Genomic DNA, 62,597 nt, shown 5'->3' with positions numbered 1-62,597 from the left:
CGACCAAGCTTTAACTTCCTGACTGATGTCTTGAGATGTTGCTTCAATATATCCACATCATTTTCCTGCCATCTATTTTGTGAAGTGTACCAGTCCCTCCTGCAGCAAAGCAGCCCTACAACATGATGCTGCCACCCCCGTGCTTCACGGTTGGGATGGTGTTCTTCGGCTTGCAAGTCTCCCCCTTTTTCCTCCAAACATAATGATGGTCATTATGGCCAAACAGTTCTATTTTTGTTTCATCAGACCAGAGGACATTTCTCCAAAAGTACAATCTTTGTCCCCATGTGCAGTTGCAAACCGTAGTGTGGGTTTTTTATGGCGGTTTTGCAGCAGTGGCTTCTTCCTTGCTGAGCGGCCTTTCAGGTTATGTTGATACAGGACTCGTTTTCCTGTGGATATAGAAACTTTTGAACCAGTTTCCTCCAGCGTCTTCACAAGGTCCTTTGCTGTTGTTCTGGGATTGATTTGCACTTTTCGCAACAAAGTATGTTCATCTCTAGGAGACAGAACGCGTCTCCTTCCTGAGCGGTATGACGGCTGTGTGGTCCCATGGTGTTTATACTTGCGTACTATTGTGTGTACAGATGAACGTGGTACCTTCAGGCATTTGGAAATTGCTACCAAGGATGAACCAGACTTGTGGAGGTCTACAATTTTTTTCTGATGTCTTAGCTGATTTCTTTAGATTTTCCCATGATGTCAAGCAAAGAGGCACTGAGTTTGAAGGTAGGCCTTGAAATACATCCACAGGTACACCTCCAATTGACTCAAATGATGTCAATTAGCCTATCAAAAGCTTCTAAAGCCATGACATCATTTTCTGGAATTTTCCAAGTTGTTTAAAGGCAAAGTCAACTTAGTGTATGTAAACTTCTGACCCACTGGAATTGTGATACAGTGAATTATAAGTGAAATAATCTGTCTGTAAACAGTTGTTGTAAAAAATTACTTGTGTCATGCACAAAGTAGATGTCCTAACCGACTTGCCAAAACTATAGTTTGTTAACAAGAAATTTGTGGAGTGGTTGAAAAACTAGTTTTAATGACTCCAACCTAAGTGTATGTAAACTTCCGACTTCAACTGTATGTGTTCTGCCTGCCTGTCTGTGTCTCGTGCCTGCTGACCAACCAACCATCCATCTGCAGCCCATTGTCACATAAAGGCCCATTCAACCCCAACAGCTGGCTACAACACTGTTCCCTCTGTCTTTATCTCTTTCATGGTCAGAGTGGTGGTTGCCCCCTCTGTGTTTCATGACTCTATATCTGCTTGGCCTTGAATACGTTTCTCTTTCAGTTGATGTTTTGTCTAACAGACAGTTGTTGTTTCTTCTACCCCAGTGTGTTGGAGGGTAGGCTATCGCTGTCGCAACATGGGCCCCTGACCAACACTGCCGCTGCTCTGCTGACTGCGCATAACTGCATGTTTCACTTCACTAACTTTGTGCTGAGAACGTGAAAAACTACCGGTTATGAACCACTGAGGTGCTGGTCGGAATGTACTCACTTCTCCCATAGTTAGGGCCAGGGGGTTTTCTGACTATGTGACCCGATCAGGAAAAGCTCTAGGCCAGAGTTAGAGGCTGTACTATAGGGGATGGAGTTTTCCTGGTTGGGTCACATGCTCAGGAAAAACTCCTGGTCCCTAGCAGATGTGTTTAACATTTTATTGCATAAAAGGATGGTATGAAATGCACTGTATAAAAAAAAATGTATACTGAAATACTGAGTGTTCATTCTGTTCCCAAAGGGATCACCCAGTCAATTTTAAGCAGGCCCTTTGAAGTAGTCAGATTCAGAGGCTGACGTTGGATGTATGAAATACCTATATTTTAGTAAAAAACAGGGTTTCAATTACAAGATTGCTGGGGGTATCTTGGTTGGCACCATGGACACCTCTTCACCCACTGTAATATTAACACGGGCATCCCTATAGATGCTCGAAAAACTATGCCCTATTTGTAGAGTACCAAGCTACGTATGGATGACTGTATGAAATTCAATCCCTAGTATGAAATGAGTCTGACAATGAATATAAATCTCAGGTGCATTCGGAAAGTATTCTGACCCCTTAACTTTTTCCACATTTTGTTACAATACAGCTTTATTCTAAAAAATAAAAATTATAATAATAATCCTCATTAATCTACATACAATACCCCATAATGACAAGTGGTGGAAAAATACTAAATTCTCATACTTGAGTTAAAGTAAAGATACCTTAATAGAAAATGACTCAAGTAAAAGTCACCCAGTAAAATACTACTAGAGTAAAAGTTTAAAAGTATTTGGTTTTAAATATACTTAAGTATCAAAAGTAAATGTAGTGCACATAATTTAAAAATCCTTATATTAAGCAAAACAGATGGCACAATGTTATTTTTATTTACGGACAGTCAGGGTCACACTCCAACACTCAGACGTCATTTAAAAACAAAGCATTTGTGTTTAGTGAGTCTGCCAGATCGGAGGCAGTAGGGATGACCAGGGATGTTCTCTTGATAAGTGTGCGAACTGGACCATTTTTGGTCCTGCTAAGCATTCAAAATGTAACGAGTACTTTTGGGTGTCAGGGAAAAATGTACGGAGTAAAAAGTACATCATTCTATTTAGGAATGTAGTGAAATAACAGTAAAAGTTGTCAAAAATATAAATAGTAAAGTACAGATACCCCAAAAAACAACTTAAGTAGTACTTTAAAGTATTTTTACATAAGTACATTACACCACTGATAATGACAAAGCAAAAACAGGTTTTTAGACAAAAACAAATACCTTATTTACGTAAGTATTCAGACCCTTTGCTATGAGACTCCAAATTGAGCTCAGGTATATCTTGTTTCCATTGATCATCCTTCAGATGTTTATAGAACTTGACTGGAGTCTAACTGTGGTAAATTCAATTGACTGGACATGATTTGGAAAGGCACACACCTGTCTATATAAAGGTCCCACAGTTGACAGTGCATATCAGAGCAAAAACCAAGCAATGAGGTCGAAGGAATTGTCCGTACCCTTCCCCAGATCTATGCCTCGACACAATCTTGTCTCGGACCTCTACGGACAATTCCTTCGATGCACCTAAGCTCAATTTCAAGTATCACAGTGAAGGGTCTGAATACTTATGTAAATAATATTATTTTTATAAATTTGCAAAAAAATCTAAACACCTGTTTTCGCTTAGTCATTGTGGGGTATTGTGTGTAGATTGCTGAGGATTTGTATTTATTTAATCCATTTTAGAATAAGGCTGTAACGTAACAAAATGTAGAAAAAGTCAAAGGGTCTGAATACTTTCTGAAGGCACTGTACATCTGAAAGTTGTTGGTGGTAAAAAAAAAAAAAAACATGGCAAAATAAAAGCCACCTATACACCTAGTCACGATGCCTTCATTTTCACAGACCTTGTAGCCAAAATACAGGTATCGCGTCTGCGTGAATGGTTCTCTGCTTTTTTTTGCAGGGTAAATCATTAACAATTCCATTGTTAAACACGGCCCCAATTTCAACAGCAAACAGCCCCCACCACACCTTTCAATTTGCCAGTTACCCACTGATACAGTTGAAGTCGGAAGTTTACATACACCTTAGCCAAATAGGTTTAAACTCAGTTTTTCACAATTCCTGACATTTAATCCTAGTAAAAATGCCCTGTCTTAGGTCAGTTAGGATCACCACTTTATTTTAAGAATGTGAAATGTCAGAATAATAGTAGAGCGAATGATTTATTTCAGCTTTTATTTCTTTCATCACATTCCCAGTGGGTCAGAAGTTTACATACACTCAATTAGTATTTGGTAGCATTGCCTTTGAATTGTTTAACTTGGGTCAAACGTTTTGGGTAGCCTTCCACAAGCTTCCCACAATAAGTTGGGTGAATTTTGGCCCATTCCTCCTGACAGAGCTGGTGTAACTGAGTCAGGTTTGTAGGCCTCCCCCAAACATAACAATGGTCATTATGGCCAAACAGTTCTAGTTTTGTTTCATCAGACCAGAGGACATTTCTCTTTGTCCCCATGTGTAGTTGCAAATCGTAGTCTGGCTTTTTTATAACGGTTTTGGAGCAGTGGCTTCTTCCTTGTTGAGTGACCTTTCAGGTTATGTCGATATAGGATTCGTTTTACTGTGGATATAGATACTTTTGTACTGGTTTCCTCCAGCATCTTCACAAGGTCCTTTGCTGTTGTTCTGGGATTGATTTGCACTTTTCACACCAAAGTACGTTCATGTGTAGGAGACAGAACGAGTCTCCTTCCTGAGCGGTATGACAGCTGCGTGGTCCCATGTGTTTATACTTGCGTACTATTGTTTGTACAGATGAACGTGGTACCTTCAGGCGTTTGGAAATTGCTCCCAAGGATGAACCAGACTTGTGGAGGTCTACAATTTTTTTTCTGAGGTCTTGGCTGATTTCTTTGGATTTTCCTATGATGTTAAGCAAAGAAACACTGAGTTTGAAGGTAGGCCTTGAAATACATCCACAGGTACACATCCAATTGACTCAAATGATGTCAATCAGAAGCTTTTAAAGCCATGACATAATTTTCTGGAATTTTCCAAGCTGTTTAAAGGCACAGTCATCTTAGTGTATGTAAACTTCTGACCCACTGGAATTGTGATACAGTGAGTTATAAGTGAAATAATCTGTCTGTAAACAATTGTTGGAAAAATTACTTGTCATGCACAACGCAGATGTCCTAACCGACTTGCCAAAACTATAGTTTGTTAACAAGAAATTTGTGGAGTGGATGAAAAACGAGTTTTAATGACTCCAACCTAAGTGTATGTAAACTTCCGACTCCAACTGTATGTATAAAAGGGTTATACCTGCAAATTAGTGGTAAATAGGGGGCTGTTTGAAAAGGGGCTCATATAAATATTGCCTTATATTTTTTACCAGGAACATACCAAATCTTCTGTTGGGCATAAGAGACAATTCAAATGGGCATAAGAGACAATTCAACCTAACAATGTCAGGCAGGCAGGCAAGGACACGTTCTTGAGTGATCTCATTCTTCAATGATAACTTGAATTCCACCGCTTGCATAAGTGTGACTGACTGTGCTTGTGTGTCTGACTGTGACACTACTGAATAGCATTGCTCAGCCCCTCGACCTTGGTGATGATGAATTGAAGCAGACGAGGCACCGATTAAAACCCACAGCTGCCAGATCAATCCCACTGGAGAGCAGTAGCAGCACGCTCCGCTCACGACAGACACGTGAGGGAGAGGAAGGGGGGAGCCAGTATGCTAATACTCCCCCTCAGATACACACATATATATATATATATATATATAGGGATCGTACTATCTAAAACAAAGAGTAAAAGCCTATTGGTTTCATTACAATGTTGAGAAATGTGGGTAATTAGGCAAACACCCCCTGGGGCTTTTCTGGTGTTTGTTTATCCCAAAATAATAAATAAGGCTGTTTATTTGAAATAAACATATGTACCTAGAGTCATATGCAAGTCAACACAACACACAGACATAGATAAGTATTTGATGCCATTCAACTAAAAGATTACTTTTTACATCACTCTTACTAAATGTTATCCAGCACACCATCAATTATTAAGCATTCTGTAGGTATATAAACGATCCTAATAATAGTAGCCTACTGTACTTAACATACAATAGCGTAAAAACGAAATCTGTCCAAAAAAAATGTGCCTAATAACTGTACAAATCTGAAAATTTCACTTTTGGCTGGGCCCCTCAATAGAGCAACAAAACACATGACCTTGTCAGCTGCTTCAGTGAGTGCATTTGAAAAGGTTGTCATTATGAAAACAAATTCAAGAAAAAAAGAGAAGGATGTGTGGCTCACAAAACAGGAAGCGATATCTGTACATAGTGTGTCTATAACTGTCAACTATTACCAGCCAAATGACAGGCCGTTCATCAACACAACAACGGCCAAAACATGCACAAGTCAAGTCCCTCTTAACTGCTTCTGTTGTGAAAAACTCCAGAGCTTACAAGCTGATCTATCTATCACCTGTGGTATGGGATCTTAAAACTGAAACATTCATCATCAATTTGATTCTTCACGTCATTTTACAACATATTTGTTCACTGCACGAGTATGTTTACATGTAGCCACCTAGCCTATACTCTTATGCAGGGAAAGGATTCTCATTTTGAGCCAGTCACCTTCGTGAGAAGGGAACGTTTGAGGAAAAAGAGTAAAGATTTTCTTATTCATTGTCCTTATTTGAATGTCTTGGTCTCTCGCGTCCGTTTCATTTCTCCTGAGAAGACATTGGTCTATGGATGGAATTGCGTAAGCGTTCCGTGAAGTTGTAATGTTCTAGAATCTTCCGTGACTCATTTAGCTTCCCAACAGGAACACAACTAAAAACCCTGGACCGTTGCACCATCTAGTGGAGAATAGGGATAAATGGTGCACTACAGTAGAGGTTGCTTGCATGCACTAGAATTATGATATGATATTTAAAACATCAGACAAAACAGATTAAAAAAAACGGACATCTTTATTTATGTGACTTTCACATAATTATACACTGTACAGATGGATTACTTTATAATATTGAAAAAAAGGGCTTCCCAAGTGGCGCAGCGGTCTAAGGCACTGCATCGCAGTGCTTGAGGCGTCACTACAGACCTGGGTTTGATCCCAGGCTGTGTCACAGCCAGTCATGACCGGGAGACCCATGAGGTGGCGCACAATTTCCCCAGCATCGTCCGGGTTAGGGGAGGGTTTGGCCAGCCGGGATTTCCTTGTCCCATTGTACTATAGCGACTCCTTGTGGCGGGCTGGGTGCCTGCAAGCTGACTCTGGTTGTCAGCTGGACCGTGTTTCCTCCTACACATTGGTGCGGCTGGCTTCCGGGTTAAGCGAGCGGTGTGTCAAGAAGAAGTGCGACTTGGCAGGGTCGTGTTTCGGAGGACACATGGCTCTCGACTTTCGCCTCTCCTGAGTCCATAGGTGAGTTGGGACAAGACTGTAACAGCAATTGGACAAGACTAACTACCAATTGGGGAGAAAAAGTGGTAAAATGTTAAATAATATTGAGAATTTGTTTTTACATTTTCAAACAATGATTAGACAAATTGACTTAGGCCGAAAACAAGAAAAGCCAAGTGATTCACTTAACCCATTAATTTGAAGTTGAAGTGACCATTTTAGGATGCCACGTATCCTAGAACGTACAGTAAGTAGCCTGGGGCTCTAAAGGTGACTAGGGTCTTGTTTTTTCTCTGTGTGTGTTCCTCCCATCTTGTGAACGTGGGCTGGAAAACAGAAAACATGGAATTCCCAGAAAGGAAGCCTTTGACCTCTGCTCTGAATTGTTTGTGACTACATTTAAAACAAGGGTTAACTAAACCAACCATTGGAGGAAAGCCAGTTCTGCTGAGATGACATGACCCTGAGGTCATGCTTTCATTGGGGAAGAGGTCCAAAAACAACCCCTACTGTGTCCCTTTCCCCTATAGCCCTCCCATGGCACTGGGTAGAAGGTAGGAGTTGTCCTTAATCAGATATTGTTTCATACTCCCCTCCATCAACTTCCAGACTAACTTGTCTCTACAAACTGGGTCAGAGTGTACAACATGTTTACTTCTGTTTAGGGGGGGGGGGGGGTAATTAACCACATACCCCTTATTAACCCTTTGTTATCTTGTCATTTGAAACAGGCTAGTAAATACCTGTTTTTAGAGAGACAGTAAACCTAGGCAAGATAAAAGGACAGATTCATATTTTCCTTACTAAAAGGTGATGTAGATGGAATAAAGTCCTTATATTACGGTTCTTTCCAAACAAGCCCGCTCTGAGCTTGAGAGCTCTCTCTCTCTCTCTCTCTCTCTCTCTCTCGTGGCAACAGGTCACAAATCTTGCTGCTGTGATTGCAAACTGTGGTATTTCACCCAATAGATATGGGAGTTTATCAAAATTGGATTGTTTTCCAATTCTTTGTAGGTCTGTGTAATCTGAGGGAAATATGTGTCTCTAATATGGTCACACATTTGGCAGGAGGTTATTAGGAAGTGCAGCTCATTTTGTTGTGCAGTGTGCACATAGCCGGTCTTCTCTTAAGAGCCAGGTCTGCCTTTGGCGGCCTTTCTCAATATCAGTCACAGTGGTCAGGTATTCTGCCACTGTGTACTCTCTGTTTAGGGCCAAATAGCATTCTAGTTTGCTCTGTTGTTTTGTAAATTCTTCCCAATGTGTCAAGTAATATTTTTTTGTTTTCTCATGATTTGGTTGGGTCTAATTGTGTTGCTGTCCTGGGGCTCTGTTTGTGAACAGAGCCCCAGGACCAGCTTGCTTAGGGGACTCTTCTCCAGGTTCATCTCTCTGTAGGTGATGGCTTTGTTATGGAAGGTTTGGGAATCGCTTCCTTTTAGGTGGTTGTAGAATTTAACTGCTCTTTTCTGGATTTGATCATTAGCGGGTATAGGCCTAATTCTGCTCTGCATGCATTATTTGGTGTTTTACGGTGTACACAGAGGATAGTTTTGCAGAACTCTGCATGCAGAGTCTCAATTTGGTGTTTGTCCCATTTTGTGAATTCTTGCTTGGTGAGCGGACCCCAGACCTCACAACCATAAAGGGCAATGGGTTCTATAACTGATTCAATAATTTTTAGTCAGATCCTAATTCGTCTGTCAAATTTGATGTTCCTTTTGATGGCATAGAAGGTCCTTCTTGCCTTGTCTCTCAGATCGTTCACAGCTTTGTGGAAGTTAACTGTGGCGCTGATGTTTAGGCCGAGGTATGTATAGTTTTTTTGTGTGCTCTAGGGCAATGGTGTCAAGATGGAATTTGTATTCGTGTTCCTGGCAACTGGACCTTTTTTGGAACACCATTATTTTGGTCTTACAGAGAATTACTGTCAGGGCCCAGGTCTGACAGAATATCTAGGTGCTGCTGTATTACGGTTTTGGAGCAGTGGCTTCTTCCTTGCTGAGCGGCCTTTCAGGTTATGTCGATATAGGACTCGTTTTACTGTGGATATAGATACTTTTATACCCGTTTCCTCCAGCATCGTCACAAGGTCCTTTGCTGTTGTTCTGGGATTGATTTGCACTTTTCGCACCAAAGTACGTTCATCTCTAGGACACAGAACAAGTCTCCATCCTGAGCGGTATGATGGATGCGTGGTCCCATGTTGTTTATACTTGTGAACTATTGTTTGTTCAGATGAACGTGGTACCTTCAGGCATTTGGAAATTGCTCCCAAGGATGAACCTGACTTGTGGAGGTCTACAATTTTTTTTCCTGAGGTCTTGGCTGATTTCTTTTGAAATCAAGCAAAGAGGCACTGAGTTTGAAGGTAGGCCTTGAAATACATCCACAGGTACACCTCCAATTGACTCAAATGATGTCAATTAGCCTATCAGACGCTTCTAAAGCCATGACACCATTTTCTGGAATTTTCCAAGTTGTTTAAAGGCACAGTCAACTTAGTGTATGTAAACTTCTGACCCACTGGAATTGTGATACAGTGAATTATAAGTGAAATAATCTGTCTGTAAACAATTGTTGGAAAAATTACTTGTGCCATGCACAAAGTAGATGTCCTAACTGACTTGCCAAATCTATAGTTTGTTAACAAGAAATTTGTGGAGTGGTTGAACAATGAGTTTTAATGACTCCAGCCTAAGTGTATGTAAACTTCTGACTTCAACTGTATATGTTGAAGAGGGTGGGGCTTAAGCTGCATCCCTGTCTCACCCCCTGGCTCTTCCTTTTTCCATAGTGCATTTCTGTATTGTTTTAGTGATTCACCATAGCGAAGGCATAGGCTCAGGTTTTCTGGGTCTCTATTTTTTCTGTTGGATAGGTTTCTCAATTTGTTTCTTAGGTTTTTGCATTCTTCAAACCATTTGTCATTGTTATTAATTTTCTTAGGTTGTGGGCATGACATTTTTAGATTTGATAGGGAAGCTGAGAGGTCAAATATACTGTTTATGTTTTCTACTGCCAAGTTTACACCTTCACTATTACAGTGAAATATTTTGTCCAGGAAATTGTCTAGAAGGGATTTAAATGTGTTGTTGCAAAAAAAACATCACACTACTTTCCTTCCATCTATAGCATTTCTTAAATGATTCAGTTCCTTTGGCTTTGATGCCTCACGATTGAACATAGCTCTGTTCAAGTAGAGTGTGATTTTTCTGTGATCTGATAGGGGTGTCAGTGGACTGACTGTGAACGCTCTGAGAGACTCTGGGTTGAGGTCAGTGATAAAGTAGTCTACAGTACTACTGCCAAGAGATGAGCTACAGGTGTTCCTACCGTAGGAGTCCCCTCGAAGCCTACCACTGACTATGTACATACCCAGCATCCGAAAGAGCTGCAGGAGTTGTGACCTGTTTTTGTTGGTTATATCGTCTTAGTTGTGTGTAGGGGGGCATATGGGGGAGGGAATACTGTCACCTCCAGGTAGGTGTTTTTCCCCGTATGCTGAGGGTGTCAGGTTCTTGTCAAGTTCTGGCATTTAGGTCGCCACAGACATCATAGTGTCTGGGCCTGGAAATTGTTGATCTCCCCCTCCAAAATGGAGAAGCTGTCATCGTTAAAGTATGAGGATTCTATTGGGGGGATATAGGTAGCACACAAGGACATTTTTCTCTTATTCATTTCTAGCCAGATGTAAAATGTTCCTGTTTTGATTAATTTAATAGAGTGGGTTTGGTCTACTGTATACCAAATTAGCATACCCCCTGAGTCTCTTTCCTGTTTCACACCTGGTAGTTTGGTGGATGGGACTGCCAGCTTTCTGCAACCTAGAGGGCAACCAGTGGGTTTGTCTCCTTTATGCCATGTTCCTTATTGGATGACAATGTCTGTACTTCCAATTTCTTTGATGAAGTCTGGGTTCCTGCTCTTTAGGCCAAAGGCAGATGACCTCAGACCTTGTATATTCCAGGATCAGATAGTAAAAGCTTTGTGTTCCATAGTGTCTAGTGTTGTTTTTGTGTGGTTTAGGCCCGGGCCATCACAGTAGGTGTGAGCAGAGCATGTTGAGCATCTGATACATACCTCTTAGGTCACAGGATGGGGTTTGGGCGGGTGTAATAGTGGGGGTTGGGCCTGTTGCTCTGCTCACGGCCTGGGCATATGTCCTGCTGTCATGTTGAGGTCCTTGCCACAGAAGCGGGGGGCATGGGGTTGGCAGAAAGGGCATAGGTCTGATATGGGGGGCCTATATAGGGTGTGGCCAGGGTTTGCTAGGGGTGGTCTTAGCTGGTTGGGGTGTGGCTGGTGATGCTGTGGTCTGGATGTAGGTCCTCTCAGTGCAGGTCCTTCGGGAGAGGGTCGTGGTAGCAGGGTCTCTCTCTTTCTCCTTTGCCAAGATAATCCATCCACCTGACAGGTGTGTCATATCAATCCACTGATTAAACAGCATGATCATTACACAGGTGCACCTTGTGCTGGGGACAATAAAAGGACACTAAAATGTGCAGTTGTGTCACACAACACAATGCCACAGATGTCAAGGGAGCGGGCAATTGGAATGCTGACTGCAGGAATGTCCACAAGAGCTGTTGCCAGATAATTTAATGTTAATTTCTCTACCATATGCCTCACAACCGCAGGCCACGTGTTGCTGACGTAAACGTTGTGAACAGAGTGCCCCATGGTGGTGGTGGGGTTATGGTATGCGCAGGCATAAGCTACGGACAACAAACACAATTGCATTTTATCGATGGCAATTTGAATGCACAGAGATACCATGACGAGATCCTGAGGCCCATTGTCGTGCCATTCATCTGCCGCCATCACCACAAACCAGATACTGACTGGTTTTCTGATCCACACCCCTACCTTTTTTTCAAGGTATCTGTGGCCAACAGATCTGTATTCCCAGTCATGTGAAATCCATAGATTAGGGCCTAATTAATTGATTTCAATTGACTGATTCTCATTAAAACTGTAACTCAATAAAATCTTTGAAATTGTTGCGTTTATATTTTTGTTCAGTATATATGACTCTGATGACTGACGTATAGACTAGGGAGGCGTAATTTACATTGACATATTTTTTGGTCATTTAGGAGACACTTATCCAGAGCGACTTACAAGAGCAATTAGGGTTAAATGCCTTGCTCAAGAACACATCGACAGATTGTTCACCCTGTCAGGTCGGGGATTTGAACCAGCTCTAGAAAGATGCCCGAGTTTCCGACTTGGAATTCCTAGTTGTTTTGAATGCGGCATCACTGTATCGACACCGGATGCTAACCAATAACATAATTTCTCATATTAGCGTCACGGCAGAACCACAAGTCTCCCGGCAGCAACATTGAGACTTCCGGTTTTCCAATTTTTGCCTTCAAAATAAACATCTTCGGTAAAACGCTGTGTGTATGATACGAAATCAATAATTTTTTCAGCTTAGTGCATAACGTAATGTAAAAAAAACCAACTAAAAATAGAATGACTACTTTATATAAGATAAATCATATAATGTGGAGCACATTGAGACATCCTGTGGCATTCTGCATTAGCATTGAATAGCCCCCGTGATATGCAACTTTTCAGGGAAGTTAGGAACCAATATACACAGGCAGTTAGGAAAGCTAAGGCTAGCTTTTTCAAGCAGAAATTTGCATCTTGTTGCACAAACTCAAAAAAGTTCTGGGACACTGTAAAGTCCATGGAGAATAAGAACACCTCCTCCCAGCTGCCCACTGCACTGAGGCTAGGGAACACTGTCACCACCGATAAATCTACTATAATAGAGAATTTCAATAAGCATTTTTCTACGGCTGGCCATGCTTTCCACTTGGCTACCCCTACCCCGATCAACAGCCCTCCACCCCCCACAGCAACTCGCCCAAGCCTCCCCCATTTCTCCTTCACTCAAATCCAGATAGCTGATGTTCTGAAAGAGCTGCAAAATCTGGACCCCTACAAATCAGCCGGGCTAGACAATCTGGATCCTCTCTTTATAAAATTATCTGCCGAAATTGTTGCAACCCATATTACTAGCCTGTTCAACCTCTCTTTCATATCGTCTGAGATTCCCAAAGATTGGAAAGCTGCCGCAGTCATCCCCATCTTCAAAGGGGGAGGCACTCTAGACCCAAATTGCTACAGACCTATATCTACCCTGACTATCTAAGGTCTTCGAAAGCCAAGTTAACAAACATTACCGACCATTTCGAATCCCACCGTACCTTCTCCGCTATGCAATCTGGTTTCAGAACTGGTCATGGGTGCACCTCAGCCATGCTCAAGGTCCTAAACGATATCATAACCGCCATCGATAAGAGACATTACTGTGCAGCCGTATTCATCGACCAAGCCAAGGCTTTCGACTCTGTCAATCACCATATTCTTATCGGCAGACTCAACAGCCTTGGTTTCTCAAATGATTGCCTCGCCCACCAACTACTTCTCTGATAGAGTTCAGTGTGTCAAATCGGAGGGCCACAGGGTTCAATTCTCGGGCCGACTCTCTTCTCTGTATACATCAATGATGTTGCTCTTGCTGCTGGTGATTCTCTAATCCACCTCTACGCAGATGACACCATTCTGTATACCTCTGGCCCTTCTTTGGACACTGTTAACTAACCTCCAGACGAGCTTCAATGCCATACAACTCTCCTTCCGTGGCCTCCAATTGCTCTTAAATACAAGTAAAACTAAATGCATGCTCTTCAACCGATCACTGCCCGCACCTGCCCGCTCGCCCGTCCAGCATCACTACTCTGGACGGTTCTGACTTAGAATATGTGGACAACTACAAATACCCAGGTGTCTGGTTAGACTGTAAACTCTCCTTCCAGACTCACATTAAGCATCTCCAATCCAAAATTAAATCTAGAATCGGCTTCCTATTTCGCAACAAAGCATCCTTCACTCATGCTGCCAAACACACCCTCGTAAAACTGACCATCCTACCGATCCTCTACTTTGGTGATGACATTTACAAAATAGCCTCCAACACTCTACTCAACAAATTGGATGCAGTCTATTACAGTGCCATCCGTTTTGTCACCAAAGCCCCATATACTACCCACCACTGTGACGTGTACGCTCGCGTTGACTGGCCCTCGCTTCATACTCGTCGCCAAACCCACTGGCTCCAGGTCATCTACAAGTCTCTGCTAGGTAAAGCCCCGCCTTATCTCAGCTCACTGGTCACCATAGCAGCACCCACCTGTAGCACACGCTCCAGCAGATATATCTCACTGGTCAGCCCCAAAGCCAATTCTTCCTTCGGCCACCTTTCCTTCTAGTTCTCTGCTGCCAATGACTGGAACGAACTGCAAAAATCACTGAAGCTGGAGACTCATATCTCCCTCACTAGATTTAAGCACCAGCTGTCAGAGCAGCTCACAGATCACTGCACCTGTACATAGCCCATCCAACTACCTCATCCCCATACTGTATTTATTTATTTATCTTGCTCCTTTTCATCCCAATATCTCTACTTGCACATTCATCTTCTACACATCTACCATTCCAGTGTATAATTGCTATATTGTAATTACTTCGCCACCATGGCCTATTTATTGCCTTACCTCCCTTATCCTACCTCATTTGCACATACTGTATATAGACTTTTTCTACTGTATTATTGACTGTATGTTTGTTTATTCCATGTGTAACTCTGTGTTGTTGTATGCGTCGAACTGCTTTGCTTTATCTTGTCCAGGTCGCAGTTGCAAATGAGAACTTGTTCTCAACTTGCCTACCTGGTTAAATAAAGGGGAAATCATTTGTAAAAAATGTTTGGAGCTTAAGTAAATGAATGTGAAGAACATAATATTCTACAGAGCCTATTGATCTAGCACTAGAGTCTATATATGGTGTTATTTCTTGGATGACTGTGGTCGATAAACCCAGCAAGCCCTTTCTACTCGACTCATTTCATTGGTCCCAATGCAATACACTGTAGGCCTAAGAATTACATTATTGGCTTAGACAGAGAAAACGATTCTATGCGCCAACGTAAAAGTGGGGTTGGAAATACTCAGTAGGGTCTGTAGAATATATGGTGTTATTTCATGTGCGATTGAGGTTGGTCCCAATGGAATGGGTGGAGTAAAGGCCAGCAACACTCCATATTATTCAGAGCCCCATGAAATGACACCATATATACATTTTACAGACACTACTATTCCCAACAAAACCTTTACTGCAGCACCCAAAACAGTTTATGCTCTATAAGCCAATATGTATTCCATTAACAGTGATTCGCACTGGGGGCATTTATGACTTTGGAAAATGGTGCAAATTTCACTTAAATATGAACAAATAAGAATAAATGCAGATTATTGAGAGTTTTCTACTATTACTTGGGCGACCTTAATTTTGAAGAATTTCTGAACTCTGTGACCCGGTAGTATTTTGTGTTGCGACGACAGGCTGATATTTCTCTTCACTTCAGTGTAAACGGAAGTAAACAGTGACGAAGAACAATTTCCACGTTAGCGTTTTTATTTAGAGGTTTATTAACACCATGGAAATCAACATTTTACTCATTTAACTGCACAGCATCACATAATTGCCCCATATAGTGTTTAATTCACGTTGGAAAAAGGACTTGGTTGATAGACGTTATCTATGTATGTGCCGCAGGTTAGTTAGTTGCTAACAATGGCTAACTGTGTGGTTTTTCACACTCAAATAGCCTCCATCATGGAGGTGCTAGCAAATGCAGCCGTGGCAGAGATCTGTAAACTCGTAGACGACGACTATGCAGTGTTTCGTTTGGAAATAACTCAAAGCCAGAAAGAAAACAGGACATTACGGAGGAAACTACAGGTACAGGAACTGAAGGTAGCACGGGAGCGCGCAGAGAGGACAATGCGAGAGCGCGTCCTCGTCAGTCGTTCCAGTAGTGTCAAGATCCTCGACCGAAACAGAGGAATGGCAAGAGGTACATTTTGCGTAAAGGCGCTGCATGGTCAACCCGACGTCTGCATTGGCAAAATAAAAAGACAATTGAATGAACATGACACTGATTTCATTGAAAACATATAGCCTACCTACAGTACAGGCAGGCTATATATTTTTAATACATTTACGGTGATATGGCCTCTACTTCTTGCGTTTCGCGGAGCAGCACAGAGCTGTTGTGAAGGAAGTTGTCTTCTATGGTATATTGGCGATCGCACAATTGAATGTGCATCCCGCCACCTACTGTGAGGGATGGAAACAGGATTCCCCTAAATGGATCAAAATACCCATAAAATAAACTAAATCAAACAACTTCGCTGTTAAAAAAAACGAAACAGATCTGATCCCTACTCAGGCTCAATGGGAACCAGGGAGGGCAGGTCTTCCAGTGTCAGTACCCCTTGCAAGTCTTCAAAAATATTTAAGTCCCAAAAACGTTTAAAAGGCTGCACCGTTTTTCCACCTGTATCTCCACCCCGAATCTCCCCATTTCCCCCCCAGCAAAATCCCAGGGGGGACGGGGGACACACGACCCCCTCATCCTGGGAAAAATATGATTTGTCCCCCCCAATATATCACTGAAACATAACTATGTAATTTAAATAATATTAATAATACGCAATGAAAGCAATTGTGCTGATTATAGACACTTAATAGCGCGTTTTTAAGTTTCAAAAGATTGCAACCCCCCCACCCTTTGCCTCACAATGGTTTGATCCACTGCCAGTTCCTTAGCTTGCTACATAACTGACGTGAGATTAATCCAGTCAATCACGCACACACACTAGCTGAATATGCAGAGCTAGTGCGCAAATATTAACTATTAAGCTAGCTAGTACCTATTCCATTTATGTGGCGTCGTCAAAGATGGAATCAGCATGCAGATGATGTAAGTTAGTGCTTCAAAGTCCCTGTGATAAGGTTAGCGATAAACTGAAATCCAAACTGAACAGAACTACACTCTCTTCTACCATTGTCTTAAATATATTTAATGGTCTCGTTGCAAAAGCTAAATTGTCGCAAGTGAACTTTTATTTATTTATTTTATTTCACCTTTATTTAACCCGGGTAGCAAAGATTATAGCAAACACCACTGAAACTGAATTGGTGCTCGCTAGCTTTGCAAATTCAGCTATTGTTGGAAGCCAGCCAATATGAAACAAACTATTAAAATTACAAAAGGTTGCAGCATATGTTGTGTAAATGGTGAACTCATACAGCTGTCAACTCTTGTCATTTTAATCCGTTTCACATTTGCTAGCTACCTCTTAGATCGAAGCCCAAATAGAATGATTGAAGATGATAGAAGCCCATCTCCTACTGTAAATAACCTACACACTGTGTGTGTAGCCAGCCAGCCAGCCAGGTAGAAAAATGGCAGAAAAAAGACGGACATCAGAGTATTTTTCAACACACTAAAACGCATAGTAAGAACCCTAGTAGCCTAATATCTCAAAGACTAGTTGATAAAAGGTTCATAAGAAAGAAATGAAATTCTAATGGAAATGTTTCACAATGATGTCATTAGGCAGAGCAGGCAACAGATGGCACACAGACAGCAGAGTTGGGGACAGATATGCAGGGACAGACTGGCAGAGACAGGGAGTCTCAGGTAAGTTTGTTGAGTCTTTGTTTGGCAACATTATGAAAGGTTCTCAATTTTTTTTACTTGTAAAATAGGAACATAATTGGAAAATGCCGTGGATACCCCCACTCTCAACTTAAACTGGTGACTGAACTAAGATTTGTTAAAGGCAATGGTATTGCTGTTGTGATTAGTTGTGTAGTTTTGGGTACCGGTAGTTAGGAGTACGGCAAACACCTTATTTCTTTGGTTCCTCAATATACATTTACCATATTACAATGTAGGCTATGTGTTACAGCACTACTTTTGGTGTCCCCCTCAGGAATTGCTCTTGAGAAAATGTCATGTAATTGTCCCCTCCAAAGTTGATATCAGATTTTCGCCAATGCCCCCCGGGTATACGTTTTGGGTTTTGACCTAGCACTACACAGCTGATTCAAATGATCAAAGCTTGATGATAGGTTGATTATTTGGTATCAGCTGTGTAGTGCTAGGGGAAAAAACACAACTTATACCCAGGGGGGGCCCCAGGACCAAGTTTCGGAAACCCTGATTTAGGTGCCTGGGTAGTATCACAGAGGAAGCCAAGCCAGTAAAAAAATACATATTACCACTTATGTTGTGGTAATTGCTTTGTTTGCTCTGTAACCCATTAGTTCATAGGTTTGCTTAGGATGTTTTGCTTAGGATGTGATTTGATTGCTGTTCCAGGCAGCATAAGATACATGGGCTACACATACTGAGACAGAGGGGCGCTGTTTCCCTCGCTCGGATGATTTCTCCGGTGAGATTCAGCCACTTGCAAATAAACGGAACATTTGGACAGAGATGAAAGAGACATTATTTTATCATTTTTATTGATCAAATATATGGGGAAGCCTGGCTTCCCTTGGCATCCATGAATACACACCACTGTATTTAGGCTATTGTTTGTATGTGTTTTTCACACTATGTTGAGGTAGAAATCAGAGTATAATGCTTACATGGATGTCAAGCACAGTATATGTTCATGTCATTGTCATCAATCAACTGCATTACAGTTAAAACTACTTTGACTACCACCACCAATGTCTGCATGCTAGCTGTGCTACCAGTTTATACGAATGGGAGTTAGCATTTAGCAGTCACTTCTTCTAAACCTGACAAGGGACAACTTCTAAATGTTATGCAGCGAAAACAGCCAAACGTATCCAAATTGGATTTGCGTAAGCACATTGTGGGCCTGTTACAATATATTAATCGTGATGGATTTGACAAATATCCACTTTGTTAGATCAGATTTGTTGAATGTGTGTTCATCCAGCTTCCTTCTATCCCCTACGGTCTGCATTCCATTGACCTCTTTACCCGGGTTATCCCCCTTACCTTCCCGATCTCTTTCCAGGAGTTCAAACACATTTCTGTGTTTTTTGAAATCCGTACTCGAGGTATCATAAATATGTTTTAGTTTTTTTGTGAACTTCTTCTGATAGCCTTTCGTTAAAGTTCTCCATGTTTGTTGTCAAGAAAGTGAGTTTGTGTTTATTGAGGATTTACCACCCCCACCTACCGTCAACCAATCATGTCAGTGTGGAGCTATACGGAGCCCTCCGCATTATTACACAATATGAGAGGCACATGGCATCTTTGTACAGAGCTGGATTTGGCCTCCACAAGGCTCCGAATGCTCCGCAATTGCGTCACACCCTATGTACGGAGCCTGTGGATCAAGCATAATTTGGCTTTAAGCGAAAGTTCTCTCTGCTTGGTGTTTTGGGAAACATGCTACATCTTAGGCCGTTGTAGGAAAGATGTATCTTAAAACACTCTGAAGCCGAAGTTCCATTGCTATCGGGAAACCGGGCCCAGATGTGTTACCCAGAATTGGGTCTTGGTCAGTTTGTGGATAGTATGCAATAATTCCCCATGATTACTTAGCCATCTTCCGCAAAGACACAATATCATATTCCAACCAGATTCTGGATTGGGGCTGTAGGTAGATTAGCAGTTAAGAGTGTTGGACCAGTAACCAAAAAGTCGCTGGTTCGAATCCATGGGGGTGCAATGCAAATAGTCTGGGTAGCCATTTAATTAGCTATTCAGGAGTCTTATGGCTTGGGGGTAGAAGCTATTTAGGAGCCTCTTGGACCTAGACTTGGCGCTCCGGTACCACTTGCCATGCGGTAGCAGAGAGAACAGTCTATGACTAGGGTGGCTGGAGTCTTTGACAATTTTTAGGGCCTTCCTCTGACACCGCCTGGTATAGAGGTCCTGGATGGCAGGAAGCTTGGCCCCGGTGATGTACTGGGCCGTACGCACTACCCTCCGTAGTGCCTTGCAGTCGGAGGCCGAGCAGTTGCCATACCAGGCAGTGATGCAACCCGTCAGGATGCTCTCGATGGTGCAGCTGTGAAACCTTTTTAGGATCTGAGGACCCATGCCAAATCTTTTCAGTCTCCTGAGAGGGAATATGTTTTGTCGTGCCCTCTTCACGACTGTCTTCATGATTGACATTTATCAATAAATAGTATGTCAAGAAGTTATGAGAAGTGTTACCTTACATCCTTGCCAATTCTAGACAGTGTCAATAGGGTACAATATAGTGTTGAGCATTGACAGTACCTAACTTAACCACCTCCTTTTCCTCCAATCACTCTCTCAGGTGAAGGACATCTCAATGGAGGCCACAGAAGCTTTGTGAAGCCAGCGGAACACAATACATGGAGAGATGACCAACCAATCACTGTTGACGACGGGAGTGGAACCTCAACCCAGTACGTTATTGTGATAGAGGTTAGTTTAATAGTGTTACATAAAAATTACAGTATATCAAATATGACGAGTTTATTTCAAAAAGGCTATTCATTAGCTTACGTGTTCATCTTAATGTATTTGCCATATGGGAGCTTGTGAGACTTCCCCACGACATTGTTATCCAATTCAACTAATGTACCGATAATAACCTCCCCTCTTCTTGTGTCAGTCTGCAGATACAGAGGCTGCAGGTCCTGGGGTCAAGCAGGAGAGGACTGAAGGAGAAGAGGACCCAAGACACAGTAGAGACATCCAGACTGAAGCGGCAGGAGCGGCCCCTGTAGCTACGGAGGATCCCACCACCTCCCTAGTGCAGCCCAGGACCAGACGCAGCATCACGGAGGTCAGTGGAACGCTGAACGCCATCCTCAAGTCAGAGACAGACACCAAGACTTTAACTGTAACACCAAGGCTTTTACACACAAGATCAGACCCAGAGAGACTGGGGCTGGGACCACTGGGCTGTCCTCCTGCTCTCGGCTCAGAGTATTTACTTTACGGTAACCCAAGCCCGAAGACGGCTCATTCCCATCAGGACTCAGGTGACGCATTAGAGACTGGCAATGATCCGTCTTGTTCTTACACTACAGAGATGGACCGTGACAACATGCCCTTGGGTTTAGAGACACAGACTGATCTGCCTAGAGGGGACTGGAACCAGTACAGTAGTAGTGTATACTCTGAAGGGTGCTTGGATGAGAAAGGGGGCGGTCTGGTCGTAGATGAAGTGGCTGTGAAAGTGGAGGGCGACATTCCTCCCACATGGAATGCAGATAGTCACCTAGGAGACGGACTCTCACAGGGCAGAGATTTCTTAGATTACAGGGAAAGCTTAGAATCAAATACAAATGTTGCGACCCAATCTCCTTTACACTCGCTCAGGCATTGCGACAGAGTGTCCATGTCGATGGGGCCTTCCGATTCACACGGCCATGTCCTTTTTGATCAGGAATTGAACTCAAACAACAGGGATAGAACCCAGGTTCAGGGAGGGGGAGCCACATCAGGATATAGTAAAGAGAAACTGTTCCTCTGCATGTTCTGTAACAAAGGCTTCAGTTGCTCCCAGAAGGTGGAGAGGCACCAGAGGGTCCACACAGGGGAGAAACCATTCAGCTGTACCCAGTGTCACATGCGCTTCGCCCAGGCTGGCCACCTGAAGAGACACCAGAGGGTCCACACAGGGGAGAAACCGTACAGCTGTACCCAGTGTCATATGCGCTTTGCCCAGGCTGGTGACCTAAAGAGGCACCATAGGGTCCACACAGGGGAGAAACCCTATAGCTGCCCCCAGTGTGAGAAGAGGTTCTCAGAGAGGAGCTACCTCAGGCTACACCAGCAGAAAAAACATTCCACTCTATAACATAGAAAGTAACCATTCCACGTGATAGCTTCTGACATTTAGATCAAACCCTGCATTAAAGACACATTTTCATTGTTTTCAGCAGAAAAGACCCACAGATGCATTTGGAATAACGAGAGTGACAGATTTCAGTGTTGAATATTGCATCCAGACATTGTGTGATATGATATACACTGAGTGCACAAAACATTAGGAACACCTTCTTAATATTGAGTTGCACCCCTTTTGTCCTCAGAACAGTCTCAATTTGTCAGGGCATGAACTCTACAAGGTGTCGAAAGCGTTCCACAGGGATGCTGGCCCATGTTGACTCCAATGCTTACCATAGTTGTGTTAAGTTGGCTGGATGTTCTTTTGGTGGTGGACCATTCTTGATACACACAGGAAACTGTTGAGTGTGAAAAGCTCAGCAGCGTTGCAGTTATTGACACACTCAAACTAACTACCATATCCCTTTCAAAGGCACTTTTGTCTTGCCCATTCACTCTCTGAATGGCACACATACACAATCCCTGAATCAATTGCCTCAAGGCTTACAAATCCTTCTTTAACCTGTCTCCTCCCCTTTATCTACACTGATTGAAGTAAATTTAACAAGTGACATGAATAAGGGATAATAGCTTTCACCTGGATTCACCTGGTCAGTCTATGTCATGGACAAAGCAGGAAAGTGTTCCTAATGTTTTGCACACTGTATAAGCCTAAAAAGTCTGTTACATATTGTGTTTGTACTGTGTAGGATATATGATGTTCACAAATGCCTGTTTCATTACTTCTATTAAACTACTTTATTTTTTTACCCCCCAAGACATGTTTAATGAGAAAATGAATGCAGTTTATCAAGTTCATTAAGATTTTTTGTTGAGACATGTATGTGGTTTTCAGATGGTGTATTTAAAACTTGTTTATGTTTAATAAACACAAAATGGGACTTTTCATTCTAAGACTTTCATTGAGATTCTCTTTAGTATACATCACATCTGGGCCTGTATCCACAATGCATCTCAGAAAAGGTCCTAGGCGTCCTCTTAAAACCTGTTGAAATATTTTTTTATAATAATTCCCAGCTTAGAGTAGGTTTATGATAACCCTTACCACCAGGTGGTAATGATGATGCAATCTCTATTGCACTCCACACTGCCCTTTCAGACCTGGACAAAAGGAACACACAAAAGGACCCTGGGACTAAACACCTTTATTTATTTAACTAGGCAAGTCAATTAAGAGCAAATTCTTATTTTCAATGATGGCCTAGGAACAGTGGTTAACTGCCTTGTTCAGGGGCAGAACGACAGATTTTTATCTTGTCAGCTCAGGGATTCGATCTTGCAACCTTTCGGTACTAGTCCAATGCTTTAATTACTAGGCTACCTGCCGCCCCAAACCTCCTCTGTAACTGGATCCTGGACTTCCTGACTGCCGGACCCCAGTTGGTAAGGGTAGGTAGTCCGCCACACTGATCTTCAACATGGGGGCCCCTCAGGGGTGCGTGCTCAGTCCCCTCCTGTACTCCCTCTTCACTCATGACTGCATGGCCAGGCATGACTCCAACACCATTATTAAGTTTGCTGATGACACAACAATGGTAGGCCTGATCACCGACAACGATGAGACAGCCTATAGAGAGGAGGTCAGAGACCTGGCCGTGTGGTGCTAGGACAACAACCTCTCTCTCAACGTCATCAAGACAAAGGAGATTGTGGACTACAGGAAAAGGAGGACCGAGAACGCCCCCATTCTCATCGACAGGGCTGTAGTGGAGCAGGTTGAGAGCTTCAAGTTCTTTGGTGACCACATCACCAACAAACTAACATGGTCCAAGCACACCATGACAGTCGTGAAGAGGGCACAACAAAACCTACTCCCTCTCAGGAGACTGAAAAGATTTGGCATTGGTCCTCAGATCCTCAAAAAGTTCTACAGCTGCACCATCGAGAGCATCCTGACTGGTTGCATCACTACCTGGTATGGCAACTGCTCGGCCTCCGACCGCAAGGCGTTACAGATGGTAGTGTGTACGGCCCAGTACATCACTGGTGCCAAACTTCCTTCCATCCAGGACCTCTATACCAGGCGGTGTCAGAGGAAGGCCCTAAAAACTGTCAAAGACTCCAGCCACCCTAGTCATAGACTGTTCTCTCTGCTGCCGCACGCGTTACTAAGGCACCAAGTCTAGGTCCAAAAGGCTTCTCAACAGCTTCTACCCCCAAGCCATAAGCCTCCTAAACAGCTAATCAAATGGCTACCCAGACTATTTGCATTACCCCCGTATGACTAAAGTTGCTTCATGCATCGCTTTTATTTTTACCCATTAGAGTAGGAGTAAAATGTATCTATTCTCAGCAGTTATGACCAATTTTCTACTCTGAGAGGCTATTGTGGATACCGGCCCAACAAAGAAGTGCTGATCGAGGATCAGGCCCCCGACCTGTCTACAAGGTCTTATTCATTATGATTTGAAAGGCAAAACTGATCCTACATCAGCACTCCTCTGAGAGGCTTTGTGGATACGGCCCCTGATTTCACCCTATTCTACATACCCCCAACAGCACATTATAACCAGACTACTTACTAAATATACCTACACATAACCACACACAAAAAACGAAATGCATGCTATTCAATCGATCACTGCCCGCACCTGCTCGCCCGTCCAGCATCACTACTCTGGACGGCTCGACTTAGAATACGTGGACAACTACAAATACCCAGGTGTCTGGTTAGACTGTAAACTCTCCTTCCAGACTCACATTAAGCATCTCCAATCCAAAATTAAATCTAGAATCAGCTTCCTATATCGCAACAAAGCATCCTTCACTCATGCTGCCAAACACACCCTCATAAAACTGACCATCCTACCGATCCTCGACTTCGGTGATGTCATCTATAAAATAGTCTCCAACACTCTACTCAACAAACTGGATGCAGTCTATCACAGTGCCATCCGTTTTGTCACCAAAGCCCCATACGCTACCCACCATTGCGACCTGTACGCTCTCGTTGGTTGGCCCTCGCTTCATACTCGATGCCAAACCCACTGGCTACAGGTCATCTACAAGTCTCTGCTAGGTAAAGCCCCGCCTTATCTCAGCTCACTGGTCACCATAGCAGCACCCACTTGTAACACGCGCGCCAGCAGGTATATCTCACTGGTCACCCCCAAAGCCAATTCCTCCTTTGGCTGCCTTTCCTTCCAGTTCTCTGCTGCCAATGACTGGAACGAACTGCAAAAATCTCTGAAGCTGGAGACTCATATCTCCCTCACTAGCTTTAAGCACCAGCTGTCAGAGCAGCTCACAGATCACTGCACCTGTACATAGCCCATCTGTAAACAGCCCATCTATCTACCTACCTCATCCCCATACTGTATTTATTTATTTATCTTACTCCTTTGCACCCCAGTATCTCTACTTGCACATTCATCTTCTGCACATCTACCATACCAGTGTTTAATTGCTATATTGTAATTACTTCGCCACCATGGCCTATTTATTGCCTTAACTTACCTCATTTGCACTCACTGTATATAGACTTTTTGTTTTCTTTTGTTCTACTGTATTATTGACTGTATGTTTTGTTTATTCCATGTGTAACTCTGTGTTGTTGTATGTGTCGAATTGCTACGCATTATCTTGGCCAGGTCGCAGTTGCAAATGAGAACTTGTTCTCAACTAGCCTACCTGGTTAAATAAAGGTGAAATAATTTTTTTAATAAAAAACACACAAGCAAACACCTACTGTACAAGTCAAAATAGTTTAGTCAGATTTGTCTGATGACTTATCATAGCTGACTATTCACCCACACCATATTTACTGTGTGTCCACCATGATGGGCTTAACAACAATGAAGTCATTCTGTAATTACAGTATAAGACCTAAACGTAGACACATGCACACACACAAACATGATAACATGTATTTTGTGTTGTAGATATGTGGTAGTAGAGTAGTGGCCTGAGGGCACACACTTAATGTGTTGTGAAATGTATTGTAATGTTTTCAAAATTGTTTTCAAAACTGCCTTAATTGTGCTGAACCCCTGGAAGTGTAGGTCCTGCCTTGGCAGCAGCTAATGGGGATCCTTAATACATACAAACAGTGGGGATGGGTAAACACTCCATGTTAAAAGTGTGTTTTATTATCTGTGTGTGTGTGTGTCTGTGTACGTACCTGAGGAAGTTTATGTCTGTAATCTGTATCTTCCAGGAGGAGGTTCCAGAGGTGCTGCTGGTGAAGGATGAGGGGTGTGATGAGGGTCTGGGGAACACTGAGGGGACCATGGTCATGGAGGACAACCAGACTACACCTCCTCCTGAACCCACAGAGGAACCAGCTGAGCAGCACAGGACCACACACAGTCTCACTGAGGTGAGCCCACTGTGAACTACTGTCTGAATGGTATTAGGTCAGGACCCGTATCCACAAAGCCTCTCAGAGTAGGAGTGCTGATCTAGGATCAGTTTAGCCTTTTAGGTCATAATTAATATGATTAAATGGAACGATCAGCACTCTTACTCTGAAGCTTTGTGGATACGGGCCCGGATGTTGATTCATTTTGTTTTAAGTGTGGGACCCTGCATTTGAATTATCCAACCATTTAAGTGTCAGGTAATCCGATCAACTAACATGTTAGCATAGTACTCATAGCAATCCCTCATTGCCCAATCAGAAGATGCTCCGTAGCAGGGTGCTCATATCAGATTTCTTGATCCAATATCATCTCACTCTGTATCTCTTACAGTCAGTAGACATGGAGGATGGGAAGCCTGATCTGCTGCTGGTCAAAGAGGAGACAATAGAAGACGGACCAGAGAGCATTGATCTGTTCAGTGGACTAAAGATGGGGGAGCAAGGTAAGGGAGAAATATACTGCTCAAAAAAATAAAGGGAACACTTAAACAACAGAATGTAACTCCAAGTCAATCACACTTCTGTGAAATCAAACTGTCCACTTAGGAAGCAACACTGATTGACAATACATTTCACATGCTGTTGTGCAAATGGAATAGACAACAGGTGGAAATTATAGGCAATTAGCAAGACACCCCCAATAAAGGAGTGGTTCTGCAGGTGGGGACCACAGACCACTTCTCAGTTCCTATGCTTCCTGGCTGATGTTTTGGTCACTTTTGAATGCTGGCGGTGCTTTCACTCTAGTGGTAGCATGAGACAGAGTCTACAACCCACACAAGTGGCTTAGGTAGTGCAGCTCATCCAGGATGGCACATCAATGCGAGCTGTGGCAAGAAGGTTTGCTGTGTCTGTCAGCGTAGTGTCCAGAGCATGGAGGCGCTGCCAGGAGACAGGCCAGTACATCAGGAGACGTGGAGGAGGCCGTAGGAGGGCAACAACCCAGCAGCAGGACCGCTACCTCCGCCTTTGTGCAAGGAGGAGCACTACCAGAGGCCTGCAAAATGACCTCCAGCAGGCCACAAATGTGCATGTCTCTGCTCAAACGGTCAGAAACAGACTCCATGAGGGTGGTATGAGGGCCCGACATCCACAGGTGGGGGTTGTGCTTACAGCCCAACACCGTGCAGGACGTTTGGCATTTGCCAGAGAACACCAAGATTGGCAAATTCGCCACTGGCGCCCTGTGCTCTTCACAGATGAAAGCAGGTTCACACTGAGCACATGTGACAGACGTGACAGTCTGGAGAAGCCGTGGAGAACGTTCTGCTGCCTGCAACATCCTCCAGCATGACCGGTTTGGCGGTGGGTCAGTCATGGTGTGAGGTGACATTTCTTTGGGGGGCCGCACAGCCCTCCATGTGCTCGCCAGAGGTAGCCTGACTGCCATTAGGTATCGAGATGAGATCCTCAGACCCCTTGTGAGACCATATGCTGGTGCGGTTGGCCCTGGGTTCCTCCTAATGCAAGACAATGCTAGACCTCATGTGGCTGGAGTGTGTCAGCAGTTCCTGCAAGAGGAAGGCATTGATGCTATGGACTGGCCCGCCTGTTCCCCAGACCTGAATCCAATTGAGCACATCTGGGACATCATGTCTCGCTCCATCCACCAACGCCACGTTGCACCACAGACTGTCTAGGAGTTGGCGGATGCTTTAGTCCAGGTCTGGGAGGAGATCCCTCAGGAGACCATCCACCACCTCATCAGGAGCATGCCCAGGCGTTGTAGGGAGGTCATACATGCACGTGGAGGCCACACACACTACTGAGCCCCATTTTGACTTGTTTTAAGGACATTACATCAAAGTTGGATCAACCTGTAGTGTGGTTTTCCACTTTAATTTTGAGTGTGACTCCAAATCCAGACCTCCATGGGTTGCTAAATTGGATTTCCATTGATTATTTTTGTGTGATTTTGTTGTCAGCACATTCAACTATGTAAAGAACAAAGTATTTAATAAGATTATTTCATTCATTCAGATCTAGGATGTGTTATTTTAGTGTTCCCTTTATTTTTTGGAGCAGTGTACATATAGCCTACATACAGTAATAGATCTTCTATGGGAATAGTGATGCACCTGACAAATGCTTTTATTAAACACATATGAAACCTTATGAGTACTTTATTTCAAAAACAATATCAATACAATTTGTATGAAATTCAAAAATAAACAATACTATGTATATCAACATGACAGTCATAGATATCACCAGGCAAATAACACACACAAAATCCATGTCTATGATTTTTGTTCTGTTGTCATGTTTGTTAAGTCTGGATTGTAACATTTGCCTGTAGGTGGCTGGCTGGAGGTTAACAGAGGAGACTTGGCGGCCATATTGGATTCCCAGACTGGTGCAGTCAAGAGCCCAGCGGATGACATCACCGAGCAGGCTGGGACCAAAAGCGACATAGTGGAGGTCAGTGGGTGGGACAGCATCCTCAACCAAACTTAGTCTCCATGACAACAGACTGGCTGAGACCAGGATAAGGTTTAGATTTGGTCTGCAGGGACGGGGAGGTGTCAGTATGGGGTGGGAGAGAACAAACACAGACTCGGCTAGCGATGCTCCGTCCTGCTCCTATAGTTGTGATTCAGAGAGACTGATGGAGCCTCAGGTTAACCCCCTAACAGGTGCTGCCTTCAGCCTGCCTTCTATAGGATCTATCAACTGGAACATGGACCCTGAGACAACACAGACACTCCCTGGCCTTCATCCTCCTCACACTCTCCTAATGTTAAACCAGACCTCAGACAATGCCAGTGCCTCAACACTAAATGGCTACACAAGCCCATTGACAAATGACAGTAGTAGTGATGCTATCAGCAGATCTGGTGGCAAAGAGTTGTGCTTCCCATGTTCATTCTGTTGGAAAGTCTTCAGTTTCCGCAAACAGATGGAGAGCCATCAGAGGATGCACACGGGGGAGAAATCGTTTGGCTGCCACCTGTGTGAGAAGAGGTTCTCCCACCAGCACCACCTGAAGAGGCACCAGAGGGTCCACACAGGGGAGAAATCCTACAGCTGCCCCCAGTGTGAGAAGAGGTTCTCCTGTACACACTGCGGGAAGAGGTTCTCAGAGAGGAGCTACCTCAGGATACACCAGCAGAAAATGCACACAGTCCATGTATAGAGTATAGTGATATGTAATATAGTACTAGTTAGTTTGTAGTTAATTCTGTTGGTTTAGGATGTAGTAGTGAAGTGGATGAGGTGAACTGAGGAAAGAATGAGTATGATGAGGCAGAGTAGATGATATGGTGATGGTTGGTGTGATGGTGTCTGTAAAAATGCTTTACTGATGAAGAGTGACAACCTTGTCCTGTTGTTTAATGCTGGTGTTTTATAATGAGGAAATGATAGTGCCTTAATTCAGGTTTACTTGACCTGAAGTGGTGAAGCTGTGTGTAATGTTTTGTTGAACCTTTTCCAAGGCATTCTAAATATCATTTGATCAAAGCGAGGGTATCAGATAAAAGTTATTTTACTTGTCACATGTATAATTGTGTGCAATAAAGGTACTGTACTTCAAGTTATCTTTTTACATTTTAGTGTATGACCATTTTGTTTAAATGAAATACAAAATTGACTCTTTGCTGACTGACTTGGTTATTTTTGTGTCATTTCAGGGACTGAGTTTCCCTTACCTCAGTGGAACCAAAACATTATACTTCATTCTTGAATCAACACATATGGACATTTTTTATATTAAACTCCAGTGGCTTATCGTGGAGAAATTACAAGATTTTTCATCAAACAAATTGTCATTGCGGAGCTAATGTCATGTAGTAAAGTAATTGAAATATGTTGCATGAGAAAACATAATCCGCTTTTATTAAAAGGCGCATGATCTGGTTTTACATCAATGGAGGTCGATTTAACTTGTTGACTGCTAATCTATTCCTTTTGCGCATGTGAAAATCTCTGTGGAGAAACACTTGGAGGAACTTTAAGGCTATTTTCTAGAAATTGTGTCGTTATGTGCCACATGATAAGTCTACAAACCATTGTAATTAGGTTATTTGCGGGATTCACTTTGTTACATCAATAGCATTGGGTCTACGGTATTGACTAAAATCTGGGCTTCTGATTGTAATTCAACTATGGATATGTACTGAATATATGCTTGAGAATTGGCTGATGTATTTCATACATTTGGTGCATTACAGGTTCATCTTAAAATAATAGATGTTTAATTAGTGTGAAGCAGAGGTTGGTATTGAAAATATAGAGTCATATTTTTGGGGTAGACTGAAATGAAAACAGTGCCTTCTAATAATGTGAATGGAAATATGTTATTAGTTATTGGTGTTGTTTTGGATAGACTACTAATGCCCTGTTTTAGTCCGCTGGTGAAAGCGAGTGATGCTCGCTGGGCTATATCAGGCTGTAAGGGACGCAGTGGGTTAGTTTGGTGTAGAGATATGACTAAGTTAAATGGGAGATATGCTTTGACAACATTTTTGTTATCATTACTCAATTCCATAGTTTAACACCAGTGAATTTGAGCAGGAAGGTAATGTCATTTAAAACGCTAATCTGTTTCCGAACAGTGTCTAGTCATTAAAGTGGATTGCAATTAGTTTTGACTATTGCGCTGAGACAGCGCCAACTTTTTGAATGTTCTAGATTTGTTAAACAACAGGTTTATATTTTTACAAAATTAATGCAACAGTTTGCAGTGATTAGATGACCAGAAAGAGGTTATGGGTACACTGAGAAGTTGACACTTTCTTTTCCAGGAGAACGGGGGTAGTCATTTTCTCTCTCTTTGAAATGTTTCCTGAGGCTATGGTCTTAGGAGAGCGGTTAGTGAAATCCGGCAGTTGTATAAGTATAAATCTACCAAATTAAATAAGGTCTGGCAATTTTTGTTTGTTTTTGCCATATGGTTTACCACACACACACTCACCAGCATGCACACACAACATACTGGTTATGAATATCAGTTAGTGCCGAGGTATCTTAAAGGTGCACACACACACACAATTTTCGGAAGTCTTTTTTCTGAGTTTTAATTAAACACGTGAATTATTTAGAATAGAAATGTACTGGAAACTTACTGTAAACCTGAGATACGAAATGTATCAACTATTTCATTAATTAGTCAAATATAGTAAGACACTTCTTTGAAGGGTTTGTATGACCTCTGTCCTGACTTTCCAGTGAGGTTTGATCACCATCACTGGAAAGCCATTTAGATGATGATTTGAAGGTAATTTGTAATACTGATAATTATGATGAAGTTCATAGTTCATAGTTCACAGCCATATTTGTGATTTGAACCAACGGGAAGAAGGAGAGGGCGTTGCCTTTGACTAAGGGTAGGCTGTCTTAAGGCTATTTTCCTATGATTGTATGGGTACGTTTTTCTTTATGGAGTAATTATGGGTAGTGATTCTTATTCGATTTGTTTTTTTAACACATGGCTCACATTGTGAGTCATGTGTAAAAATGGGGGAATTACCAGTCCCCTGAGGTTTTGGATTGAAGTTTACACACCTTGAGTGATATGTAGGAGTGATATATGAAGGAGTGTATTGTTGTGTTCTATGTTCTGTTTTGTTTCGATACAAATCTCACTAGATTGGGTCTGCTGGATTGTTGGGATTTCTCATGATGGGTTAGAGATCTAACTTCCTGATCCTGTGGCTCTGCGATGAAGTTGACAGTGTGATGGGGAGTATAAGCCAATTTGAAAAAATTGTTTCAGCAGAATGTGTTGTTATTCTCTTTGACATGTGTTTAGAGATTTGTATTAAGAATAATTGGTAAAAGTAATAATTTGTAATATAGTCAATGCTTGTCTGGATTTCCTGAATCAGAAATGAACTCAACTAAACTGTTGTTCTGATCTGTCCTCTCTCGAGGATAATTCAGCCGAGAACGGTGTGAACCTCAAAACCCCCTCTAACCGGCTGAAGAAGAGCGACAAAGGCGTTCAACACGGCCCTGTCCGCACCACTTCTACCGAGAGACCTGAGCCAGCAACCGGTGTACAGCATCCAATCGAAGCTATCAACTGGTTTTTCTCTCGTGTCTTTTCTCTCAGGAGTGTGACAGGACTCCACGTAGAGTGAGCATGGAGGGAGATCCGTTCCAAACTTCTTTCATGTTGCTGGTATGCTGGTTGACAAATGGACAAGACATAATGGGTGGTAAAGGTGGGGATGGCCCAGGTGAGACATTATCATGGGCCATCCAGTTTGAAATATGAAGCTATCTGAAGAAGAACCAATGAAGAGACACCAGGAGAATCAGAGCCTGAAGGGGGGGTTGTTTAACTGCCCATAATTGATTTAGATTTGTCTAAAATGGTTTATTTTGGGTATCAGGTTGATTGTAGAGGTCTACACACTGCTACATGTATAGTAATTTAGATTAAGAATGCATTAAGATAGTGATCTGTAATTATAAACATAAGAAAGTTAATACTAGAATTATAGGTTCATTATACTGTATGTTAATATAAATGTACATTCTGCCAATGTTGGTGTATGCCAAATTGAGGGTTTTAATCACTGAACAATGTCATTCTAAATTTGGGTTGGATAATTAATTGGGTTTTGATTATGATTTGTAAATTGAATGATTTTTAAAACTGACGGATTGATTGGTGAATGGAGAGGGTGAACTCTGATCCGGAGAGTGGAACTGACCCGAATCTATTTGATTTATATCCCTTACCAAATGACATTTTTGATGATAATGATAATACTCAGGAACTACAGCACGTATGGTGCTAATGGCACATAGAGTCTATAGGAGTGGCCTTATAAGTAGTGGAATCATGATGCTTGTTCTGGGTCATGTTCATTAGGCACCAACGCAATACATTTGACTTAAACCGGGATTCACTACCTGGATTTGTCCAACAAGATATGCTAATTTCAGTTCCTACAGATGGTGTTATGAGGATAGAAATAGTTATTTCCACCATGCTGACCAATAGGAGTATGCTCAGTATCAACATGATGATTTGTTTCATACTGATGAAAAATGTACTCTGATTTAGATTGCTGATAATTTGTTAATGACATTTTAATGTTTATATCATTCCCAATGAAGGATCATTTTATGTTAAGGTTAATGGCCGTATCGCAAGCGATGCTTATTGACGTTTCTAAACGTTAAAACAAAGCGTTGGGATTGTAGTTCACATGAGCCAGTCGTGGGCAAAGCGAACAGCTGCTAACTGTAGGGAGAAGGCAGAATACTGCCGAGAGTTTGAGACCTAGGAGCCTCCCAGTGAGCAGGCCTGAAGAGAGAAATCCAGAGGATGAGTTTAAGTAAGGTAGGATTTCTTGCATTTATTGCTATGGTAATTCAATTGTACTGCACTGATGGAGCTTAAATCGCGGAAAATATATGTGGCAGTGGCAGCAGCACAGACATGTTTGGGTGTAAGAGTTTTTTTGTGCAGAAGATCTACAGTTGGTTTTAAGAGAAGGGTTCCATCCTCCCGGGCTGGAGTAGGATCTGGTAAGGCTAAGGTAGTGGGATAGGGGTGGTGTGTTTTGGGGGTATAGTGGTGTGTATATGTGAAGAGTTAGGTGGAGGTGCGATTTAAAAAATAAAAATAATCCTTTCCTTTTTTCTGACAATGTGCAATTCAAACTCCGACCTGTGAGAGGCAGCAATAAGCAACACAACGTCTAGTCTGCCGGAAACACGAAGAATTAACGGAAGTGAACAGTGACCAAGAACAATTTCCACGTTAGTGTTTTATTGTTGTTATTTAGACGTTAAAATATGACTAATTTAACTGCACAGCATCACATACTTAACCCATATAGTGTTTAATTCACGTTGGAGACAGGACTTGGTTGATAGACGTTATTTATGTATGTGCCGCAGGTTAGTTAGCTGCTAACAATGGCTAACTGTGTGGTTTTTCACACTCAAATAGCCTCCATTATGGAGGTGCTAGCGAATGCAGCCGTGGCAGAGATCTGTAAACTCGTAGACGACGACTATGCAGTGTTTCGTGTGGAAATAACTCAAAGCCAGAAAGAAAACAGGGCATTACGGAGGAAACTACTGGAACTGAAGGTGGCACGGGAGCGCGCAGAGAGAACAACACGAGAGCGCGTCCTCGCCAGTCGTCCCAGTGTCAAGATCCTCGACCGATACAGAGGAATGCCAAGAGGTACATTTTGTAGGAAAAAAGGCAGAGGGTCTTGGTCAGTTTTTTTGGATAGAATGCAATAATTCCCCTGATTACTTTGCTACCTTGCGCAAAGACACAATATCATATTGTAACCAGATCCTTGATTTACTGTATTTCTTATTATTTACTAATTGAAAACAATGTGATGCATGGAACATAATCGGCCTACATCAATCAATTAATAGTATATCAAGTAGTTATGAGAAGTGTTACCTTACATCCTTGCCAATTCTAGACAGTATCAATAGTGTACAATATAGCATTGAGCATTGACAGTAGCTAACCTTACCACCTCTTTCTTCCAATCACTCTCTCAGGTGAAGGACATCTCACTGGAGGCCACAGGAGCTTTGTGAAGCCAGCGGGACACAATACATGGAGAGATGACCAACCAATCACTGTTGATGAGGGGAGTGGAACCTCAACCCAGCATGTTATCATGATAGAGGTTGGTGTAATAGTGTTGCATTAAAAATGTGTTACTATGTAAATGAAATATGGCCTGTTTACTTCAGAAAGGCTCCCCTATTCACATGCTTACATGTACATCCTCATTTATCTGCCATAGGGGAGTTTGTGAGACTTCCCTACGACATTGTTATCCAATTCAACTAGTTACAAGTAACAACCTCCTCTCTACTTGTGTCAGGCTGCAGATGCAGAGGCTGCAGGTCCTGGAGTCAAACAGGAGAGGTCTGAAGGAGAGGAGGACCCACGGCACAGCAGAGACATCCAGACTGGAGCGCCTGGATCGCCCTCTTTAGCCACTGCAAACCGCACCACCGCCACCACGCAGCCCAATACCATTTGCAGCATCACGGAGGTCAGTGGAACGCTGAACGGCATCCGCAAGTCAGAGACTTTAACTGTAACACAGAGACCAGAGACACTGGGGCTGGGACCACTGGGCTGTCCTCCTGCTCCTGGCTCAGAGTATTTACTTTACGGTAACCCAAGGACGGTTCATTCCCATCGGGACTCAGGTGATGTGTTAGAGACTGGCAATGAAGCGTCTTGTTCTTACTCTACAGAGATGGACCCTGGCAACATTCCCTTGGATTTAGATACACAGACTGATCTGTCTAGAGGGGACTGGAACCAGTACAGTGGTAGTGTGTACTCTGAAGGGCGCCTAGATAAGAAAGGGGAGGTTATAGTGGTAGATGAGGTGAAAGTGGAGGGCGATGTTCCTCCCACATGGAATGCAGATACTCACTTAGGAGATGGACTCTCACAGGGCAGAGATTTCTTAGATTACAGGGAAAGCTTAGAGACAAATCCAAATGTCGCGACCCACTTCCCTTTAAACGACCTCATGGATCGCAACCCAGTGTCCACGTCGATGCGGCCTTCCGATTCACACGGCCGCGTCCTTTTTGATCAGGTATTGAACTCAAATGACAGGACTAGAGCCCAGGTTCAGGGAGGGGGAGCCACATCAGGCAATAGTAAAGAGAAACGGTTCCTCTGCATGTTCTGTAACAAAGGCTTCAGCTGCCCCCAGAAGGTGGAGATCCACCAGAGGGTCCACACAGGGGAGAAACCATTCAGCTGTACCCAGTGTCACATGCGCTTTGCTGAGGCTGGCAACCTGAAACGGCACCAGAGGGTCCACACAGGGGTGAAACCCTTCAGCTGTACCGAGTGTCATATGCGCTTCGCCCAGGCTGGTGACCTGAAGAGGCACCAAAGGGTCCACACGGGAGAAAGGCCATTCGCCTGTAATCACTGCGGGAAGAGGTTCTCTGAGAGGAGATACCTAAGGATACACCAGCAGAAAATCCATTCCACTCTTTAACATAAAGGTAACCATTCCACTTGATAGCTACCTGGCTAGCTAAGTAAACAACAGCTGGAACGATCTAGCTACCTGTAAAGTTTACTAGTATCCCCACTAGCTGGCTACTAGACGACCAAAATAACAGTTGGGCCTAAAGCTTTTTGTTGGGACCCAAGGCAAGCAACTCTTGCCTGTATCAGTATTGGACACTAGCTATAATCTGGACCAATACTTTTATAGCAATATGGCTACCTACTAATATAATCTCCCAATGTATTGCACATTGTTTTGATAAGCCGGTTAGAATAAGGCTGTTAAATCATAAATCATAATCTGTACCAAATGCATTGCCTATCAGTTAGGGCTGGGCGACATATCGAATTAATTTGATTCATTCGAATTCATGTTTTTGTGCGATATTCCAAATGCTTGTATCGCATTTGTTTTTTGTTTTTCTGAGTGTTTATGTCCCCTTGTTCTCATGTTGTCTTTTTGGTCTCATTCGCTCCTTCTGTGCTGTGCACCTTCCCATTTACACCAGAGATCGGTATATAACGACGAGATGCTCATGTGTCCCCGCACTAACAATGGGGGAGTCGTCCCAAAGGCAGAAAGGCGTGGGACAAGCTTAGGGTCAAAATAAGCGCATACAAAAGCATACAAACGCATTGGGCTTATTTTGGACAAGCCCCTCCCCCTACCACGCCCAACAATAAAGATGAGATCGCTTCTTCCTCTCTGACAAATGGTTTCAACTCGGTTTCAACTAAAAAATAAACGTTTTTCCATCTTTCCGAGTATCAAATGATTCCTTGAAAGTCCATGGTGGCTGAAATAGTAAATTTCAACTCCCTCCAATTTCCTTCTGGCCCTTTAAAAAATAAAAAGCCTACCCATAAATGGGTAGGCATTTGAGGTTTGGTCCAACAGAATGGATCATATGGACACCGAAACACATGATTTTACTGTAATAGAGGAGAAGGTAACCTTTAGAACCATACCCTGTTTATGTTTCAGCTGCTCAAATTTTGAGCAGAGTAGACACTGCTAAAACGGATGTACCAATGAACATTCATTCTGGGTAATGTATGCTCAGTTTGTCGTGCGCATATTACGGTACCACGTATCGCATTTTTGTCAAATAAAGATTGTTTTACTAGTTGTTTAGCATGTGTTTTATAAATGTGCAATGAGCATAAAACAATTTATATAAGGAATTGGCAACTTGTCAGTCTGAGAAATAAGGTTGACAACATCTGAACAAGGTGGACAGGCTAGCATGCTGTTCAGACAGTTGGAGACGGACAGAAGGTTGTGTTCATAACAATTCAACTGTTCTACCTTTGTTAGCTGAATTCAGAGCTTGTGAAATTATACCTAGATCCAAGTTGGCTAAACCTGAACTATAAAAATTAGCTGGCTACTCACTAGAACGTAGGCTTGTGCTTGAGAGATTGTTTATGACCTGTGTTCATTTTCTACAATACCTGCTACATTATTAGTGAATGTGCATTATGCAGGGTTCTGGTTAAATATGTAACAAAAGGACGTTTTCATAGACAGACTTGAAAGCCAGATCAGTGAATTTGCAAAAAATCAGTTCAACTATTTTGATAAAATAATGAAACTATTAGTGGTTCTTATGATTGTGTAAGGCTTATATTTAGGCTAGGTATAACTTCACACGCTCTGAATTCAATAGATTATTGCTGACTGTTTTAAATGAAGTGTATTTGACCTTAAGGTCAAATACACATATATATTATATATATATATATATACACACACACACATATATATATATATATAGTGACTATATATATATAGTGACTATAAAAAAAAAAAAATCGAGATATGAGTTTTAGGCCATATCGCCCAGCCCTACTATCAATAAACATCTTAAAATGTATACATATCATGTACTTCTGCTTTGTTCCTTATTTACTTAGTATTATCAACCTTCATCCAGATATTACACTGTTGATGTTTATGGAGTACATACAACATGACTCGATCTCCGAACAATAACACCCGTGTTCCTGTACCAGAGTGTGTATACTGTATTAAAGGTTCTAGCCAAGAGAGGAGGAAGTGGTGGCTTGTTAGAGCACAGACATGGTTCTAATGTCAGGGGTGCTCATGAGGAACCCTGTAACAATTGAAATGTCAATGTGGCCTCTGTCAAACATTGTAGCATTGGGAACCCTCGGTAGTCAATGTGTGGTAGGATGCTCATGTGGGCTTTCTGTGCATTGTAATAATTTATTTTCCATTCCATTGTTTGCTCACCTTGTAATTGGTTATGTAAACATTATCAGAACAGGCATTAAATGGTAAACTGAACAAAACATGGACCCATTGTGATGTAGTTCCAGTTTAGTTTTTTTTTTACAATTTCATCCACATCCTCGCTTTCTGTCAATAGTACAATATTGCCGCTTGCTCAACCCCCGGAAGTCCTCAGTCCTGTAAGACTCATGAAACACTTGGGTAGGTTGTTGAATGGTCATCGTGTCTGTCATGGATCCGGTCCATACATTACCAGTTTGCTGTTCTCAGTTCAGCCCAGAGAACTTAGTCATGCATCTCTTCCTCTGTATACAGTCAAGACGGTACTGTCATGTTCCTACCCACCGTGTACATCAACACCCAGGTCAAGCCATCCATGATTGTCCAACCTTGTAGTCCTGACTAGGCTACTCTACTTCACCTAGGCGTTGTAGTCCTGACTAGGCTACTCTACTTCACCTAGGCGTTGTAGTCCTGACTAGGCTACTCTACTTCACCTAGACGTTGTAGTCCTGACTAGGCTACTCTACTTCACCTAGGTGTTTGTAGTCCTGACTCTACTTAACCTAGGTGTTTGTAGTCCTGACTAGGCTACTCTACTTAACCTAGGTGTTGTAGTCCTGACTCTACTCTACTTAACCTAGGTGTTGTAGTCCTGACTCTACTCTACTTAACCTAGGTGTTGTCAGTCCTGACTCTACTCCACCTAGGTGTTGTAGTCCTGACTCTACTCCACCTAGGTGTTGTAGTCCTGACACTACTCTACTCCACCTAGGTGTTGTAGTCCTGACACTACTCCACCTAGGTGTTGTCTCCCACTCGTACAACCTGAAGAGGTACCAGAGGGTCCACACAAGGGAGAAATCATACAGCTGCCCCCAGTGTGAGAAAAGGTTCTCATACCAGCACCAGCTGAAGAGGCACCTGAAGGTCCACACGGGAGAGAGGCTGTTTGCCTGTACGCACTGTGGGAAGAGGTTCTCAGAGAGGAGCTACCTAAGGATACACCAGCAGAAAATGCACACGGCCCATGTATAGAGTATAGTGACATGTAATGTAGTACTAGTTAGTTTGTAGTTAATTCTGTTGGTTTAGGATGTAGTAGGGAACTGGATGAGGTGAACTGAGGAAAGAGTGAGTATGATGAGGCAGAGTAGATGATATGGTTGGTGTGATGGTGTCTGTAAAAAAGCTTTACGGATGAAGAGTGACAAATTTGTCCTGTTGTTTGATGCTGGTGTTTTATAAGGAGGAAGTGATAGAGCCTTAATTCATGTTTACTTGACATGAAGGTGTTTGTAATGTAATGTTGAACCTTTTCCAAAGTATTCTAAAATACATTTTATTAAAGCGAGGGTACCAGATTTACAGAAAAAGGTATAACTTTGTGCAATAAAAGTACTGTACTTCACGTTATGTGAGTATATGACCATTTCGTTCAAATTCAATACAAAATTGACGCTGTGCAGACTGACTTGGTTATTTTTGTTTCATTGTATGTACTTAGTTTCCCTTCTCTCAGTCAAACCAAAACATTATACTTAATTCTTGAATCAACACGTAGGGACATTTAAAAAAATAAACTCCAATGACTCCATATGGTTAGGTACTTGTGTTAGAGATGGGCTTGACTGTGGTTCACATTTTATAATGTCATGTTTCTATATGTACAGCAAAGACTTTCTTAAATGCTTTTCTGTACAATTTGTTTGCAGTCTGCAGTCCATGAAGACCTGCTGATATCCTGTGTTGCTATCGGGAGGAGACTGGACCTCTGAAGTGGCTGGTTACAAACCCTGGCCCCAGATCTGGACCCTGTAACAGAAGCCTTCCTTCCTGAGTCGGAACCGGAACCACGACTGACAGTCTTCACCACCACACAGAACACAACCAGTGGACAGGTGGACTGAACAACCTCAGACCTTGTAGTCATCAGAGAGACAGAGGCTCCAGTCAGGGATCCAGTCTGCAGCACAGACCCTTCTCTTCACAGTCTCAGTGCAGGGATGAAGCAGGGCCTGGGGCTGATAGAGATATATCCTCCTAGTGGTCAAACAGGGATATATCCTCCTATGATACAAACACCACAGTATCCATGATGAGCAGAGCAGGTCACCCTGGGCTTCAGCCTTCACAGAGAGTGGTGGGAGACCCCCCTGGTGGTAGTCTATCAGGAAGTCTGTCTTCTCCTTACCTCAGGCTTACCCCCCCAATGCAGACAGGGTCAGGATGGGCATTCACCACGAGAGGTACGTAGCCTATAACAGAGCACACAGCCCAACAACACCCAAACAATGGCTAGAGGTCAAGGAGGGAGCTCAAAGACTAACCACCTGAGGGTGGTGGCTCCTGCTTCTACCTCCTCTGGTGTCATCGGGTCACAATTTGGGAGGCTGAGCATTAGGACGTACGCCGACAAGCCATACGCCTGCCCCATGTGTGGAAAGCGTTTTACTGAGGCGAACTATGTGAAGAAGCACCAGACCATTCACATCAAGGAAGGAGAGGCGCTTGAAGTTCAAACTATGTTACAAGAGCTTCTCCTTCCGGAGTAACCTAACCAGCATAAAGTGCACCTGCGCTTCTTGATATGCCACACCTGTCAGGTGGATGGATTATCTTGGCAAAGGAGAAATGCTCACTGACAGGGATGTAAACAAATTTGGCACAAAAGTTGAGCAAAGTAAGCTTTTTGTGCGCATGGAACATTTCTCTTATCTTTTACTTCGGCTCATGAAATATGAGACCAACACTATACATGTTGCGTTTATATTTTTGTTCAGTGTACATCCTCCCAGTAGGGTAAATATTCAACTGTCCTTTTTCTAGACTAGGTTTACTGTCGCTCTAAAAAAAATGGTTTTACACAATCCTGTTTCAAATGACAAGTTAATAATGGGTTAATTACCCATTATTATAAACAAGTCGTACACTCTTACCCAGTTTGTAGAGACCCCTCTAAGATTAGCATAACCCAGGCATTTTATCCGTGTTTCTCATAACCGGGATACAAGCCTTTTCGGGTTATTGTAAACGCGATATGTTTTATATGCGTCAACTCAAAAGTAGAATACTTGAGTATCCCGAATAAAAACGGGATATGGGTGTGCATGTACACGTGGTCAGTGATTTTAAAAATGTGTTAGATTGTTGGCAGAGGCATTGGGGTGAAAGTAAGGGAGATTTATTTATATTACAAGGAAATCTGTACTATAATGTAATGGGAACAGAAGGGAGAAGTTATGTTGTGGTGGATGAGATTAGGGCATATGGGATTGAATTCTTATTTTGAAATTGATAGGGAAACATGGTACTGGAATTAGGTTTGTAGGGAATTATTTTATTTTATTAGAAATTCTCTATAGCAGTATAGAGACCCACAGTGGAGGTGTCATAATACCCATAAAACCTAGTGGTCAAACAGGGAAATGGTTCCAAATGTTTTTCCACCGCCACCATTTTTTCCCATAGGTGATTTTAGAAACACTTAATAAGCGCTGTGTTTCGTGTAGGCTTACCCTGGCGTGACATTTTGATAAACTTGTAAATCGGACAAGGTGACTTTTATCAATACATTCGTCTCGATTTACTCTCAGATTTAAAAATTCTAATTAGCATCAAAGATCATCATGCAAAACTACAAATCCCTGCAAGCTCCTGCCCATCATCTCTAGCTGACACCTTTGCTAACAGATATCGTGTCAGTTTTAAACATGCTCAAGACAGTTCACAGAATTTTCCATTTAAAGAAATGTTGCCAATTTATTCTTTACTACATTTAGCTAACATTACATAGTTAATCCAGAGATTCTTACCTTCGGCAGTCTCATACAGATATTCATGGCATTTGTAGTGCTTTATGATTGGCACATTAGCAGTTAGTTAATTAGCATTTCATTTTAGGTGGGTAAATACAGGCAGATATATTGATAAGTCACCTTGTCTTAGAGATTTACACAGTTATCAAAATGTCATGCTAGGGTAAGCCTACATGAAACACAGCCCTTATTTTAAGTCTTTCTAAAATCCTATATGGGAAAAATGAATGGTGGAAAAACGATTGGAACCATTTCCTTGTTTGACCGCAAGGTTTTATGGGTATGACTTATACTATGGTCCTCTAATGGTAGTGGCATGTATTCATGGATGCCAAGGGAAGCCAGGCTTCCCCAAAAAATGTACAAAAAATATAATTAATATATACACTGCTCAAAAAAATAAAGGGAACACTTAAACAACACAATGTAACTCCAAGTCAATCACACTTCTGTGAAATCAAACTGTCCACTTAGGAAGCAACACTGATTGACAATAAATTTCACATGCTGTTGTGCAAATGGAATAGACAACAGGTGGAAATTATAGGCAATTAGCAAGACACCCCCAATAAAGGAGTGGTTCTGCAGGTGGGGACCACAGACCACTTCTCAGTTCCTATGCTTCCTGGCTGATGTTTTGGTCACTTTTGAATGCTGGCGGTGCTTTCACTCTAGTGGTAGCATGAGACGGAGTCTACAACCCACACAAGTGGCTCAGGTAGTGCAGCTCATCCAGGATGGCACATCAATGCGAGCTGTGGCAAGAAGGTTTGCTGTGTCTGTCAGCGTAGTGTCCAGAGCATGGAGGCGCTACCAGGAGACAGGCCAGTACATCAGGAGACGTGGAGGAGGCCGTAGGAGGGCAACAACCCAGCAGCAGGACCGCTACCTCCGCCTTTGTGCAAGGAGGAGCAGGAGAAGCACTGCCAGAGCCTTGCAAAATGACCTCCAGCAGGCCACAAATGTGCATGTGTCTGCTCAAATGGTCAGAAACAGACTCCATGAGGGTGGTATGAGGGCCCGACGTCCACAGGTGGGGGTTGTGCTTACAGCCCAACACCGTGCAGGACGTTTGGCATTTGCCAGAGAACACCAAGATTGGCAAATTCGCCACTGCCGCCCTGTGCTCTTCACAGATGAAAGCAGGTTCACATTGAGCACGTGACAGAGTCTGGAGACGCCGTGGAGAACGTTCTGCCGCCTGCAACATCCTCCAGCATGACCGGTTTGGCGGTGGGTCAGTCATGGTGTGAGGTGGCATTTCTTTGGGGGGCCGCACAGCCCTCCATGTGCTCGCCAGAGGTAGCCTGACTGCCATTAGGTACCGAGATGAGATCCTCAGACCCCTTGTGAGACCATATGCTGGTGCGGTTGGCCCTGGGTTCCTCCTAATGCAAGACAATGCTAGACCTCATGTGGCTGGAGTGTGTCAGCAGTTCCTGCAAGAGGAAGGCATTGATGCTATGGACTGGCCCGCCCGTTCCCCAGACCTGAATCCAATTGAGCACATCTGGGACATCATGTCTCGCTCCATCCACCAACGTCACGTTGCACCACAGACTGTCTAGGAGTTGGTGGATGCTTTAGTCCAGGTCTGGGAAGAGATCCCTCAGGAGACCATCCGCCACCTAATCAGTAGCATGCCCAGGCGTTGCAGGGAGGTCATACAGGCACGTGGAGGCCGCACACACTACTGAGCCTCATTTTGACTTGTTTTAAGGACATTACATCAAAGTTGGATCAGCCTGTAGTGTGGTTTTCCACTTTTAATTTTGAGTGTGACTCCAAATCCAGACGTCCATGGGTTGATAAATTGGATTTCCATTGATTATTTTTGTGTGATTTTGTTGTCAGCACATTAAACTATGTAAAGAAAAAAGTATTTAATAAGATTATTTCTTTCATTCAGATCTAGGATGTGTTGTTTAAGTGTTCCCTTTATTTTTTTGAGCAGTATATATCTTCCGTTTCTATGTTTCATAATTTTCCTTCAATTCGCAAAAGGCTGAATGTATCTCACAGGAGAACTCATCTGAGCGAGCGATACAGCGCCCCTCTGTCTCTATACATCCATCTGATGCTGTCTGGCCCAAACGAGTATGACATTGTTGCCGCCTGTAGCATTTAAAGTAAGGGAAGCCAGCGAGCATTTGGCCTCCCTTGACAAAAAATGTATACAAAATGTGCAAATCAGCGTTGAGCTAAACTGAGCGAGCTCAACTGTGAATGGTCCTGGCGCACCAAAAAAAAAGTGTCAAGGGAAGCCAGCTTGGATTTAGGTGTCACTCCTAACATATCCCATTGAGAGCATACGTCATTAACTTGAATAGTTGCATCTCGTTGTGTTGCTGTCCTCCGGTGGCTAGCTAGCTAAAATTGTCCCTTTCCAAAATTAGCCATAGATGGAGCTAGGGATTTGGACTTCTGGTTTTACTTAATTCTCTGTACTGGGCAATGATTATTACGGCGATTCTGATCCATTGTTGTGACTGGCCTATATGTAGATAGATGTAGGCCTAAAAGGCTAATGTTAACTAGCTAACGTTGCCCATGAATGGAAGTTAGGCTAGCGAGCAAGCATTTTAGCCAGGTAGCCTAGGACAACAAACAATAAAAGTGTGAACTGTATGATAGAGTGATAGCGCGTTTTGTCAACATGAAAGAGAGGAGGATGGCATTGGAGTTTCTCTACAAGTTGGGTGAGTCAACATGTTTTTCTACTTGCACCAATGCCCACACACAGAAGTCAGAACCATGGACAGCCACATCATATTTAGCTTATGTTGATTGTACTAAATTGTTTTTGGTATCTTTTAGTTGTCCCTGTATTAGACTAAACATAGGTGATTTGATGTTGAAGTTGAAATGTTGTTGGAATAATGGAGGCAGCTCCTGTTTTGTTTGCGACTTGTGGTAACTCTTTGTGGTTCTAAATAATATAGTTGTTTAGTGGTCCAAAAATGTCAGAAACATTTACTGGCTTGACCACGCTGTAGGTCCTGTAAGGGTCTGTTACTGTACATGCAATATGCTTTGTGGATTGCACTGGACAGAGGTTGCAATCTGTTTTTTTTTTTTTATAATACAAAGGTATGGTTGAATTTATTCTGCCACTGCGTCTTCTTATTGTCTCGGCCTTTAGGCCTATATATATCACGGTCGCAAGGCATAGGCATTAACAGGTTACAGAGCAAACAACAGTTATCACAACACAGGTTGTAATAGGGTTTTTTTTGGGGGGGGGGGGGGGGGGGCTTGGCTTCCCCAGTGATTTTTACCTAAGCACTGCTACTGCTCTACGGCAGGGTTTCCCAAACTTGCACGTTTTGGTTTTTGCCCTCGGGCTACAAAGCTGATTCAAATAACCAACTCATCATCAACTTTTGATCATTTGAGTCAGCTGTGATGTTCTATGGCAAAAAAACAACGTGCACCCAGGGGGGACCCCAAGAAGGGGTTTAGGAAACCTGCTCTATGGGAAGGCGGTAAGCGGCCTCACACTCCAGTAGGTGGCGGTGTGTGTACCTTTGAAGTAGTAGCAAACGGAAGTGAACAGCGACCAATAATCATTTCCAAGTTACCGTTTTTATTGTTGTTTTTCAGACATTTATTAACACCATGGACTCTTAATTGCACAGCATCGCATACTTGTCCCAGGTAGTCTTTAATTCGCGTTGGTGACCGGACTTGGTTGATAGACGTTATCTCGGTAACGTTAGCTAACAATGGCTAACTGTATGGTTCTTCACACGCAAATAGCCTCCATTATGGAGGTGCTAGCGAATGCAGCCGTGACAGAGGTCTGTAAACTCGTAGACGACGACTATGCAGTGTTTCGTTTGGAAATAACTCAAAGCCAGAAAGAAAACAGGACATTGCGGAGGAAACTACAGCTACTGGAACTGAAGGTAGCACGTGAGCGCGCAGAGACAACGCAAGATCGCGTCCTCGCCAGTCGTCCCAGAAGTGTCAAGATCCTCGACCCACACAGAGAAATGACTAGAGGTACATTTAGCAGGAGGCCTGTCGCCCGGTTCCCCTCTGGGCATGTGGCTTTAGATGTATTAAATACTTATGGTTAAAGGGAAACTTCACCACTATACATTATTTGTGGTGTTTAACCACTCATAATTCTGAGTGATGAGGTGTTAAAGAAATAATGATGCACTACAGCGGTATTTTAAAATGTTCGTTACACTGATGATGCCATCAGTTGATCGAGTGTGCTGTCTGATCTAAAAATGGAGTCGTTTTTTTGTAGCAATTATTGTGGCCCAATTTGTGTTTCGCTAATTGCACGATCACGAATAGATATGGTTGTCCCTGTTCACTAGAGCCATTGCAGGGCTTGAAATGCAGGGACATTTTCTAGTCCCATGTGAAAACTACTGGGCCAAATGAAAGAATTACTGTTCCGAGCCAAGATAACATAAAAGCAAGTTGATTGAAATTCTGAAAATTCTTCATGGGTCATTTCATGTTTCATTTGCAGTCTGCACAAGTACCTTATAGCCAACCATACCATCTGATATTTACACTGATTGTTTGGGAAACGCTTCCTGCGGTTACGTTTTATATTGTCATGGCAGACACTCGTAAAAATGAAATAAATCAAACAGCACCGGAAACCTAGGATCCTGCTCTTCTCATATTGTTTTTGTCAGAGATTACAATCGGCTGTATGAGGAGTTGTGGCTTTGCCACCCACCAGTTGATATTCCGATGATACATTTGTATTTTTTATTTCACCTTTATTTAACCAGGTAGGCCAGTTGAGAACAAGTTCTCATTTACAACTGCGACCTGGCCAAGAAAGCAAAGCAGTGCGACAAAAACAACAAATAAACGACATAGCTCATTAACAGCTTCTGGAATTAAGCTGGTTTTTAAACAATTATATAGACTACAGAATAGCATTATTAAAATATACATTTTTACCACCAAGTGATGTGTAAATTTGTCTTGACAAGCAAGCAGCTACATAGTGTAGGCCTACGTATACCTTTACTTGCTAATAATGGCATCTCTGTGTAGGATGTCTGGCGGAGGACTTTTATTCTGTGTTGGTGAAATACGTGTGCCGATATTCAACCTTGCCTCCGCTGTGAGGGGTCTAGCGTGAGTATCAGGCCATACTTAGGTGGGGCTCACTAGTCCAGTGTTGCCAACTCAGCGACTTTGTCGCTATATTTAGTGAGTATCCAGACCCCTCTAGCGACACATTTTCAAAAAAGCGACTAGCGACAAATCTAGCGACTTTTTCTGGCGTTATTGGAGACTCTGACGTGAAAGCACGTATCGTTCTTACTCTTCTCAGCGAGCAGCGGGTGCTGCCGTGGGCCCCATCCCCGTCCCAAAGCACTCACAGGCGGCCCAGTCCTCGTGCAGCAGTCCCTCCCAGCTGCGGTCAGAGCAGATGTTCACCCCTCCGCGTCCAGACTGCAAATGAATCGCGCATGCGGGAAGCCGCCGCTGGCTGATCCCGCCCTCGCTTACATTCAGGGCGGGACGTAAATGTAAAATGTTCTTTGTCTAAAAGAAATCACTGCATTTGACTCACACAGCCTCAGTCACTTACTCACCTTGTCCACTGTGTGTGTGCCTCTCTGTGACATAAGCTAAACATCTAGCTGGCTAGCTCATCATGTCTCAGTCTAAACTGTACACTCAAAAATACAGAAAGGAGTGGGAATCAAACCCTGAATTCAAAGGCTGGTTGAAGCCGTTTACTGGTGATGATACACGGGCATACTGCCTGTATTGTAAGGCTGATTTCAACGCAAACCTAGTGATGTAAAAAACACACTCAAAAGGCAAAGCCTTATAACAATTCCACCCAAAACAAGCTGCCATTTATGGTTAAAAAAAATTGACTCTGCAAAAAAGGCTGAGGCCACCATGGCATTAGCTATCACTGAACACTGTTCCATGCTGGCATGTGATCACATTGGAGAAGCATGTAGAGCTGCTTTCTCAGACTCCACTACTGCTACCCACTTCAAAATGCACAGGACAAAGTGCACAGAAATGATTAATGGTGTTCTAGCACCATACTTTATGAAAAAGTTGGTCGCAGATGTGGGTGACCAGCGTTTCAGCCTCCTCCTCCATGAGTCCACAGATGTAAGTGTTTCTAAGTACCTGGGGGTTGTGATAAGGTACTTTAGTGACACCAAGCAGACAGTTGTATAAACATTTCTGGGGCTTGTTGAGTTGGAGGGAGGAGATGCCAAATCTATAGCCCGTGTTGTGGCTTTCCCCGAGAAGTGTTGTCTTAAAAAAGAGAAACTCCTGGGAATAGGGACTGACAATGCCTCTGTTATGGCGGGGATTAACAATGGGGTCCATAAAGTGCTGAAGGAGGAGTATGGCCTCAAATATCTGGTTCTTATTCGCTGTGTGTGCCACTCTCTGCAGCTTGCTCATTTGTAGTTCTAAACATATTTAGGGTGTTTTTTACTCTTTGTCTCTCCCATGACGTTATTCCTCTCTCCTACAGCGTCCATCACAATTACATGCACATGGCCAATTATGCAAATTAGGTGATGATGTCATTTAGCGACTTTTAGGACAGCCAATAGCTACTCTCCTTACTGAGGAGTTGGCAACACTGCACTAGTCTTGACCGAGTGGGAAAGCCTTGACATTCTTGCCTCAGCTTGGAAACCGAATGCTGGTTGACAACTGTGACGCGTCAGATGTTGGCAAGATTGTAAAGGATTAAATACAAATATACATTTTCTGTTTTGGAGATTGAAAATGTACTGGCCCAAGCAGGCCATATGAAAGCATGATTAACTGTCCCGGTGAGCTCAGCAGATGTTGCCGGACCAACGGGCAGCCCTGAATGTCGAGCCCTGCACTGGACTTGTCTCAACGATGTTCCTATCTGCCTGGACATTGCAGGATATCTTGGTTGACGCAATTTCCCTGACTACAGCGTGATAGGTGCCTTACTTCCTTGTCCAATTGTGTTCCCACCCTGAAGGCAGGCTCTTCAGAGCCTCATAGATCAGGCATGGGCAACTCCAGTCCTCGAAGTTGGAGTGGTCACTTTTTCCCCTTGCAAACACAGCTGATTTAAACTAATTACGTTCTAAACTGAAGATCAGGATTAGTTGATTATTGGAGTCAGGTGTGTTAACTAGGGCTGGAGCAAAAGTGTGACACTGATCAGGCCCCGAGGACTGGAGTTACCCATCCCTGTCCTAGATCAACTGACAGTGGCAGCCAAGACCAACTGGGAAAATGAGTAAGTTGTTTTGTTTTCGGTAACTAGTTAACAATATAAGCTCTCTTTTTACACGATGCAGTGTTATTCAGTACAATTTCGTGATCAGTTCAGCCATAACAGGGCTATATTTCAGATTATTCAAAGTAGCCACCCTTTGCCTTGACAGCTTTGCACACTCTTGGCATTCTCTCAACCAGCTTCATGAGGTAGTCACCTGGAATGCATTTCAATTAACAGGTGTGGCTTCTTAAAAGTTAATTTGTGGAATTTCTTTCCTTCTTAATGTGTTTGAGATAATCCGTTGTGTTGTGACAAGGTAGGGGTGGTATACAAAAGATAGCCCTATTTGGTAAAAGACCAAGTCCATATTATGGCAAAAACAGCTCAAATAAGCAAAGAGAAATGACAGTCCATCATTACTTTACGACACGAAGGTCAGTCAATCCGGAAAATGTCAGTGTGTAGTCCCAAAAACCATCAAGAACTATGATGAAACTGGCTCTCATGAGGACCGCCACAGGAAAGGAAGACCCGGAGTTAACTCATAAATTCATTAGAGTTAACTGCACCTCAGATTGCAGCCCAAATAAATGCTTCAGAGTTCAAGTAACAGACATCTATCTCAACATCAACTATTCAGAGCAGACTATGTGAATCAGGCCTTCATGGTCAAATTGCTGCAAGAAACCACTACTAAAAGGACACCAATAAGAATAAGAGACTTGCTTGGACCAAGAAACACAAGCAATGGACGTTAGACTGGTGCAGTCCAAATTTGAGATTTTTGGTTCCAACCGCCGTGTGAGGTGTGGGGGTGCTTTGCTGGTGACAGTGATTTATTTAGAGTTCAAGGCATACTTAACCAGCATGGCTACCACAGCATTCTGCAACGATATGCCATCCTATCTGGTTTGGACTATCATTGGGACTATCATTTGTTTTTCAACAGGACAATGACTCAACACACCTCCAGACTGAGTAAGGGTTATTTCAGAGTGATTTAGTGCTGCATCAGATGACCTGGCCTCCACAATCACCCGACCTCAACCCAATTGAGATGGTTTGGGATGAATTGGACCGCAGAGTGAGGGAAAAGCAGCCAACAAGTGCTCAGCATGTGGGAACTCCTTCAAGACTGTTGGAAAAGCATTCCTCATGAAGCTGGTTGAGAGAATGACAAGAGTGTGCAAAGCTGTCAAAGGCAAAGGGTGTCTACTTTGAAGAATCTAAAATATATTTTGATTTGTTTAACACTTTTTTTGGTTTCTACTAGATTCCATATGTGCTATTTCATAATTTGTCTTCTCTATTATTCTACAATGTAGAAAATAGTAAAAAATAAATAAAAACCCTTGAATGAGTAGGTGTGTCCGAACTTGACTGGTACTGCATGCATACGTAAAAGAGCTAGGAATATCTGTACCATAATGCAGTTGTGAGCATACTGGGCATTTTATAGTGTACTACAACATCAGTCAAACTGAATTTGGATGTTGTTGGTTGAATGTTCCACGCAGGTTCCAGAATGTTCTTCAGCTGGTGAACCTCGTGTTATGGGTGTCATGGCAGCTGGTTTAGCTGGCTGTGGCGACGTTGGCAGGGATGTTGGGTTTGTGGATCTCTGACTCTGGCTCCTTTCAGACAACCGTCTGGTGCTTTCTGCGCTCCACAGCCAGGTGGACAAGCCTCTCCCGGAAGTGGTGGGTTCTGCGCTCCACAGCCAGGTGGACAAGCCTCTCCCGGAAGTGGTGGGTTCTACGCTCCACAGCCAGGTGGACAAGCCTCTCCCGGAAGTGGTGGGTTCTGCGCTCCACAGCCAGGTGGACAAGCCTCTCCCAGAAGTGGTGGGTTCTGGGCTCGTACACTTTCTTCACCACCCACTGCTTTGACCTCTTGCAGAAGATTTGTTTGAACTGCAAGTCTCCTGGAAAGACATGAAGACTGATCATGAGGATGTGTAACTGGGGCTGTTGCCGTGACCGTATTACCGCCAGTCATGAGTTATGACCACAGGGGTCAAATTTGACATGACCGTCAAGTCACGGTAATCTCCTCTTATGCGCTCTGGACATGCATTGGTAGTACTCAACTCGCCTTCCCTGTAGCTCAGTTGGTAGAGCATGGTGTTTCCGACGCCAGGGTTGTGGGTTCGATTCCCACGGGGGGCCAGCACAGACAACAACCAAAAAAAAATGTATGAAATGAAATGTATGCATTCACTACTGTAAGTTGCTCTGGATAAGAGCGTCTGCTAAATGTCTAAAATGTAAATGTCAAAATGCTAACGACCATCAGGTCACTAATGGCCTGGTACTCAGGGCTCTATTGTCCCTCTAGCCATCAATGTAAAGGCAATTAAAAATCACCCCCGAACACTTATCAAAACAGTATGTGCTTTTAAAACTCACCTCACTGTGATTGCTCAATTTGAAGAAAGAAGTTCAACAGGTTAAAACTCAGTCGAAAACATGGTCGTTGTGGGTGTTTCAAAGATTTCTCAAATCGTCAATAGCCTATAGTCGCATCATGCAGCCCATATATCTTTAGAATGCCTTAGAAATCAAAAGGTTTGTATCATTCCCAACTAAAGTTTCCAAATAACTCTAAATCTAGCCTATAGGACCTGTTTCAAATAATTACTTTTACACTCAACATAGCCACTTCATATGAACGCACTCTCACTCTGGAATTTTATTCATCTAAGTTAAATTATATTCCTCTTACTATAAAATAATGGCACAGGACTTAAGCATATCTTGTCTGCTAAATGAACAAGCCTACAGCCTTCGGTATGGCGCATGGCCAGATAACATGCAGTAGGCCAACTCATTGTTCTTCTGAAATACATTTATCATATCATGTTTCTTTAGACCTGCCTAAAATAAAATCATGGATTTATTGTGATGGTGTATATTCAATTGATTTTAGACTTTAAAAAATGTAGACGTTCCAAAGGCGTGCATCAACGGCTTGCATGGAGGCCTGGAGATGCTAAACATGGTTCTTAATTAACGGTCAGTTACCATGAGACCGGCAGTCTTTTGCATGACCATAACGGCTGAGAAAATGCCATGACTGCCACAGCCCTGTGTGTAATCATACAAGAAACCATGTTCATCTGTAAACAAAAAAAATTGGTACAGTACACTGGTATGTGTTGTTACACTCCGAGTCAATGAGGGACTGATTTTAGACCTGGGTTTCACAAAAGTATCGTAGCACTAAGATAATCTTCCGTCCATTTCGTTTCAATGGAATTAAGATCTTGGTGCTATAATGGTTTTGGGAAACCCAGCCCAAGTGGGTGCGATTAACGATCAGGTAGAACATAAAACTAGCAGGCCCCAGACCTCGTAGGGTAAGAGTTGAATACCCCTGAACCCGGATTCCCAAAAGCTTCTTAACTTCTTAAGGTTAAGTTCATTGTTTGAACCTTTGTAGGAGTATCGTTAAATCTGAGCTTTTCCCCCAAAACCATCGTTAGTAAAGTTGAACTTAAACGCTTGTTATTTACCGACTGCCTCGGACCACTCGTAGAACAGTTAAGTGCATCGTTAATGTTTTTCCCCCCCTTCTGCGACACATTATACACAGAAGATATCCTCTAAACATAGAATCCAGCTGTTTACAAATCACATTTTCCAGATAGCATCCGGCTAATTACATTGATTTGCTTTAGAATGTCTAGCCAGCGTATTATGAGAGCGAGCTAGCTAGATTTGTTTAGATAACATGTAGTTCGCTTGCTAGTAAGCTAAATCAAATATTTGATGTGTCACATGCGGCCGAATACAACAGGTGTAGACTTTAAAAATACATGTTTTATTGGTCACATACACATATTTAGCAGATGTTATTGAAGCTAGAGCGAAAGACATGTGTTCCTATCTCCAAGAGTGCATTAGTATCTAACAATTAACAACAATACACACATCTAAAAGTAAAAGAATGGAATTATCAAATATTAGGATGAGCAATGTCGGAGTGGCATAGACTAAAATACAGTAGAATAGAATACAGTATATGCATATGAAATGAGTAAAGCAGTATGTTAAAGTAATTAAGGTGATATGTACATGAATGTAGGGTTAACGTTAGCTAAGTTACCTCAGCTCGACTTCTTTTTTGCTGCACTGATCGGATGCCTTTCTCTTTGAAGTGGAAAAAAAAGGAGATGGAATAGCATCACTTTTCAACGTTCAATGACCTGGTGTAACTATGCGCTTGGAGTCAGGAAGCAGGTGCAGATGGGGAGTTTAATAAACATGAACAAGGCAGATAAACAAAACAGGAGAAGCGTATTAAACGTGAACAAAACCACTACTGCCTGATGATTGAGGCTACAGAGGGCTAAATAAAGGGGGAGTAATCAAGGTGATGAAGAAGTCCAGGTGTGCGTAATGATGGGAAGCAGATGCGTGTGATGACAGGCGTGACACCTGGCAACCTCATTAGTTGAGACTTCAGGTCTGTTTCGAAATCCTCCGGCTACAAATACTGGCATTTGGATATTTCTCAAGGAGAGAATTCACATCAACTGGCTCCACCTCTACCGGGATGGTACTACGTCTTGAAATCGCTATGAATTCTGTATATTGTGGTTCGCTTACAACCAAGAAATGCGGATGGCCCGTTGCTTCCGGTGAAATGCAGAAACGCTCATATTTGCGTGTAGTGAGGAAATTCTTGATTTTTATGAAAAATGCTATGTTAATAACATATTCATGGACATATACAGTGAAATAGAGCAGCGGTGAAATTTCCCTTTAGCCAGAATTTGGTCTTGGTCAATTTTTGGGAAGTATGCAATAAATTCCCCTGATTACTTATCTATCTTGCACAAAGACACTATCATATTCTCACCACAATTCTTGATTTACTGCATTTCCTATTATTACTAATTTGAAACAATATAATGCCTGGAACATAATATCGATCTATAAATAGTGCTGTATATTAAGAAGTAATCTGAAGTGTTACCTTACATCCTGGCCAATTCTAGACAGTGTCAATAGTGTACAATATACCGTTGAGCATTGACAGTAGCTAACCTAACCACCTCTTTTCCCCCAATCACTCTCTCAGGTGAAGGACATCTCCCTGGAGGCCACAGGAGCTTTGTGAAGCCAGCTGGACACAATACATGGAGAGATGACCAACCAATCACTGTTGATGAGGGGAGTGGAACCTCAACCCAGCAAGTTATCGTAATAGATGTCAGTGTAATGGTGTTACATTAAAATTACAGTATATCAAATGTGGCCAGTTTATTTCAGAAAGGCTCCCCTCAGATAGTCACTTGCTTACATGTACATCCTCATTTGAGCTTGTGAGACATTTAACTAATATTGTACCCGTAATAACCTCCTCTCTTCTTGTGTCAGTCTGCAGATGCAGAGGCTGTAGGTCTTAGGGTCAAGCAGGAGAGGTCTGAAGGAGAGGAGGACCCATGGCACATCCAGACTGGAGCGCCCCCTGTAGCCACGGAGGACACCACAACCGCCCCAGTGCTGCCAAGGACCCGACGCAGCATCACGGAGGTCAGTGGAACGCTGAACGCCATCAAGTCAGAGATAGACACCAAGACTTTAACTGTAACACAAAGGCTTTTACACACAGGATCTGACCACAGGTCACACCCAGAGAGACTCGGGCTGGGGAGACTGGGCTGTCTTCCTGCTCCCGGCTCAGAGTATTTACTTTACGGTAACCCGAGCCCGAGGACGTTTCATTCCCATCGGGATGCGTTAGAGACTGGCAATGATCCGTCTTGTTCTTCTACTACAGAGATGGACCCTGACAACATGCCCTTGGGTTTAGAGACACAGACTGATCTGTCTAGAGGGGATTGGAACCGGTACAGTAGTAATGTATATTCTGAAGGGTGCTTGGATGAGAAAGGGGAGGGTTTGGTTGTAGATGAAGTGAAAGTGGAGTGTGAGGATCCTCCCACATGGAATGCAGATAGTCACCTAGGATACAGACTCTCACAGGGCAGAGATTTCTTAGATTACAGGGAAAGCTTAGAGACAAATCCAAATAACACGACCCACTCCCCTTTACACACACTCAAGGATTACAACCCAGTGTCCACTTCAATGGGGTCTTCCGATTCACACGGACGCTGCCTTTTTAATCAGGTATTGAACTCAAACGACAGGGCTAGAGCCCAGGTTCAGGGAGGGGGAGCAACATCAGGCAATAGTAAAGAGAAACGGTTCCTCTGCATGTTCTGTAACAAAGGCTTCAGCTGCCTCCAGAAGGTGGAGATCCACCAGAGGGTCCACACAGGGGAGAAACCATTCAGCTGTACCCAGTGTCACATGCGCTTTGCCCAGGCTGGTGACCTGAAGAGGCACCATAGAATCCACACAGGGGAGAAACCCTACAACTGCCCCCAGTGTGAGAAGAGCTTTTCCCGCCAGCACCATCTGAAGATGCACCTGAAGGTCCACACGGGAGAAAGGCCGTTCGCGTGTGCGCACTGTGGGAAGAGGTTCTCAGAGAAGAGCTACCTCAGAATACACCAGAAGAAAAAGCATTCCACTCTATAACATAAAGTAACCATTCCACTTGATGGGGTCTGACATTTAGGTCAAACCCTACTTTAACCCCTTACACTTGTGGGAATTGGCCTATATGGATGGAGCTAAATTGAAATGTTTCTTACAGAAGAAATAGGGAAAGCATATGCATAACCATGGTAGAAATCAACAGTTTGGAGATTATGTGAAAATGATTAGACTAAAAGTGAGGACACAACAGTTCACCTGACACAAGACTGAATCCAAACATTACACTGTTGATTTTATGCGCATTTTACATTTACTCTGCCGCATATGTTTAAAACAAAATCAGAAAATACTCTGGATACTTTCAGTAACATAATAAGAATATTCCTGGAAAATGTAGGGTAGGTGCAACATAAGACAAAAAAATCACAAGGATTTGAGTGAGGTCTAATTGGTGTTTCCAAGTGGCAACACACCTCTCCAAAGTGTACACAGTTCCTAAGTAATGTCAATGCACTTTTATATCTTAAAGAAGTCTTCAACTTGAAGGTGATATTTTTAGCACTCCTAGCTGTGCCGGTGAGGAACTGGAGCAAGCACACTTGTAGTGGTTTTGTTTGGAACACAACCCTGCATCCCAGCCTTTACACAATTACTGTTGTTTAAGCAATCCAAAAACGGTCCTTTTACAAAGCACGATCTGGGTCAGGTGTTCATCATTTGACACCTTGCTCTAATGCCAACATGAATTATAAAAGCTAAATTATAAAATATGTCTTACAGTGTTGGGACGGAATAGAGTCGTAAGTAAATTCAAATGCGTGGTCCGCGGCAAATCTTCACAATACAACAAATAGGCTCATTCTGTTCAGGACAACCCAGGATATAATGCCATGTCATCTTGTAACTAGGGCTGTTGCAGTGACCATATTACTGCCACACTAGCAGTCATGAGTCATGACTGCAGTAAAATTCCACTTGTCATGGTAATCTCACTTTATGCACTCTGGACATGCTTTGGTAGTACCCAACTTGCTAACAACCATCAGGCCCTAATGGCTCTATTGTCCCTCTAACATCACATCAAAACAGAACGCCTATAGTACTTTTAAAACTCACCTCACTGTGATAATCAAATTTGAAGAAAGAATTCAACAGCAGGTTGAAACAGTGTGAAACATGGTTGTTATGGATGTTGTTTCAAATCCTAACAACGAAATGGACAGCACTTTCTAAGGTGATGATTCATTGAAAACACCCGTACACATAGAGTTTATGCATAGGGATATGAGCCTAAACCCGAAAAAAAAAACGGAATTATGATTGTGCCTTTTATACAGTACATAGCCTACCGCATATTACGCATGGCAGAAAAACATTTCAAAAACTGTGTGGCCTGTATTATACTGGATAGATTGGCTACTTTATGCTACGCTCCATGAGTCGGGGAGAGAATGTAGGCGATGCTGTTGGTTCATTGATGGTTTGTGCAGTGCGGCTTACACGTTAGCCTACAATTAGTGAATTTGTATTTGATTTTGAATAGCCCAGTTATAGGGCATTTTTTAAATATTTTAATAATTAATTGGGTCACACATTACCTTTAGCTATACATCTCTCACCGCCATGCGTTTCCATCTCCTCCTCGGTCTAATTTATTCCTTTCTCGAGCGCGCAGACGGGCTGTCAACCGTTTAGTGAAATATGTTTCACTATCGATGTTCCCCAACAGATTTCAATTGGTTTCCCAAATGAAACACTGGGCAGCTGCAGGAACAAGGTTGGTGTCCTCCATTCGCTACAGATGAAATACATTTTTTTCCTCGGCCACTGTTGATAATGGCCATTCTAAATCGACATTTGACATATTAGTAAAGACGAGATTAATTTGCGAATAGTCTGATGGGTGAAAATATGATCACTTGATGAGAACAGCTGTGCAGCCTGAGGCAAGGAACAGAGAACAAGCTTTTTTTTCCTTTCTACTTTCTCAAATCATCAATATCCTGTAGTCACACCATGCAGCCCATATGTTTTGCTTTCTAAGGTTTGTATCATTCAAAACTAAAGTTGCCAAATAACTAAAAAACTAGCATTTAGGACCTGTTTCAATTGATAACTTTTACGCTCAACATAGCCACTTCATATGCGCAGTAATTGGAAAAATATTACTTAGCTGAATAAAATAAGTTAAATAATATTCTTCTTACTGTAAAATAAAACAAAATGGCACAGGACAGCGTATATTGTCAGCTAGACTTAACAAGCCTACAGCCTATGGCATGGAGCATAGCCAGATAACATAGGTCTACAGTAGGCCAACTCATTCTCTGTTCTTCTGAAATACATTTTCTTCATATCATGTTTATTTAGACCTGACTAAAATAAATGGATTTATTGTGATGGTGTATATTCAATTCATTTATTATACTTTTTTTTAATGTAGATGTTACAAAGGCCCGCAACGGCAGCTTGTATGGGCGGAGGCCTGGACATGCTAAACGTGTTTATGTCAATTACCGTGAGACCTGCATACTTTTGCATGACAATAACCGACTGACAAAATTTCATGACCACAGCCCTCTTAATTTTCAGCATTTCCCTCAATTTACATTCCCCTCACTCAGACAATAAAAACATTTGCAAAAGTAGCCCAATTAGCAGGATGGAGGGAGGCATCTTCTTGTAGTGTAGTGCTCAAGTTCAGAACGTCAGTCAAAACCCATTCAGAGACCCTGAGCTCCGACGTCATGTATAGCATGTTACTGTACAGCCACTTCATTCCAATGTAAGTGCTTATCAGTGTCAAAATCTTACATTTTCAACCTGGGTAGGAGTGTAAGGGTTAAAGAAAAAAAAACATTTTAATTGTCAAGAGAAAAGCTCCACAGATGCATTTGGAATAAGGAGAGTTACATATTTCATTATTAAATATTCCTGAGTATAATATTGCATCCAGACATTATGTAATATACACTGAGTATACCAAACATTACTAACTCCTTCCTAATATTGAGTTGCGCACCCCCCCTCCCTCCCTCCCCTTTGCACTCAGAACAGCCTCAATTCATAGAGGCTGGCCCATGTTGACTCCAATGCTTCCCACAGTTGTCAATTTGGCTGGATGGGTGGTGGACCATTCTTGATACACACAGGAAACTGTTGAGCATGAAAAACCCAGCAGCCTTGCAGTTCTTGACATAAACCAGTGTGTCAGATCTTTTGTCTTGCCCATTCACCCTCTGAATGACACACACACACGTCCCAATTGTCTCAAGACTCCTTTAACCTGTCTCCTCCCCTTCAACACTGACTGAAATTGATTTATCAAGTGACTTCAATAAGGGATCCTAGCTTTATCTGGTCAGTCTATGTAATGGAAAGAGTTCTTAATGTTTTCTACACTGTGTGTAAGGCATATATATAAGCCTAAAAAGTCTGTTACATATTGTGTTTGTACTGTGTAGGCTATAATGTTCACAAATGCCTATTTCTTTACTTCCATTCAACTACTTCATCCCCCCCCCCCAGACACGTTTAATGAGAAAATGAATGTAGTTTATCAAGTTCATGCAGAATTATGTACATGTGTGGTTTTCATATGGTGTATTTAAAACTTGTTTATGTTTAATAAACACAAAAATGGGACTTTTCATTTTGAGACTCTCTTTAGTATACAGTCGTGGCCAAAAGTTTTGAGTGACACAAATATACATTTTCACAAAGTCTGCTGCCTCAGTTTGTATGATGGCAATTTGCATATACTCCAGAATGTTATGAAGAGTGATCAGATGAATTGCAAAGTCCCTCTTTGCCATGCAAATGAACTGAATCCCCCCCAAAAACATTTCCACTGCATTTCAGCCCTGCCACAAAAGGACCAGCTGACATCATGTCAGTGATTCTCTCGTTAACACAGGTGTGAGTGTTGATGAGGACAAGGCTGGAGATCACTCTGTCATGCTGATTGAGTTCAAATAACAGACTGGAAGCTTCAAAAGGAGGGTGGTGCTTGGAATCATTGTTCTTCCTCTGTCAACCATGGTCACGTGCAAGGAAACAAGTGCCGGCATCATTTCTTTGCACAAAAAGGGCTTCACAGGCAAGGATATTGCTGCCAGTAAGATTGCACCTAAATCAACCATTTATCAGATCATCAAGAACTTCAAGGAGAGCGGTTCAATTGTTGTGAAGAAGGCTTCAGGGCAAGCGCCAGGACTGTCTCCACCAGTACAGAGCTTGCTCAGGAATGGGAGCAGGCAGGTGTGAGTGCATCTGCACGCAGAGTGAGGCGGAGACTTTGAGGATGGCCTGGTGTCAAGAAGGGCAGCAAAGAAGCCACTTCTCTCCAGGAAAAACATCAGGGACAGACTAATATTCTGCAAAAGGTACAGGGATTGGACTGCTGTAAAGTAATTTTCTCTGATGAATCCCCTTACCGATTGTTTGGGGCATCCGTAAAAAAGCTTGTCCGGAGAAGGCAAGGTGAGCGCTACCATCAGTCCTGTGTCATGCCAACAGTAAAGGATCCTGAGACCATTCATGTGTGAGGTTGCTTCTCAGCCAAGGGAGTGGGCTCACTCACAATTTTGCCTAAGAACACAGCCATGAATAAAGAATGGTACCAACACATCCTCCGAGAGCAACTTCTCCCATCCATCCAGGAACAGTTTGGTGACGAACAATGCCTTTTCCAGCATGATGGAGCACCTTGCCATAAAGCAAAAGTGATAACTAAGTGGCTCTGGGAACAAAACTCTCCAGACCTTAATCCCATTGAGAACTTGTGGTCAATCCTCAAGAGGTGGGTGGACAAACAAAAACCCACAAATTCTGACAAACTCCAAGCATTGATTATGCAAGAATGGGCTGCCATCAGTCAGGATGTGGCCCAGAAGTTAATTGACAGCATGCCAGGGTGGATTGCAGAGGTCTTGAAAAAGAAGGGTCAACACTGCAAATATTGACTCTTTGCATCAACTTCATGTAATTGTCAATAAAAGCCTTTTACACTTATGAAATGCTTGTAATTATACTTCAGTATTCCATAGTAACATCTGACAAAAATATCTAAAGACACTGAAGCAGCAAACTGTGGGAATGAATGTGTCATTCTCAAAACTTTTGGCCACGACTGTACATGACATCTGATCTCACCCTATTCTGCATACACCTAACTATGCTTTATACCCAATATACACTTACTAAATGTACCTACACTAACAAATACCTACTGTACACCTCAAAATAGTTTAGTCAGGTTAGTCTAATGATGACTTATCATAGCCAACTTATTTTTTACCAACAACATATGTCTACCATTATAATAATGCAATTTAAAATCAAAAAGGACCAGACAAAACAGGACATATAAAGAGTTAGGGGTTGGGTAGAGGATATGAACCTGGTTTAGGGTAAGGGTTTAGGTTGGGCGAACATAGAGGAACTAGGAAGGCACAAAAGGGGAGGGGGGTGACAGAGTCAATCATGGACACTAGGCTATATCATAGGTTTAACAGCAATGAAGCTATTCTGTAACTACAGTATAGGACTCGAATGTAGTGGGGATGGGTAAATACTCCATGTTGAAGTGTTTTTATTATCTGTGCCTAACTACCTGAGTAAGTGTATGTCTGTGTAATCTGTATCACCTGTCTCTTCCAGGAGGAGGGTCCAGAGGTGCTGCTGGTGAAGGAGGAGGGGTGTGAGGAGAGTCTTGGGAACCCTGAGGGGACCATGGTCATGGAGGACAACCAGACTACACCTCCTGAACCCACAGAGGAACCAGCTGAGCAGCACAGGACCACACACAGTCTCACTGAGGTTAGCCTTTGAATTATCAAACCATTAAAGAGTGTCAAGTAATCAAATCAACTAACATGTTTGCATAGTACTCATAGAAATCCCTCATTGCCCAATCAGAAGATGCTCCGTAGCAGGGTGCTCATATCAGATTTCTTGATCCAACATCCTCTCACTCTGTATCTCTTACAGTCAGTAGACATGGAGGATGGGAAGCCTGATCTGCTGCTGGTCAAAGAGGAGACAATAGAAGATGGACCAGAGAGCATTGATCTGCTGAGTGGACTAAAGATGGGGGAGCAAGGTAAGGGAGAAATACATATAGCCTACATACAGTAATAGATCTTCAATGGGAATACTGATACGCCTGGCTATTATTTTCATTCATAAAATCAATACAACAAAATATTTACTTCACCAGGTAATTGACTCAAAACTAAATGTGTAGAGTTTCCTCTGACATGTTTGTAAAGTATATTTTGTAACCTCTTCTTGCAGGTGGTTGGTTGGAGGCTAACAGAGGAGACTGGACAGCCACCTTGGATTCCCAGACAGGTGCATCCAAGGGCTCAGGGGATGACATCACTGTACAGTCCAGGACCAGAGGCGACATAGTGGAGGTCAGTGGATGGGACAGCATCCTCAACTCTGGGCTGGGGTACAACACTGTTAACCACAGACAGAAACAGACAGTCGAACACAAAACGACATCTGAATTTAGTCTCCATGACAACAGACTGGCTGAGACCTGGGCGAGGCGTAGACTTGGTCTCCGGGGACGGGGAGGTGTCAGTTTGTGGCGGAAGAGAATAGAAATGGACTCAGCAAGTGATGCTCCGTCCTGCTCCTATAGTTGTGATTCAGAGAGACTGATGGAGCCTCAGGTTAACCCCCTAACAGGTGCTGCCTTCAGCCTGCCTTCTATAGGATCTATCAACTGGAACATGGA

At 42.8% G+C, this 62,597-nt stretch overlaps 3 protein-coding genes and 1 non-coding gene across 8 annotated transcripts in view; all 4 read left to right on the top strand.

Moving 5' to 3' along the window:
- Positions 1-15,372: 15,372 nt before the first annotated feature.
- Positions 15,373-29,637, top strand: LOC145850314 (uncharacterized). 3 transcript variants are annotated; one of them, XM_082978319.1, is made up of 7 exons: positions 15,373-15,869; positions 17,418-17,501; positions 20,116-20,246; positions 20,437-20,610; positions 25,837-25,998; positions 26,372-26,483; positions 28,340-29,637. In XM_082978319.1, exons 1-7 carry the CDS (start codon positions 15,587-15,589, stop codon positions 28,495-28,497), a joined length of 1,104 nt encoding a protein of 367 aa, XP_082834445.1. In that variant the 5' UTR covers positions 15,373-15,586; the 3' UTR covers positions 28,498-29,637. The 3 variants fall into 3 exon arrangements, with proteins under 3 accessions (XP_082834445.1, XP_082834443.1, XP_082834444.1); XM_082978317.1 differs by lacking the exons at positions 25,837-25,998; positions 26,372-26,483; positions 28,340-29,637 and having other exon boundaries at positions 20,437-22,568; XM_082978318.1 differs by lacking the exons at positions 17,418-17,501; positions 25,837-25,998; positions 26,372-26,483; positions 28,340-29,637 and having other exon boundaries at positions 20,437-22,568.
- Positions 29,638-33,719: 4,082 nt separating this feature from the next.
- Positions 33,720-45,211, top strand: LOC145850197 (uncharacterized). Of its 2 annotated transcripts, XM_082978316.1 has the most exons (4): positions 33,720-34,192; positions 34,531-34,661; positions 34,863-36,018; positions 39,998-45,211. In XM_082978316.1, the coding sequence occupies exons 1-3, from the start codon at positions 33,919-33,921 to the stop codon at positions 36,009-36,011; spliced, it is 1,554 nt and encodes a 517-aa protein (XP_082834442.1). In that variant the 5' UTR covers positions 33,720-33,918; the 3' UTR covers positions 36,012-36,018; positions 39,998-45,211. The 2 variants fall into 2 exon arrangements, with proteins under 2 accessions (XP_082834442.1, XP_014064369.1); XM_014208894.3 differs by lacking the exon at positions 39,998-45,211 and having other exon boundaries at positions 34,863-38,341.
- A 355-nt stretch (positions 45,212-45,566) lies between these two features.
- The window catches only part of LOC106609876 (uncharacterized), a 26,840-nt gene continuing 9,809 nt past the window's right edge, over positions 45,567-62,597 (top strand). The window contains exons 1-6 of one of the 2 annotated variants that reach the window (XM_045723135.2): positions 45,567-46,105; positions 54,420-54,550; positions 54,719-54,874; positions 61,511-61,669; positions 61,841-61,952; positions 62,147-62,597. The exon at positions 62,147-62,597 is cut by the window's right edge and continues 1,009 nt beyond it. In XM_045723135.2, the coding sequence (XP_045579091.1) occupies positions 45,826-46,105; positions 54,420-54,550; positions 54,719-54,874; positions 61,511-61,669; positions 61,841-61,952; positions 62,147-62,597 (1,289 nt within the window). In that variant the 5' untranslated portion in view covers positions 45,567-45,825. The remainder of the gene's footprint in view (positions 46,106-54,419; positions 54,551-54,718; positions 54,875-61,510; positions 61,670-61,840; positions 61,953-62,146) is intronic. The other variant, XM_045723133.2, reaches the window with a different exon arrangement.
- On the top strand, positions 51,427-51,502 carry trnag-ucc (transfer RNA glycine (anticodon UCC)). Its single transcript has one exon. It is a non-coding gene; the product is annotated as a tRNA-Gly (tRNA).

Source organism: Salmo salar, chromosome 08 (genome assembly GCF_965601325.2).
Source record: "Salmo salar chromosome 08, fSalSal1, whole genome shotgun sequence".
Classification (NCBI taxonomy): domain Eukaryota; kingdom Metazoa; phylum Chordata; class Actinopteri; order Salmoniformes; family Salmonidae; genus Salmo; species Salmo salar.
Note: the sequence above shows the minus strand (reverse complement) of the source record. Positions and strands in the feature narration are given on the sequence as shown.

Excerpts from the sequence above, each read along its gene's own strand:
- LOC145850314 (XM_082978317.1), top strand. The coding sequence starts at position 15,587 with ATGGCTAACTGTGTGGTTTTTCACACTCAAATAGCCTCCATCATGGAG. Across the intron at positions 15,870-17,417 it reads AAACAGAGGAATGGCAAGAG|GCAGAGCAGGCAACAGATGG; the intron begins GTACATTTTGCG and ends TGATGTCATTAG. Across the intron at positions 20,247-20,436 it reads AGTACGTTATTGTGATAGAG|TCTGCAGATACAGAGGCTGC; the intron begins GTTAGTTTAATA and ends TTCTTGTGTCAG.
- LOC145850197 (XM_082978316.1), top strand. The coding sequence starts at position 33,919 with ATGGCTAACTGTGTGGTTTTTCACACTCAAATAGCCTCCATTATGGAG. Across the intron at positions 34,193-34,530 it reads ATACAGAGGAATGCCAAGAG|GTGAAGGACATCTCACTGGA; the intron begins GTACATTTTGTA and ends TCACTCTCTCAG. Across the intron at positions 34,662-34,862 it reads AGCATGTTATCATGATAGAG|GCTGCAGATGCAGAGGCTGC; the intron begins GTTGGTGTAATA and ends TACTTGTGTCAG.